This window comes from Anthonomus grandis, chromosome 13 (assembly GCF_022605725.1).
Source record: "Anthonomus grandis grandis chromosome 13, icAntGran1.3, whole genome shotgun sequence".
Lineage (NCBI taxonomy): Eukaryota > Metazoa > Arthropoda > Insecta > Coleoptera > Curculionidae > Anthonomus > Anthonomus grandis.
The window spans coordinates 26,767,237-26,839,325 of record NC_065558.1 but is presented as its reverse complement, the minus strand read 5'-3'; the positions used below and the strand labels follow the sequence as shown (position 1 = coordinate 26,839,325).

The window sequence follows — 72,089 nt, the reverse complement described above, 5'->3', positions numbered from 1 at the left end:
AAAACAGCAATACCTAAAATTCAAACCAAAAAATGGGGGATACAACGATTATTAATTTGTAAGTGAAATGGTTTTCTAATCACGAAATAACCCATTTTTGCCATTATTTAAACAAATAAAGTATGAGACTGAATAAACTGATCACATCGTCGCCTCAATGCAGAACTATTGTCCAAATTTTGAGAAAATGTGTTTATTACATTACATAATAGCTTGAAGCCATATTTATTGGATGCAGAAGTATTGTAAGTCCACGCGCAGCATTTCCCCCTCAGCTCAATTTTTGATATATTTGGTGTAATAGCCTAAGGCGCGTCAGTCCGGTGTAGAACTACGATAAGTGGAAAGGGTATTGTATGTTGAGAGGAAATGTGGACTTAGGGTACAAACATAGTGGAACGACGAGGCTAGAGGCACAGCGACGAGGTAAGCGACGCGGCTTTTATTTCATCGTGTATTGTAATGAAGCCAAACATAGTAAAGAGATCGACGCGGTACTAGGCGACGAGAAAAGCGAGATAAAATTTGCATTTATTGTCGCGTTGATACGGGACGGTTTTGATTGGTTTTTGCATGTTTTGGTTTAGAAAAGGTTGTTTGTTGGTACAGCATATACGCAATGGCTGAGCATGTAAACATAATAACCTGCGTGTTCAACAGGCGTGCATTATGGAATGCTTCTCATCCAGATCATAGAAACCCTTATGTATTAGATGAGCTTTGGTCACAAGTAGCTACAGAATGTGGAATAACAGGCAAGTAAATTTTAAGTACATACCTTTATTTTATATACAGAGTCACTCATATTGAATAGGGAAATTATTTAGGTAATCTTTAAATGTGTCACGAATAAAAATTGCTTGATTGGGAACCCGACCTCTTGCATTCCAATTGGGTCTTGTAAAATTATTATTTGCAGGACTTTCTGTGACCAATTTTAAATGCCTTTCGAAACCCTCTTTATCCATGATAATATTATGTAAAAGACAAATTGCCTTAATTGTAATGTCGGCGAGTTGTTCGTTTGTTTCTATGGCTTTCGATAATATTCTCCATTTTGCATATATTATACCAAATGAACATTCAATCGTCTTCCTAGCTCTAGATAATCGCTGGTTAAAGTACTGCCTTTCAGGATTCAGAGTTTGTCTACTATAGGGTTTAAGCAAGTTTTCTTGTAGTGGATATGCTTCATCGGCTATGAAAACAAATGGCATTCGAATTTGCGTATGTGGTAGAGACTGTTCAGTTGGTACATTTAATTGTTTCTTTGAAAGTAATTTAGAAAAAGCCGAACTTTGAAAAGTACCCCCATCGGATTGTCGTCCATATCCTCCCACCTCTATTACAGTAAAGCGATAATTTGCATCACAGACTGCTTGAAGAACGATCGAGAAGAATTTTTTATAATTAAAGAACATGCTTCCTGAATGACTGGGACATTTAATTTTTACGTGCTTGCCATCCAATGCACCTAAGCAATTGGGAAAATTCCAGATTTTCATGTAATCTTCACTGATTTTAATGAAATCATCCTGTGTTGGAACTGGCAAGTGTATTGGCTGTAATATATTCCATACCGCATTAACAGTTTCTTTAACAATTGATCCAACTGTTGTAGCTCCCATGCGAAAAGTGAATTATAGGCTTTTGAAAGATTCCCCTATAGCACAATATCTGCAATAAAAAATAATAAAATTTTAGTTAGTGTCAGTGATTAGGCTGTGTTCTATTTTATTTTAACACTAATGCTAGAATGAACCACTTCTGAAACAAAAATCAATGTTAAAAATTGCTTATTCGTAACTGAAATCCATTGTTTTGCAGTGAAGGTGGCCCAAACTAAATGGAAAAATTTAAGAGATTATTTCCGAAGAGAACTGAAAAAACTTCCCATTCCACGGTCTGGTGATCCAGGGGACATTGCAATTAAATCCCACTGGCCCTATTTTAAAAGTTTGTTATTCTTAAAGGATCAATTTAGGCCTCGACAAGCAACGGGAAATTTGGTAGATTCTTTGGATGAATCGCTTGCTACGGACGTGCAATCTAATGTGAATTCTGATGACGATAGAGTGGAGACGGAAACAATAGACGATGTACAAGATCCCGTGAATGTCGAGCCATTGACACCTGCTTCTGTTGCTTCCGAAAACACCGAGGATTCATCTACAGGCACGTCAAGTCATTTTGCTGAACCTCGAACAGTTTTAAAGAGCCGACTCCGTAAAAGAAAAAATAATGTTGACGCTTTATTGGCCATCGAGGAACAGAAATTGAAGTTCATTAGAACAAAGAGGGCAAACATAAATGAAACCAAAGAAGATGATCATCTGTCATTTTTTAAGAGTCTTCTACCACACGTGAGAAAAATTACGGATAACAACATTTTGCATTTTAGAAATGGCGTTCAAGATCTGGTTCAGAGATATGCTTATGGCTATACTAATCAAATGAATCAGAATCAAGGAATCGAACCTTTCGATTATCCGATCAATCAGAACGCCAACTCCTACTGAATCTTTCGTTTTATGTTTTTACCGAAAAGAATATTTCTACTTAGTTTATTTTTGTTCATTTTTTCCAGTGTTTAAGATGTTATGTTAATTGACCTGTTTAGTTGTAATACCTAATAAATATTATGTTTTTTGTACAAAAATATATATTCAACTTACCTTAAAGTAATAACCAACCTCTCTTCCGGTCCAATGGGTTGTTTATTGTAGTTTGTCCAATTCATTTGTAGACATGGAGACACTTTTTCTAAAATATAGTTAAAAGTAGCAATATCCATTCTCAAGTACTCGAAAAATCGGTCTGGATGCTGCTTGAGTTCAAAAAATAGTGTATGATACTGCCCAAATCATTTGCGCGATTTATTAATGGGATGTACAGAGCAAGTTCTGTTTAAACCTCCCATTACAATAAGTCCGCGAAGCGCGGCATTGTCAAATAAAATTTCATCTTCACTGTCGGAAAACATTGTTTTGACTAAATTGAATTTGAAGAGTCGCAATTAATCGCGACTTCTGTCTCCTTACTATGTGTATGTCTCCTGCCACGTCGCTTATATCGTCGCTTACCTCGTCGCTGTGCCTCTAGCCTCGTCGTTCCACTATGTTTGTACCCTTAGAATAGTTGAGGAGCGATCAAGCAAAACCAGATAAATCCATTTTTTAACAAAAATTATTTTATCATGAATTCCTATTTCATTTCGCCAGATAAATCCAATGGTGAACTCTGATTCGAGCAAAACCGGTTAAATTCCCTTTAAAATGGAGCCCAAAGTCAGGTCAATCAAGCAAAACCAGATAAATCCACAAAATAATGTTTCGTTCGAGGTCATAGTTTTCTCCCTGCGGATAGGGTTTTTGGGTCGTGTTGAAAAACGTTTACGAAAAAACACAACAATAATAAGCAAAGACGAATATTTAGAAATTTATTCTCAATTTGGAACAGTGAAACAACTTGGCGTTGAATGGTTTCTGTACGACATTAAAGATTTGCAACATTCTCTAAAGAAGATCACAGGTATTTCCGACTACAAGCGAATTTTAATCCTGAAATCTCAAAACAAACAAGGAAAAAATACTGTAAAGGTACAATGTCATAAGAATTTTAAAACGGCATTTTTAGATGAAACGCCCCATCAGATTCTGAAGGCAAAACATGAAGTTCCAAGTGTATTGGAAGAAATTCGTTTATCGCGATCTATACCTGAAAAAAAGAAAAAATCCCTAGCTCACCTGATGACACAACAGTTTGGACTAACTTGGGAAAATGAAAAAAAAAAGTCTAGTGTGGTACAAAAATATATTGCTTGAACCAGTCGCTGATGCTATCGAAAGAGAAATACCAAAACAAGATGAAAGCGAAGCTTGTAATTGCCTCGAGGATGACGAAGGAATGCATATTTAAAATTTCCCATTTTTTTGTGGTGTTTAGAAAATAAAAAATAAACGTGTTAACTTTTATATCATTACGAAGACAAGTAAATTTAAAAACCCTATTTTTTATTATTCATTAATTTTCGTAATAAAAAAAATTGTTTTTTTTTAATAAATAAATTAATAAATACATTATATTTAGCTTAATAAATGTAAATAACTACATACCCACAATAAAACAAGCACTTTTACAATATAAAATATCCGATATATATTTAACTCAAGCAAAAACAGATAAATCCATTTGTTAATTAGCAATTATTCTTATGTTAATTAATTAATAAGGTCCAAAATATGGTCTACGAGATCTATAATATTAAACCTTTCACGTACATCATAATTTATTTTGATAAGTTCATGAACGCGCTATTGGCACGTTTTTTGCAAATATCTCGGAATGTTATAAATTGGATTTATCTGGTTTTGCTTGATCGCTCCTCAGTTCTGACCTGTTTTCCTGGACATACAATATTGGGTTGGCGGACTTTAGAATTATTTGAAAATTACAGTGAAAATTAAAAAATTATTATTATTAATGACTACCAGAAGAGATAAAATTTTTGATTTCTTGAAAAAAACATCCAGTGATAAAAGAGGTAAGTTAATATCCCAGTTATTAAATTTTAATTAAAGAGTTCTACTATTATACTATTACTTTATTATTTATTAATTTACTATTATATTATTATTTACTAATTCTACTATTAGATTAATATCTAATAGTAGAATATAATGTAGTTTTTATAATTATTAAAAAGCATGTTTTTTTAGAGCCACTTAAACCTCTGCCTTTCTTGAACAGTAGGTTCCTGCAAAAAATAATACCAAATCAGGAGAACCCGAAATATGTGATTCTAATGTCAACTTTTCACAGTCTTTACCAGAAGCATTACATTTAAAATTCACTAATGCCCCAGGTAAGGCTCTAAAAATTATGTTTTTTTTTAAACATTGCTTTATATTTAGGTATATTTAAAAAGGGCGTAATATAAGATTAAATTAATTTTTTTTTGTCTTTTTTTAATTATCCTTAATTAAAATTAGGTAGTAGTATATTATATTTAAACCAACAAAAAACTGTTAATTTTTTAAAAGTTTTAGAGCCCGCCAAGTTAAGTTTTGGTAGAGCCACGTGTTTCAAGCTTGCCGAAGTTGTTACCCTTGTAAAGGCAGTGACAAAAGTTTTTCGTTTATTGATTTATGATAAATTTTTACTGTATATTAAAAAATTGGCAAGCCACTATTACCTACCGCGGCTTTAATAGGGTAAAAACTTCGGCAAGCTTGAAACACGTGGCTGTACCAATCCTTAACTTGGCGGACTCTAGTAACCCTAACGTTGGTAATAAAACTTAGACTCTGACAAATCTAGAAAAAATAAAAGCAACCCTTTATTTATTACTTCCAGATCCTCATTTTTCCAAAGAGAAATGTTTCTCAAAACTTATGATGGACTCCGCTAATATACAACCTCCTTCATCTTTAATTCCATATGAAACAACGACGCTAATAGCTGATACAAATTTTGGCTCCCTCTTTAACTCCCTCCAAAGCAATGGCTCTGAGCTATTTGCACAACAAAAACACGATATTGAAGAACAAGTTAATGTCAAAGATCATGAGCTAAGTGATCAACTATCTTTAACATCAGAGTTAGAAGATCCGTTTGCGAATTCCAGTAGTGAAGATCCCGATTTCGTTCCCTCGGATGAAAACGAGGATGTGCAAGAAAATCAGGCTAATGTTGAGGGTAAAAGCAAAACGAGGAAAAGGAAAAGGCAAAAGAGTGGTTGGAAAAAAAATATTATTAAATCTGCCAGGAATAGTGGATAACTGCAATGGAAATTTTCAGAATAAAAGGAGTATCAAGCCGGCTTGTCAAAATTGTAGAAAGAGATGCAATGAGAACTTCTCAGAAGAAGAACGCTCTGCAATATTTAAAGCTTTTTGGGATTTACAGGACATTAATAGACAGTGTGATTATATTGCCAAGGAGGTTAGTGTTCAAAATACACAACGTTCTCGTCCGAGATCAAAAAAAATCAGACAACATGACAACTTAGCTAGTTACTTATAGAAGTAACTAGCCTGTATCTATATACATACAACAAAAAAACAGTTCCAGTATGTAAAATATTTTTTCTAAATACGTTGAGTATAAGTGGACAGATGGTAGAGACCGTATTTTAGAAGATGGGAAGTACTGGTGTGGTAACAGAAGATAGAAGAGGCAAAGCCTGTAAAAACTCTCAGCTATATGAAACAATTAAAGATTCGGTAAGATCTCATATAAATTCCTTCGAAACGATCGAAAGCCATTACTGCCGAAAGTCTACTGAGCGAAAATATTTACCATCTTCCTTAAAGATTTCTAAAATGTACACTTTTTATCAAGAGTTTTGTACAGAAAATCACATTGCTAAACCAGCTTCTGAAAGTATTTACCGGGAAATATTTAACAGGGAATTTAACCCTTTATTTTTCCAACCCAAAAAAGATTTGTGTGATACTTGTCACAAATATGAAAACTCATTGGTGCAGGAAATAAAAAAATAGCTCGAGAGTTAAAAGAAAGAGACAAAGATATGGGTTCTCAAAAAAAATCTGGCTGTTTATGATCAACAAGTTCTGCCAGTACCCCAATCAAATGTAGGTTTGGCCTATTATAAGCTTAAATTATCTACCTATAATTTTACAATCTTTAACCTAACCACTAAAGAATGTCAATGTTATATGTGGTACGAGTCAATTGGTAAAAGGGGCTCATCTGAAATAGGTAGCTGTTTGTGGCTTTGTTGAAAGTCAAGTAAAAAAGGAGCTAGAGAGTTTTCCTTTTATTCGGATAATTACGCTGGGCAAAACCGAAACAAATTTATTGTTGCTTTATATAACTATTTATCGCAAAAACTCTATAACAATTCGCCATACATTTCTTGAACCTGGACATACCCAATCTGAAGGCGATAGTGTCCACAGCGTCATTGAAAGGGCCTCCAGAAACATTCCAATATTTACACCAGATCAATGGTATACACTAGTAAGAATGGCTAAGAAAAAATCACCATTATATTGCGTCAATGAGTTATCTTAAGATGAGGTATATGACTTAAAAGATCTTCAAATAAAAACAGCTATTAATTTTGATAGAGACGAGGATAACGATAAAGTTTACACAAATAAGTTTAAAATGATCATGTTTGATCCAAACGTCTCAAATGTTTTATTTTTTAAAACACAGTATGACGGTACTTTTAAGAAAATAAATTTGTTAGAAAAGGGAAGGAAAAAAGTTAATATTCAGGTTTGTGATGTACACCTCAAATGTCTCTATGATAAAAAAATTCTTCTTCAAAAGAAAAAGTATGACCATTTAATCTATCTCTGTGAAACAGGAGTCATAACTACTCCGTATCATGATTTTTTTAAAGCTTTACCGTTTACAACTCAATCTAATAAAAACGATGAGGACAGTGAATAACCTATTTTAAAATACTTGTGTTCTTTTATTTAATTTAACATAATTTCTTAGTTTTTGTTTGGAAATTTTGAGTTGATATAGAATCCTTAAAATACCTATATATTTTATTTTTATATAAAAATAAAATGATGACAACACTTTGATGTAACATTTTGATAATTTGGATGGTAGTTTCATATTTTAGTTTTTAGTTTTTTTCAATAAAAATAAAATGATATGTTATAAAACATAAAAGAAATATAAGTTTTGTTTACCAAAGATTTTGCTTTTATTTTAGAACTATTCTATGCCCATAAATTTGATTATTCATATACATAGAGTCTAAAAGTTATTAGCATTAATCTCGACCTTTAATTTTAATATAGATTCATGACTTTCATTGACAAATATAATTTAGTTTAAGAAAAAAATAAAAAATAAAAAAATCCTTCTCCTGTAAAAATTGCTTTTTGCGACTTACAATAGTTCTGCATTGAGGCGACGACATAACCTCACAATAAAAATATCTTTTCACCTTTAATAAAAGATAAAGTTTGATAAGTTATTGAAAGTACCTTTTGAATCTTTTCTCGGTTGCTGCTCGTAAAGAAAGGTCAGAAATATATTTAGGGTAGATTAATACTTGCATTTAGAATTATATACTCTTGGTATTGCCTATTGAGCATTATATTATAAAATTATAAAGAGTTTATTGTAATTAAGGTGTACAACAGAGGTTGCAACTAATATATATTTTTTGTGTTTTCCCTATGCCTAGTAGTTTTCTTAAAAGATTTGATTCTAGGTTTTAGACGTTGTCTTCAGTTAGAGATTTATTGTTTTCTGTAAGAACGTGGGATCTTCTTTTCCATCAAGGATAAAACAGGTGATGCTCCCTTATTTTAGTTCTGTTTTACTACCCACATCACTCTAACTTTTGAATGATTATGCTAGTTGGCTTCCCTTTAAAGTTGATCCCTTGAGTACCTGTTTTTGATTTCTTCCTCCCTTCCTTCACCATTTCTATTTACCACATTTATAACAAATGGATTATATTAAAAAAAAATTGAACTTTTGAGCAGAATTTCATAGAGTTTGTCTTGCGAATGTAGATGCTTTATAATACAATTGTTCTCCCTTATTTTTTGTGCCTCAGTTTTATATTTATTTAACTTACCAAACTAATAGACTTTAATAGTTTCAGAATTGGGGAATGAGAGTAGTATTAAGGACACTTTGCCCTGTAGTGTTTTCTATCTATGGTATTTATATATAAAATAGTAAATAATTTAGCACCATCTTATTTTAAGCAGTTTGTAAATTTTAATAGAATTGTCCATAATTACCCTACAAGAAATAATGACAATCTATATATTTCAAGAACAAATTTTAAAAGGGTTCCTTATAAAATAAAAGGTTTTAGGTCCCTTAAAAAGATTTAAAAATGGAATAATAGCAACTAGTTTAGTGGAATAGTTAAAGATGAAAAAATATTATATTTTCAATTCAATAGCTTATGTATAATATAAACTCCTGGACAAAATTATCGCACCACTTGATTTTTAGAGATTTTTTTTTAATAAAGATAAAAAAATAAGCAAACTTATAAGCATTGTTAACTATGCATTATTAATTAACAAATACAATTATATTCTATTTAACAAAACGAGATTTAAGTAACTAAATTCAATACAAGGAAAAGCATCGATTTTCACTAACTTCAATTTTGATACAAAAATAAAACAATAGACCCATAATGAATTCTTAATAACGTGTATTGCCACCTCTAGCTGCGATGACCGCTTGAAGTCTTCGCAGCATTCCTCGTATCAAATTATGAAAACTTTCCTGCGGATGTATTCTCACTCCTCACGAGCAGCATGTTCCATGATAAAGCATAAACATAGTTTTTGTCCAGTTCTGCTTTTTATACGAGAAAAGATATTATAACTGTTTTAACTGATATTTGTTTTTATTTAAATTTTCTTAACAAAATAATTAGTGGTGCGATAATTTTGTCCAGGAGTTTATTTTTCTAGGGTTGAGAAATATAAATTGGTTTATTTATATTTCTCATTTATTATTAACTTTATTAACTTGATTATTAACTTGGAATACATTGTTCTCTTTTTTCCTCATATTAGGTATATCATTTAATTTTAATAAATTCAGTACTATTATACCATGGTGGTACATCACCAAGCTGGCCATAGGAAATCCCATATAATTTTTGATACTTTCAAATATTGGCTTTCTTGTATATTTTGCAGAAAAACTTTATTAAAGATGCAGGTAAGATAAGCCACCATACCAAATCTCATTACTTTTTATTAAGTAATTTTGTAAATAAATACAAACAAACAAGAAAACAAAAAAAAGATATTAAAAATAAACACAAAATAATTTTTTAAACTAATACATTAATTTTGCTTAATCAAATGATCAAACACTCCTCCATTTATCGCCAAACAATATCATAAAGGGTTGTAAAATTCGGTTCTTACATTACTAAGCTGATATGCAGTTACTTGATTACATATTATTAAAAGTTGCCATCTTTAATTCTTCTAAATTTTGATAACGTAAATCTTTATAACTAACATAAAAGAATGTGACCCAACAGGAAAAGTAGTTTGGTGAAAGGTCACGGTCAAGCCGGATACCTGGCTGGCCAATTAATAGTGTAAGTTGGCCCTATTATTATGCTTTCATTAAATACATTTGAGAAAAGAAAATTTGAAGATATTGACTTGATGTGAATTGTGCGCAGGACAGATAAAACCAGATCTCACTTTCAGGTGCAACTTCTTCCAATGATGGTCCAATTCGAGTTTGTAAAAGTTCCAAAACTGTATCTCCTCCCAAATATTTTTCAAAAAAAAAGGTCCAATCATTATTGTTTTAATCTGAGCATTTGCATTTACTAATTACTGTACCCTTATTCTCAAAACTATTAACAGTAGTTCTGCACTGCTACTTTAATTGGAAAATTCTCATGATGGGAAATTCACAGAGAACATTTCAGAAACTTTTCAAAAACTATTCCCAATGTAGTACCATTTAATTATAATTATTTTCTCTTGATAAGTGTAATAATTATTGATAGTGACCACTAAATAAATAGATGACAACACTTTGATGTAACATTTAGATAATTTGGATGGTAGTTTCATATTTTAGTTTTTAGTTTTTTTCAAATAAATTCTAAATAGCTTATTAGAAAGAAAGTAATGAAATTTTGTATGGTGGCTTATCTTACTCGCACCTTTAAAAGTCACTCAATAATCAGTGTCAATGAATAAATAATATGGTCCATAAAAATGTATATATTGGATGTGCGACTAGCCAATATTAATACCTGAGGTCCCCATTCCTGGAAGGAATACATGACTATTTGAGTCTCTGTACCAGCAGCACATCAGCTACTTATAGAGACTTCAAGAATTTCCAACAGTCTCAGAGGTGCTGTTCCAAGCTACAGGATATGGATCCAAATAGATGAGGTTAAAGCAGCAAAAACAGGAATACAAGAAGTACAGACCTAAAAATAGAAACCACATGTGAGGTTCAGCATGGATATCAGTTTCATGATATTATTATTGGTAAGTAAATTTAGTTCTATAAAATATGCTCTTTGAAAAGTTGGATGCACTGATTTGCATCTACAAACTCTCTACCCTATGTCTCAAATCAATTTAGCTAAATTAGTATACAACAGCAAAAGAAATTGGGCCAAGATAGGGTTTAAATTTTTGTTTAAAATCTGCACCTAGCAAAACTATTTGTATAAGTTTTTCACTCCCTGAAAACTGACCTGTTAATCGAATTTTGTCAAAATGATTCTCTCCAGATTTTTTCACATATGTCATTTATCAACATTGGAATCTTCCAAAAATGTAGACAATTCTTAGCATTTACTAAGCGCAGTACTGTAAGATCTCTAAGTATGTACCAGCCACAATAAAACTTAAAGAATGAGATCTTGAGAAGAAAATCAATAATTAGGTTTGCAAATTAATTTATTCACAATACTAAAATGGAAACTCATTACATTTTACCAATACAATAAAAAGATATAATAAAGAGCATCTAATATTGCTAGACCAAAAAAGAAACTTTAAAAAATATTATAATTGCTTATATAATAATGTACAGGATACAAACCAATCAGGTAGAGATAAGAATTCAGTTATTGATCTATCGTTAACAAACCATCAGAATATCAAGAAAGCTGAAATATGGCAGAAATTACTGACCATTACATAATTGAAATTTTGCACAACAATGTATATTCAAGATAGCTAAAAATTTTGCAAAGTAAAGGAAGATATATTGATTTTATCAATTTAAACAACCTACTGGACAGCGCAATTTTAATTATGACCATGCTAATATAAATGAAAAGTATAATGAATTAATTAGTATCATAATAAATGCATTGAGAACAGTTAAAATTTATCCTAGATATAAATTTTGGTGGAATGATGTGGAAGCTGCTACTAGAAATAGGGATATAAATTATAAGTTATATAAAAAAAAATAAAACTTCTGAAAACTTCAATAAAAGCAAAGAAAAAAGAAATTTGGCAAAATCATAAGGGATGAAAAGGGAATGTACTATGAAGATAAAATATATGGAAATAGGGGAAATCCAAAAAAGATGTGGAAAACTCTGCAAAAATTTATACAAAAAATTGCCAAATGATGATTTACAGGAAGTGGACATTAACATAAAAGTTATTGATATGAAAAATAATTTACCCAACAAATTGAATCACTGTTTTATAGACGGTATAAATGAAATTCTAAATATGTAATTTGGACCATAGATTCTCTCATGTTTAATTTAATTAATTATACAGAACTTGAAGAAATTGTGTTTAACATGGCAAATAAAACATGTCCTGATGAAATTAAGATCAACTTACTTAAGCATACTTTTGATAATATTAAACAATCACTGCTTAATTTAATAAATTGTTCTCTTGAAACTGGTGCAATCCCTGAACTACTAAAATTATCAAGAGTTATTCCAATACCAAAAGTAAATAAATCTGGTTTAGTTAATGACCTAAGACCAATAAATATTTTATGTACTTTAGACAAAATACTAGAAAAAGTGGTGTATGCTTGCTAACTATCTTGATAACCACATAATCAGTGACCATTAATCCAGCTATAGAGAAAAGTTTAACTGCGAAACTGGTGTTCAGGCTGTGTTGACTGATTTGAAAAAAAATATAGACTGTAATTTAGTTACTGGTGCCATTTTTCTGGATTTAAGAAGAGCATTTGAAACCATCAATAGAAAGAGATTAATAACAAAATTAAAAAGTACAGGTTCAGAGGGAGTTGTTTAGTATATATGTATTTAAAATAGAAAACAGGTTTAAAAAATCGATGATGTTTTATCAGAACCATTAATAAATAAATACGACATTCCACTGGGTAGTGTGTTAGGATCATTGCTATTTCTAATATATATTAATGATTTAATAGATTATGTTAAAGAATGCACACACTTATCTTTTAGCATATGATGCTTTTTTTATTTTGCTACGTTAAACACACATAAGCTTCAACTTAAATTAATAATATTTTAAAATCGGTTTATGAGAGGTGTAATTTAAATGATTTAAAGGTTAACTTCTCTAAAATAAAATACATGATAATAGCAAAAGAATGTTTTTACAGACACTTATAAAACTCATGTTACAGGCTTTAGGATGGTTACCAATCGGAGAGCATCTTCTATTCAATAAGCTGAAATTTGTCCATAAAATTAAAATTGGTCATGCTCCACAGTATCTGTTGAGTAGCCACATTCTCTGCCAAAATAGATGATCATAACACACTGCCAAATTATTTAAAAAAGTAATTAATAATAAAAAAAATTTAAATATTAAAAAACAAAAAGGTACCAGGTGCTTGTTGGTCAGTAAGTTGCCCCAGTGGTGACAAATTTATAATAAGGAGGATAAAGTACTCCACTGGCTCAATGAAGAATGAGCCATTCCCTGGATGGTCCCAGAACTCACTCATCAACAATAACACAATTTAATAATAATAAAAAAGAGAGCTAACCTTAGGTCACTGAGGTTGGTTGAGTTAAACACACACTTAATGTTGAAAAAAAAAATTAATACCAATTGCCAGTGTTCTTAATAGTAGTTACACTACTTGACTGCAGTATCTTACAGCAACTTGTAGGTGCGGCTGGACAAAATGCAAGGGAAAAAAATGTTGGCAAAAAAAACGAAGAAGGAAAAAAAAATACAGTAAATCACCCTTATTGATAGTTACAATACTCATAATATAACATCTTATTTTAAACAATTTACATTAAAATGATTGGTGCCAACCCTAGTTTGAATTATGAAAAGATATGAATAAAAATGTGACCATGTGCCATATTAATTAAGTAAAAAAGTAGGGTAACAGGCACAGTTGTTGGCACTTCAATAGTTATTGGCACCCATTTCAGAAATAGTGTTTTATTAAGATTATTAATAAAAATCTTTAAATCCTTCGAATCTTAATATAATCTGGCAACATTGTTTATTTCCCAGTGGTAATTTCCACACGTCAGGTTTGACAGTTCAAATACATCTTTGAATGTCAACAGCCTATGTATTAGCCCGGGAGCCAGTGACAGATTTTTTTGACCAATTTCAACCCTCACCAAACTTTGTGGAGTACTAAATTTCGTTGTGCTTTAAGGCAAAATGACCATCAGCTAGCGCACCAGCGGTGGGTAGACCAATGGGAGGGCCGAAAACACGTAAAAAAAATGTCAACTTTCAGTCATTTCAACCCTGCCGAAATTTTTGTAGATGGTAGTTTATATAATTATTTAAATAAAAAAAATCGTCAGCCGGCTGTATGTTGGTGGAAAGCCCGTCAGCTGACCATGAAAACATGTAATTTTTTTTTTTTATTTCAGTCATTTCAACCCTGCTGACATTTATAGAGATGATAGTTTATATAATTATTTAAATAAAAAAAATCGTCAGCCGATTGTATGTCGGTGGAAAAGGCGTCAGCTAGCGCTGTGAAAGGTGTAGCGCGTAAATCACATATGCCACCCACCCGCGTTGTTAAGTGTATCAGCTGACGGGCTTTCCACCGACATGCAGCCGGCTGACGATTTTTTTTATTTAAATAATTACATAAACTACCATCTATAAAAATTTCAGCAGGGTTAAAATGACTTAAATTATTATTATAATATTATTTGACGTGAATTTTACATGATACGTACAAACCTGTTAGTGATACATATATTTCATGCATTGTAGCAGATATTTCTCATTATAAATTGTTATAAATTTTAATTAATTGAATTTTTTTTATGAAATTAATGAAATTTATATATAATTTACAGTTTAAAAAAAAAAATTATTAAAAAATACATTTTGTAGTGAAAAAGGCAAGTTTTTGTCAAAATAAAGGCTATTCACTGTTCATCATCAATTTCATCTTCACTGTGACTGGTACAACTATCGTTATCTTGATCATCGCATTCAGACTCACTATCAGAGCTTGCCTGTGATATTAGGTCATCATCATCACTAATGTTATCTATAAAAAAAAATTTCAACTTTCAGTCAGTTCAACCCTGCCGAAATTTTTGTAGATGGTAGTTTATATAATTATTTAAATAAAAAAAATCGTCAGCCGGCTGTATGTTGGTGGAAAGCCCGTCAGCTGACCATGAAAACATGTAAAAAATTTTTTTAATTTCAGTCATTTCAACCCTGCTGAAATTTATAGAGATAATAGTTTATATAATTATTTAAATAAAAAAAATCGTCAGCCGGCTGCATGTCGGTGGAAAGTCCGTCAGCTGATACACTTAACAACGCGGGTGGGTGGCATATGTGATTTACGCGCTACACCTTTCACAGCGCTAGCTGACGCCTTTTCCACCGACATACAATCGGCTGACGATTTTTTTTATTTAAATAATTATATAAACTATTATCTCTATAAATTTCAGCAGGGTTGAAATGACTGAAATTAAAAAAATTTTTTACATGTTTTCATGGTCAGCTGACGGGCTTTCCACCAACATACAGCCGGCTGACGATTTTTTTTATTTAAATAATTATATAAACTACCATCTACAAAAATTTCGGCAGGGTTGAAATGACTGAAAGTTGAAATTTTTTTTACGTGTTTTCGGCCCTCCCATTGGCCCACCCACCGCTAGTGGACCAGCTGACGGTCATTTTGCTTTAGAGGACAACTAAATCTAACACTCCACAAAGTTTGGCTAGGGTTGCGATGGTTGACAAAAATCTGTCACTGGCTCCCGGGCTATATTGTGGTGTTTAAGATATTGAGCTAAATATTGTTAAAGTCTTAGTGATTGGCACCTTTGTAATAAGATATTTAAGGAGGTGTAATACAACTAAAAAGGTAAATGTGAATTATATGAATTAAACAGACATTATTGTGCTAAAAAATGCATGATGCACTAATTTTTCCCACGTTTTTCGTTTATTTACTAGGATGCCAATTACTGTATAGAAGATTTGATTAAATGATAGTTATTGGCACTAGGTGCCAATAACTAAATTTTTAAGATTTGTACTTTATTATATATTTTGTGTTTAATGATCATTTTTTTTTAATTATTTACATTTAATTTAAATCATAATAAAGTAAAATAAACCAAATACAGTTGTTGGCACTATGCCAATTATTGTATTTTTGGGTGCCAATAACTATCGAGATTGGCAAATATAACTAAATTAGATTGAGATTTAATGGAATAGGTACCTACATAGGTAGGTAGTACTTTTCTATAACTTACTATTTAACCGGAACTAACAAGTAAGGTTTTATTTTTTTTTAATATTTTCTAAAAATGGGCAAAAGCATACTGGCCCTTATTTATTAATGGGAACTAATAAAATTAAAGTAATTTTCAGAAACAAACCAAATGTCACAATTTGTTAATTTTAAAACAAAAAAAGTTATAGAAGTGAATTGTCTACTTGCAGCACTCACTATATATAATACTATTCTGATACTCATTCACTTACTCAGGTATTTTTTTAATAGAAAATGCCTAAAGTAAGAGGAGGACCTAAAGTATAGCAAAAGTTATAATGAAAAAAACCTGCAAAAAGCTCTAGAAGAAATTAAAAATGGGTTACCAAAAAAAACAGCTGCTAAAAAATTTATATTTATTTATATTATTTATTATTATATTATTTTATATTATTTATATTTGGTATACCACGTGCCACCCTACAGTTCCGGTTAAGTAAAAAATTTTGTAAAACTGGTCATGGCCCTTCTGCAGTATTGACAAAGGAAGAAGAGAATGTCCTAGTTAAATGGGTAACAGAAAGTGTTCAAAAAGGTTTTCCTCAGCGAAAGGAGGACCTTCAGGCCAGTGTCAAAGCATTTTTGGAAAAAAATCCTAGGCCAAACCCTTTTAAGGATAATTATCCAGGTGACGGTTGGTACAAAAGTTTTTTAAAGCGTCATCCAGTTTTAACTGAAAGACAACCTGAACCAGTTACTACCGCCAGTGCTACAGTTAGCGAACAGGATATAAAGGGCTGGTTTGCTAAGATTGAAGAATATTTTAAAGAAATAAATGTGATGGACATATTGAATGATCCCCAAAGGGTTTTTAACTCTGACGAGACAAATTTTCAATTGTGTCCGAAAACAAAAAACGTTTTTAGCTCCAATTGGTACACGAAATGTTTATGAAGTAGATCGAGGTCAAGCAAAGTCAACGGTAACAGTTTTGTTCACTTTTTCGGCTGCAGGTGAAACCACTCCTCCCATGATGGTATTTCCTTACAAAAGATTGCCAGCTGACATTACTACTAATATTCCAAGTGAATGGGGAATAGGCTGCTCTCCCAATGGTTGGATGAAAGCTGAGCTCTTTTATGAGTATATTGCCAATGTTTTCTACAGTAACCTTGTAAAAAAAAACCTCAAAATTCCCTATCATTTTATTTGTAGATGGACATACTACTCATCTAACATACAAAGTTAGTGACCTTTGCACAAGGTTACAAATTATTTTAGTAGCTTTGTATCCAAACTCAACCAGGATTCTCCAACCTGCAGATGTTTCTGCATTTAAACCATTGAAAGATCTATGGAGAAAAGGAGTTTTAGCTTGGAGAAGGGAAAATCCTTTAATATCTCTTACTAAAAATAAAATCGCTCCTATTTTAAATGAAGCAATTTTGAAGGTAAAGCCAGAAGTAGTGATTCAAGGGTTTCGAGCTTGTGGCATTTATCCCTGGGAACCTTCAGCCATAGATTATTCTAAATGCTTGCGAAAGTCAAAAAGTCATAAACAAGAATTGCCCAAAATGTATGTAAAAAATAATCTTTCCTTTTTAAAATTCAAAGAAATTATTGGGGATCAAAAAATAGATTTTTTGCAAAATTTAAATAATCCTCCAGAAGATGAAAATTTATGTGCCCTCTACAATATATACAAAGTGTTTATGCCAGATCATATTACTGCAGTATCACTGGAATCAAGAGAAGTTCCCGAAGAAATGCAACTGGAAGAATCTAATAAAATTCAGGATTACAGAGAATTAGAGAAGACAGATGAAAATAAAGACAGCATAGAAGTTAGAATGACAAGTCCTATAGAAATAAATGAAAATCATGTGAGTAATTTAAATGAACATGATGATAACGTCGAGGTGTTTAGTTTGGAGGATATTCCAATTATATTTTCTGCGTCTCCAACTAACGTTTTAATGGAAAAATCGATTTTTTTCTCAAGAAGTAAACACAACTGATAATGAGTTGGAAGTAAATGTAGATATCAATCAAGCATGTATAAAACAAAGTGAAGTTGGAAGACAAGTTACCACACCAATTGAAAAAGAAACTCCAGAAATAAAGAAATATCTTATGTGGCCGGAAACACCTGAAAGAAAGGGAAAGAGAAACTCTGAAAAACTACCTTTTGTGCTGACTTTGGAGGAATGGAAAAAGATTCAACTTAAAAAATTAAATAAAAAAAAATCAGAAGAAGAAGCTAAAGAAAACAGAAAAAAAATAAGACTTGAAAAGGCTACACAGAAGGAAAATTAAAAAAAAACAAATCCTAAAAATAAAACAGGAAATCTTTCAAAAAAACCCAAGTCAAATATCATAAATAATGCAGCAGAAACGTGTGACAATTTTAAACCTCAGGTTGTGAAACCTGTATTAAATAAAATAAATGTTATCTCGAGTATTCTATTAAATACCCTACATAACAAACCAGGACATGTGAGGAACTTATTTCAAAGTGAAAAAGACGGTGCAAGTGTTTTTGTTGAAAATGAAAAAAATGATTTTCCTGAGAATAAAAAAGTGTCTGTCGGTCTTTGTTATATCTGCACTTTTAATATAACGGAAGCAAAGGCTGGTATAAAATGTGCTATTTGTGTTAGACAATTTCACCCTCATTGTATAAGAAAACATAACAATATGCCCCCGATAGTAAACAAATATATATGTAATGGCTGTATTAAAGAGTGTAATAATAAAAACCAGTAAGCTGTAATAAGACTGTTGTAATATACCAAAATTATATGTCTAAGTGGAATTTATTATATAATTAGCTGTAACACAATAATATTAAATTTGTGATTTTATAAATTTGCACTTTTCGGTTTCAATATTAAAATTTAAATAAAAAAGTAAATCCATGTAGGTATACCTAGTTTTCATTGAAATCTCAAACATATTTAAAAAACCCAATATAAAACTATTTATTATTTTATATGGAAAATAAAGTATCTCTTAAAGTGCCAATAACTGTACTGTTTACCCTAATTAGAAAAGAACCAAGTGTCTTTACCTGTTGTTAACAGGATTTTTTTCTAGTAATCTAGACTTGTGTTTGGCAGCAGTGGCTTTAGTGGAATCTTTTCAAGGTGTTTCTGACACCTTCTTCTGTAAGGGACCACAATAACCAAAAAAAACTGACAAAGGGACACTTACCTCTATTATAGTTGCCTAATAAATCCCGCAAGGCGATTATCCTTATGTACCTTTACAGGGCTATAAAGGTACATAAGAAGCAACAAAATAAAAGCTGTGAAAATGCGGTTAGCCCCCAAAATCGGGTTACAAACATGTGGAGTCACTCAACCACCGGCATCCATAAGCAGAAGAAATTATAAAAAACCGATTCCAAGGATCTATCGGTTTTAACCGCGGTTAAGCCCTTGGTTCACCTTGAACAGTCCCTTTATAACATAACATAACCAATCGTGTCCGCTTGGACGTGTTTGGTTGAAGTAACTTCGTAATTTGTCAGCTGTCACTAGTGTTGGGCGATATATCGATAACCGCGATATTTCACCGGTGAATCGAAAATTCCTGCCGCTACCGGTGATTGACTTTTTACAAATACGGTGATCAGTGATCGAAGCGAATACTGCAATCGACACGACACGCATTGGATGATCGCGCTACTCGAAATATGATATACATTATTATTTAAAATAAAAAATAATATGTGAAGGAAAACGATGATTTAGCAGATATGGTATTTATAATTTATATCGGTTATATTGTATAGACGTGGCGGGCACTGCCAAGTCAAAGAAAACATACACAAATGCTCGACTGATACCGACAAAGGGTTTTTCTGCGAATGTTGTCGTTTTTTTTTCTTTCGGCAGTCGGCGTAATAGGCCAGAAATGTTAAAGTAAATTTGGTCAACACAGATAAAATAAAAGCTTTTAATTTTAGTTTATCTCTGCTGTTTGCGTCGTAAACAAATAAGGAAGCGTGTATTTTTATAATTTTTCCTGTAAATTTTTTAATTTTATTGAATTTAGACGGTTTCTGTTATCGTAAGAATAATACTGTATAGGTAACTAAAGTATGGTCTAAGTGAATTTTAAATAAAAATATTTAGTTGTTTTAGTCCGGATTTGCTTTATAAATTGTAACTTGCGAATTAAATTTTTTAATCTTTTAAATATTATTTAAATGAATACATAATATGAATGAATTAATAAACGGCATGACTGTAGAAAAATAAAAAAATCCACATTAAAGTATTTTACAAGCTTTTATTTGAATGTACTATAAAAAGAATAAAATAAACTTTTCCTTTAAAACTTTTACCATCAACTTTAACGTCACTGCACAATTTATATCATATATAAGCTTGTCGCGAGATTTACCTGTGTAGATAAAGAAGTAAATTATAACTTGATCTGATTAATTTTAATTTTTGAAAATTTTCCAACTAAGTAAATTGTGTAGGGACGTTATAAGCTGATGGTAAAAGTTTTAAGGGAAAAGTTTATTTTATTCTTTTTAGTACATTCAAATAAAAGCTTGTATTTAAAAAAGTTTTTTTGATTTTAATTTATTTCGTTTATTTTCAGTTTGTAACATGTCCAAAAAAGCGAAAACTAGTGAAATCTGGATTTTTTTTGCGCCTGTTAAAGGTGACAATTATTATGCAACATGTAATATGTGCAAGAAAAGACTTTCCTATAAAACGACTAACTCAAATCTAAGAAAATACATTACCTCTAATCATCCCTCAGTTTCTTTAACTACATTAAATCCCGGAAAAACTGGTGACACAAACACTAAAAATCCTATCAGCAGTGAAAATACAGCTAGTATCAGTACCAATAACACACCATCAGTGACATCGGTTGCAATGATAAAATCGAGTACTCAACAAAAAGTTACGACATACTTTCCAAAAAGAATAGGAAAATCAACGGTGAACGAAATAAACGAAAAATTTTTGCAGTTGTTCTTCAATGATTTTCAGAGCTTCAGAATTGTAGAGTACACAGGGCTTAGAGAATTTATTCACGTACTAAATCCCTCATATGAACTGCCTAATAGGAAAAAAATTTCCAGTACACTAATCCCTGCACGACATGAGAAGTGCCTTAACGATTGTCGGCAATTGGTAAATAGTAGTGTTAAAAAAATATGTTTAACAACTGATTGCTGGACTTCAGTCAATACGGAAAGTTCCATTGCACTCACTGGTCATTTTATTGATGACAATTTCCAATTAAGATCTTTGCTGCTTGAATGTTCAGCCATGAAAGGCCATCATAATGGCCAAAATTTAGCTGCAACAATAAACCGAATTGTATCAGATTGGAACCTGTTAGATAAAATAATTTTGGTAGTTTCTGAGAACGCCTCCAATATTAAAAACGCCATAATTAAGGAATTAGGGTGGAAACATTTTGGATGTTTTGCCCACACATTAAATTTGATAGTTAAAGATTCTTTGTCTGAGCCCAATATTGTTGATCTTCTTACTAAAGTTAGAGCAATTGTTGGACATTTTAGGCGAAGCTATATATGTAGTTACACAAAAGCTAACAGAATATCAAAAGCAAATTAATCCATCTGCTGAACCACTAAAATTAATTCAGGACGTAGCCACTAGGTGGAATTCTACATTTTACATGCTTGACCGCATTGTAACTTTAGAAAATGCTGTAAAAAGGACAATAGCAATTTTAGACCACGAAAATGCGCCTTTTTTAAGTCCTTCTGAATGGAATCTATGTAAGGAACTTTTTAAAGTATTGCGTCTATTTGAAAAAACAACACAAACAATAAGTGGATAACATTATATAACAGGTTCGTACGTCATTCCTTTAGTTAATGGCCTATTTGTTGTTTGTGCCAATTTTATTAAAAAAAAAGTTTGGCGATAGTGTAGTCCGTGTCATAACTAAGTTAAAAGACGGATTATATTCCAGATTAAACGAGGTCGAAAATAGTCATACTTTGGCTATGGCATCATTTTTGGATCCGCGATTCAAATTGCTGGCATTCCAACACAGTGGAATAGCGGACAATACAAAAAAACAGGTAATCACTTTGGTTGCTGCTAAAATTGAGACAAAAAAGCAATAACTAACTGAAAACCCGTGCGATGATTTAAACTCAGTTGACGAAGAAGAAGAAGGAGAATTTTCGATATGGGGACATTTACAACATAGTAAAGAAAGTTCACTGCAACAACATAAACATAATGCAATCAGTAAATCCATTATCGAAGTGCAGCGTTATTTAGAACTTGATATTTTACCAAGACAGGAGGATCCATTAAAATTTTGGAACAGAACAGCATTTTAGCTTCCCCAACCTAAGCGAACTTGTTAAGGAAAGACTCTGTGTTACTGCAACATCGGTTCCATGTGAAAGACTGTTTTCCAAAGCCGGCTTAATATTAACTGAGCATAGAAATAAATTACTAATAAAGCTGAAAATTTTATTTTTCTTAATGCTAATTTTTCATTGGGAAAAAACTAAGCTATCTTTTGTTTTATTAATTTTATTTATTTAAAGAGTTTAATTTTTTGTTTTTTCATTATGCGTTTTGGTTTTGCTTTAAAAAAGTTTTTTATACTTTTTTTTGTAATTTATTACAAATTACAAATAATGTTATGTGTTCGATTAATAAAAAATGTTTATTTTTGAATGTAGGTGATTCATAAACCCGAAACTTGATTTTATTTTTACAGATAATAATATGGCAACATACATATATTCATTAAAAATAAATCATTAGAATTAAATCACATTAAGCTGAGAGCAATTTATGTAGTGATAGTGAAATCAATAAATATTAATAATATTATGACGAATGTCAATGAAAAAAAAACCGTTAAGACCTGCATAATTCGTATTCGTTGCCAGATACCACGTTGTTCTTATTTTTATTTTCATTTTGGGTTTAACTTTAATATGTATGTATACTCAAGTCACTGCAGTGATTCAAATCACTGTTTAAAATCACGGTGATTTAGAATTCACTATCGCCGTTTCACCGGTTACCGAAAAATCACTGTATTTCCCAACACTAGCTGTCACTGTCATCATTTTGTTTGTTTTTAAATAATACCCCAGACGCCAGTAATATTATATATAATTAGTTCTAACATAAATATTAAAAAAGAACACTTATTAGCCATAATAAATTTTGTGTCATTTTTAAAAAGGAACTAATTTGTTGTTTGTTTTTATTTTTTCCCGCACTTATTTCAATATCTTTGACATTTAGAAAACAGCTCGGCCGTCCAATAGAAAAAGGTCGTATGTGACATTTTTTCGAACAATGAGATTTTACCATTTTCCGATTAAATTTTAATAAGTCTTTTTAGGTAACAACAAAAATTTTTATTTTTTTTTGGAAAAAAACTCCAAAAAACACTAATTAAAATTTGTCAATTTGTACATCTGTCTTAGAAAATGATATTTTACAAAGCATAAAAACCTTATGTGTCGTTTTTTACCGTATGTTACTTGCAAATGCAAAAAATACAAAGCATAAAAAACGTATGTGTAATGTAATGCCGCACATGCGGTTTATATGCTTAGTAAAAGCAAAACTTTGCTAAAAGCCTAATGTTTTGCCCATAGAGTAATATATAAAAGTATTTATATGTATTTAATATTCATTTCTCTATCGTTTTGCCTAAATGCTTATGTCAACATTTTCTAACGTATGTGTGGTGTGTACATACGATGTTTTTGCCTAGGAAGTATTCATCTTTTTAATAATTATTTTGGGGAGACGTATGTGTATTTACTCCCACTTATTATAATAATAATAATAATAATACAACAACTTGTGTGTTTGTGGGTTTAAAGTGGGGGTGTAATATTTTACAAGGATCTAGGGAATCTACCAAGTTTTCGATGCAAAAGCTGTGTGTGAACTTCTGCACGTACGTCGTAGATTACTTTTGTATTTATAAAGTTGCCTACATTACATTACATTGCATTTTGCTTTGCAATCGTGCTTCGTAGTTTGTTCTTTTTTCTGACTCCTGTCTCTAAAAGTTTTGGTATGTTTTATGTTTTATATTGATCCATCCTTTGTTTTCTGCTTATTTATACTTATAAAAGACTAAAAATACTTTGAAGATTATTTAGCTAACTTTAGCTAAAATGGTAGTGTTTTGTGGAGACTGTAATCTTTAGTTTTCGAAGACTTCGAACTTACGCGTGCATGTAAAGAAGAAACATCCAGGTAATGACTTTTTTAAATGTTCTGAAAATTTTGGAAACAAAGTAATAATCAAGATAGAAATAATAACCAGATGTTCTCGTATTTTAGATAAACTAGAGGAACTGGCTCCTAAAGTAAAACAGAATAAATCTGTGGTGCAATGCTCAGCCTGCAATAAAAACTTTACCAACTTTGGTAACCTAAGACGCCATATAAAAACAAGACACCCTGGTAAGTTTTCATGATATCAAAAGATAATTTCAGCTTCTGAATAAGTGCTATATTTTTTACAGATATATTAAATACATTAGCACCTTTAAGAAAAAAAATATATAAATGTCCATATTGCCCAGAGGAGTTTGAAACATTAAAAAATGTTATCACACATAAAAAAAACACAAAACTGCTAATAAATTGAAATGTGTTTTATGTGATTACACAGGCCCATAAAGGCAAAATATTATTGGACACTATAGAACCCAACATTTTATACATATTGAGTGTGAAATTTTGAACTTTGAATCAATGGCTGATTTTCAGTCATGGAAATATGAGATTGAAAAAAGTACATGTTCTTCTTTTATCAAGAGATATGGAGTGACTAAAACAAAAATAATTTAGAAGTGCCATAGATCAGGAGAATTTAGGTCAAGAGGAACAAAGAGTCGAAAGTTAAAAATACAAGGCAGCAATAAAATAGGAGGCTACTGTCCTGCTTTGATAAGCACAGTTTTAAAAAATAATGGATGTGTTGTACGATACTGCAAAACTCACCTTGGGCATGGTCAAGATTTAGGGCATCTTTTTTTGTTCGAGTGGCAAAGGCAAAACATAGCCACCAAGATTGCTGCAAAAATCCCTTTCTAAACTATTTTGGATGATGTAAGGGATTCAGTCACTGATTCTCATCTAGAAAGGCTTCATTTACTAACAAAAAAGGACTTGTTTAACATAGAACAATGTTTTAACCTGAACAGTTCATCAGTCGACATGTGCTTTTTTAATTTCGAATCGCAGTGATTCAGAGGTTATGCAAGTATTTTTTTCATGTGTAGAAGAGATGATTTTTAAAAAACTGAAACCAAAAACATTCATGTCCGATATGGCAGAAAGCTATTATAATGCTTGGGTACGAGTAATGCTGCCAGCTCAATATAGGTAAGTCCTTAGGAAGAGCCTATAATGTTATATATAATTATAATTTTGTTTTAGATTATATTGCACATGGCATGTTGACAGGGCCTGGAGGAAGAACATAGAAAAAGTAAATGGCAAAGAGAAAAAAGTAGATAGAGGTGTAATTTATCTTGAAAAAAATAATATACAAATATTTTATTTCTCAGGTTCAAGTTTATCAAATGCTACGGGTATTGCTTCAAGAACAGGATGTCAATGCATTTACTAAATTAGTAAATGAATTTCTGACATATTGCAAAAAGGATCTAGATATTTTAGAATTTGCAAAATATTTTGAGTTACATTATCTCCCAAAAGTGGAACAGTGGGCATATTGTTACAGAATTAATTTAGGACTTAACACAAATATGCATATTGAGCGGATGCACCGTACAATAAAACATATTTATTTAAATGGAAAATTTGTTAAAAGATTAGATAAAACAATAGGAGCTGTCATGAAATTTGTAAGAGTAAAATCTTTGAGCGTTTAATTATCATTCACAAAGGTAAAGTCTCTACAAAATTAAATGATCTGAGAAACAGACACAAAAATAGTGAATCACTAGACCTAAATAATGTGATATCAAGTGAAGGAGGATGGATTGTCCCATCGTCTTCATCAAATGAAATCTATTTTATTGAGAAATTAAAATCGGACTGTTCATGCAAATTAACATGCAGTGAGTGTTCCAGCTGCTTGCATCAGTATTCCTGCACCTGCCTTGATTCAACTATCAAATGGAACATGTGTAAACATATACACTTGGTATGCAGATATTTGAAAAAACAACCACAATCTATATCAACACGAATGGAAGCACCACCAGTAGGTTAGTATGGTAGAACATTTTTTTAAATATCTACATATTTAAATAAACATTTTTATTTTATAACAGAAAATATGCTGTCAAATTATAGCGTTTTAATGAAGGTAATACTAATTACACAATATTTTTGGGTTTGGTTTTTTACATGAACTTGGTGAATGGTGTTTTATAAAAGGTGATTATTTTATTTATATTTTTCCTCTCCCTTTAACTTTTTTGGGCCACCCTGTAGAAGAAAATGGTAAATGTAAAACTTGTAGGGTTTGACTTATAGTTTCTCCACAATATATTATTAAATATACAGAGTTTTCAAGAAAGTATGAAAAACGAAAAATATATTATTTTGTAGAAGACCTGTATATCGATACCGAGAACGAATCGTCAGTCCTTGTAAGTACAATCACTTCACAAAGGCAAGAACAAAAAAACTTTGAAGAAGAAAAAAAGAAATATTTGGAACAATTATTGAGCCAGTTAAATGAAAAGATTTGCACATTTGAGGAGCTAGAGGCAACGAGGAAGTTAACTAATCCAATAATACCTACCCTAGAAGCAAGCAGTTTTCTGAGACAATTACTCCGGCTCCTCGTGGTTCCCACGGCAGAAAAAATGTTCCTGCTAATAAAAAAATTGTTGCACAAAGACGCCTGTTCTCAACAAAAAAAAAAAGTTGCCAAGAAAGAGCATGAATTGACAAAGCCATTGTCTGAAGAGTCAGATACTTTAGCATTACAAATGGTATATAATAATAATAATAATCAGTAATTTTTGTTTGTTAGAGGGCATTTTTTTAAGACTTATAATGTATCAATGTATGGCGAGCAGAATACCTTGGTGACTAAGCAGAGTTGATTAGTTTGTAAAATAAAGTCAGCAAATCAGTTAAGAAAGTTCGTTTTTTATTTTCTGCCAATATTAAATCATTAATTATTATCATTTCAGCTAATATCTGACTAGATAACATATTATAAATAGCACAATTTTTGCCTAAAGCTTTTAAGTTTATGTTTTTTTTTACGTTAAAGCCTATTTATATTTTAGGTATTTTTGCTCAAATTCTTCGAAATTCTTTACTTTGTGTCAATCAAAGATCTTGAAAGAATCATTATAAATTTTAAATAGGTAGATTAAAAATAGACATATATCTACGTATTATAATGTAGTAAGTTAAGGTCAAAACGTTGAACAAGGAAAAACGTTATTTAACGTTAAAGCCTCCCGTACACTAGCAAACTATTTCCAAACAACTTTTTAATTGCATAAATAAAACATTACTACTTAGGATACAATTTATTGTAGTTGCCAGTGTACGGGAGATATTAGATAGAGTACTTTAGATATTATAATATAATTTACTTTCATTCTCTTGCTGTTTCAACTTCCAACCTCTTAAAATAGGAGTTTGTGAAAATCCATCCTTATTATATTAATTTATAACTCCTACAGCACCAAAAATGTTTCACTATACCTACATACTATACAGGTGTTTACACTTGATCTGATATAGTACAAAATAAATTAATTTAAGGCAGGTATAACTTGCTTTAGTCTAAAAATTGCTAGATGCTAGATAGCAGAGATACAGGGTGTTTAATGTGCTCGTCGAAGTACCCTTTTTTGCTACAACTTTTTAATGACTTGTCAGATTTTAATAAAAGTTATATATGATATGCGAATTTTACCTATTAATTGAAATAATAAAACATACTAACTTTTAACACCCTGTAACTCTGCTATTTTTTTCTACTTTTGGAAAAATGCAAGTTTGGTTAATAATTACTATAGTATTAGCCGGCCACTGCTTATAATAAAATTATTTCGGATTTGGACCATAATATATACCTACAAGATTTATTAAAAGTAAAAAAAAACATTCTACAACGATTCTACGTTGTTAAAATATCGCTAATAACTTATTTATGCTATGTCTTTTAGGTTGCATAACTTCTTATTGTATCCCTGTCACGCGCAAGTCCGAAGCCTTTGCATCGAAAGTTTAGTAGGTTCCGTAGATCCTTGTTAATATTTTGTTTTGGATTTGGTCTTTAGTAATAATTTAATCACAGGATGATCGCGTCGATTTTCGTATCGGATGTAAAATATTTTGTTTGTGTTGGGATTTTTAAAAAGAGTTTTGATAAAATAATAATTACAATGGGATCCAGAGGAAAAAGAATGGTATTAGAGGTGCTAAACAATAACTCAAGGTTGAAAAATGATAATCAGATATGATCAGATATCAGATATCAATGTGTTGTAACTGTTGTGAGAATAATAATATCTCTATAATAAATGATATGATAATTATGGATGAAAATATGGAACCACTTGCAACAGATAGTTTTATTTTTGAAAACTATAATATTGACATAAGTTCAGGAGAGCTTTGTAAGGTGTTAAGTGTTAAGAAAAATGATAACGGTAATTTTTTACGATTATTGTTTATAATAAAAGGGCGAATGCTTTTATTCCACATTATAAAAATAAATTGATAAAATTTACCGATGAATTCCGTACGTCACCAGTATATTTTAAATAAGGAATTGTTTTTCCGATGTAATCGTATTTTGTAATCGATGAATAAAAGAACTCGACTATAATGGTCGATTTAAACAACTTTTAATTATTAGTCTTAGTCGGTTAAGGGCACGAACTTAAAAATATACCTGGACTGCTAATGCATATCGCCACGATACCCAAAAATGACCACTGCATGGTGGCCGCCATTTTTATAGTGGTTGTGTCCTTTTGATGTTGGTCACTCTGAAAATTTTTAGTGTTGCCAACAAAAAATATATTAAATAACGGTAATGAAGTTGACATTTGATATGTGAGTATAGCGGATTGCCTAGTTTTTAACGATTTGTAAACGACGCTTGGGTATATCGTCTGGAACAGGCGATGGATCTTTCTCCTTATTTAATACGTGAATAATGTATCACCATCTTTATTTAAAGGTATTTGGTTCAGTTTCTCAAAACCGAATTATTGTGAATTGTTGTGTTGTTTATGACAAAATAATATATAGAGTTGTTGACAGAATAATATATTTTTTCTATATAAACCCTTTATAATTACAAACCCTCATGAAATCATCTATATTTTGATTCTTATATATGGTTGTACCTATTAATGTGGAAACACTGTACATGGAAGGAAAGTAAAACTCGTAATAGTAAAAATAGAAAGAAAATAAGTGTTTTCAACTGAATTTTTAAGTAAATACAAGCAAAAATTTAAATGAATATCATGATTTTCATGGTATTAGGATTTATAAGATTCAGGATTATCAGAATGATAAAACAAATATTTTAAAGTGCACGCATCTATTCCAAGTTGATTGAAACTTTGTCTCATTTTAGGTGAGGATTACTTTCTTTCATAAATTTTAATAATATTCTTAAAGAAGTACCAGAAAAATCACAGATCTAACACAACTATCTTAAATTCTTACCAATATGTAACTTTCTATTTTGTATTTTTGTAAACATAACCTCTCAAAAACTTTAGTTGTTTTGTTTCCCTACAGCTGGCACAATTAAAATTTGTCAGAGTGACCAACATCGGAAGGATACAATCACGCACATGGCGGCCCCCTAGTAGACAAGAGGCTAAATCCCAAGTTAATTCCGTGTTTTGATTCGTCCTCGTCTTTTGATCGTCGTCGTCCTTTGATGTGGAATTGTGGTTATGTTATATTATGTTTTATTTATGTTATAGAGAATTATGAAAGAAGCTGAAAGCTGATAAAGGTTTAACATTTAATCGAAAAATTTCCGTAGTAAATAGTATAATAGTAAAAGTAAAGTAGTGTATATGTATATGTAAAATAGTGTATAGTTATAGTGTTATTAGTATTTATCCGGTCCGGTAGTTGGTTTGTGGAGTTGAGATGTTCACTTCATGTTTTGCTGTTGAGATATTAACATTAACTACACAATATTAATAATTTATTTTTTCAAGTTTTGGATTATTGCATTGCATATTACAATGGGATTAATGTGTTTGGTGTGCAACAAAGTATTCTCCAACCAATCTAATTTAAATAAACATACTAAAAATGCTCATAATCTTAAACCCAGGATATCTTCAAATTGTATGTACAAATGTTTGGAAAAAAATTGTGGTTGTTGTTTCCGACATAACATTGAATTAAAAAACCATTTAACTAATAAACATAATATTAGGATTGAAAGTGAGAAGTTGGAGTTTTCAAGCAAAGAATGTAAACTTAATTAAGTAGTTTAAAGTTTTTCAGTGAGTCAACTTAACATTTTTTTTTAGAGTTTGCGAGCTGGAAAATGTCAATAGAAAAAATTAACAAAGCAAATTATATTTTATCAAGCACATCAAAGATTAAAGGCAACCCAGTTAAATACTATTTATGTAATAGATCTGGTAAGAAAAGAATTACCATGTTTTTTTTTAAATATCTGAAGAAATTTTGAAAACTACAATGGCTGTGATATGTATTGTTTTTGAGGGGGTGTAGGTATTCTGTATTCATAATAATGATATATCCCTTTTACCTGCTGGGGTGCAACTTGTATTAAAAAAACATGTTTATTTTTTATTAATAAATTTGTTTTTGATCTCAGGAAAGGTACAAACCAAAAGCTTGAATAAAAGACTCCCAAAAAGCCAAGGGTCATGCAAGTTAAACCGTTCTTGTATAAGTATGATTAAAGTTACTGGAAAAGAAAATGTATCAGTAAACTCGATTAAAACTCATTATGGCCATGAACTTGATCTACAACATATCAGACTTCCACAGTTGGATAGAACAGTTGTAGCCTCAAAACTTACATTGGGGGTATCACCATCACGGTAAGTACATGGATATGGCATATTTTAATAAAAGTAATATAATTTTATAAATCTTTATTTTTTAGTATTTTGGATTCATATAGAGATAAAATTGATGAGGAAAATCTAAGTCATGAAGATTTAATGGAAGGATATTCAAAATGTCAAAAAAGCTTATCATATAAATATCTCAGAAGGTGTTAAACACGAGAATGATGCAGTGTCGATTTATGGGTAAAACAATGTAAAAAAGAAGAAAATTGTATTTTGTACTATAAACAACAGGGTGTGTTGGATGATAGTGATTTGTATAAGTTGGGTAGTGTAGACTTTTGATTAATTGTAATGACAGATTTTCAAAAAAACATGTTAAACAAATTTGGTAATAATATAATAGCACTAGATGGTACTCATGGCTTAAACAATTATGATTTTGAGCTTACAACTATTATGGTGGTAGATGAATTTGGAGAAAGAGTGCCAGTATGTTTTATGTTTAGTAATAGGAAGGACACTTTCATTTATGAACTTTTTTTTGATGTAGTTAAATCAAATGTAGGGTTAGTATCTGCAAAAGTATTTATGACTGACATAGTTTTAACTTTTTACAATGCGTGGTGTAGTAAAATGGAGCCTCCGAATCAACATTTATTTTGTTCGTGGCACATTGACCGTGCATGGCAACATAACTTATCAAAAATAAGTAATAAAGACAAACGTTCAGAAGTGTATAAAGTTATAAAATGTTTGCAGCAAAATACTAGTGCAGATATGTTTCCTGAATGCCTTTCTAGTTCAGTATCATAATTGCTTCTAGATGTTGAGACTCATCAATTTGGGATTTATTTTCAGAATAATTATTTGAACAATTATGAAAAGTGGGCATATTCTTTTAGGGCACATTGTGGAATAAATACAAATATGCGATTGGAGTCCATGCATAAAATCATCAAGTATTTTTACCTAGATGGAAAAAAGGTAAAAAGGTTAGATAAAAGCCTGCATGTGCTATTAAAATATGTTAGAGATAAGTCTGTGGATAGGGTTATAAAAAATATTAAAGGAAAGCACACTATTCATACTAAAAATATTTTGCTAAGACATAGAGCTGCTCTTTCGAGCAACTTTAATATTGATTTTGATAAGGATAATGAATCGATATGTTTAATTGGGGATGCATCTACCAATTAAGGCACAGGAGCAATATATTGTGTACAAAAACTTCAGACTGAAAGCTGTTGTGATTTAATTTGCAATAACTGTCAAATTTGCTACCATACTTATTCCTGCACATGTAATGATTTTTGCATTAGGAATTCCATTTGCAAACACATTCATTTTGTAGCATTGTCATATAAGAAAAGTAAAAATATGCCACAATCAGAAAATAGATTCGATGGAAGTACCTCCTGCAGCAGCTCGTCCAGAAAAAATCTTAATAATAAATTCGATGCATTAAGAGATCAATTTGCTACGCGAGTATTAAGCACGTTTACCAAGTTGCAAAATACTGATACAAATACTTTAGATGATGAAGTAATACTGCAAATTCAAAGTCATTTGGATACAGTCGATAAATTACTTGATTTGCCTACTACTTCATTTGAACCATTTGTTCCAGTCAATTGTAATAACAAGCCAACCACTAAAAAAATTAAAAAACAAAACAGATTCTTTTCAACTCAGAAAAAAAGAAAAATTAATAAAAGCATGTGCAAGAAGCCAACCGCTTCTGAAACAGTAGATATTAATGCGGATTTAAAAAGTAATTTTAAACAGTTATTTGTTCCAAGTACTTCTTCAATAGATCATAATTATTAGTTATAAACATTATACATATAAGTTATTATAGGTATTTGCTTTCGTTTATGTCGTCATCATATGAAATAATTAATTTATTTACTGTGTGAAAGAAAGAAATAAATAGGTATTTAAAATAATGGTGTTCTTTTTATTTGTTTTTGACTTTGTCATTTAATAATAGCCTTTTAATAAGTATCTATACCTAATAATATACGATCATGTTTCAGTTTGGCTTATGTTAAATATATCACATTATTACAGTAGTACGTACAGTATAGTAGGTAGAATAGCAAATAAATTGTGTAACAAATTATGATATAAAAATGATAAGAAATTTATTAGGTATTGGAATGCCAAAAATTTTGGAAATATCCTGTTTTGAACTTAGAAATTGTATGAAAATTGTACTTTTGGTCTTAGAATATCTAATGCCAGATAAACATAGCAGATACCAAAGGGGTGTTAATACTTTTGTCAGGATGGGTTGGCTTAGACAAAGGCGGGTTGTATAGTAATAATTATATTTTAATCATCATCAGTGTCAAAAATTTATTCTCGTAAATTTATACTAGATACATTTGAATAATGATAAACTAAAAAGGAAAGGACGTCTATATTTTCATAATTATTATTATTGAGCTTATAAATATTCATGGGCTCTTTTTTTATATAAGAATCGCCCAATAAAGTTGGTCGGTCTGTTTCTGGGATACCCTGTATAATAAAAGGATCAAAGATGGTCAACATATGTTAATATAAAGCGGAGCTAATAAAAAAAAAACAAATTAAATATTATTTTGGAAAATGTGTAAAAAGGACACAAAGTCAAAGTTTACAAACTTTTTACAAATTTTCTAACACATTAAGTCACTTTGAGTCTATAGACTACTTCTCTGAAAATTATTTTCTCGTCTATTAATTTATACACATTGCACTTCATTAGCTAAAATACTACGCTGGATTACCCATTTGCCCATTTTAAAAATACTGCGGATGCCTAACCTGAAAATGAATGAATGAGGCCAATGAATGACGAATAGAAAGAACCAATCAAAACATGGAATCAACTTGGGATTTAGCCTCTCGTTCTAGTAGTGGTCATTTACTTTTCATTGAATTGGCAGTCCAGGTATATTTATAAGTTCGTGGTTAAGGGTGAGAAGAAGCATGTGCGAATCTAAATATTTTCTATATGAAAATGGAAAGGTTTTTATCTATAAAGCAACTTTAAGATAATAAAATTTATGGATGGTCAAGTAGTTTCTTTTTTATTGACAATTGAATAAACAAAAATTGGAACGCAGCGTTCCCTGCATAAAAACAAACTAAATACACGTTTTTATTTAAAAAGAACATGTTTTTGATCCCTACATTCAAATGTATGTAATTTTGAGGCCTTATACTACTAAAAATGTAAAAAAACACTTCAAATTTTCCCACTTCAACTTTCTGTAACCAAATAAATGCATTACATTTTATAAAAGTGGAACAAAGCTGTTTGTTTGTTTGAGAGGCCATTAACCATCCTTTACAGGCTTTTAAACTGCAGCAAATGCGACGTTGCCGGGTTTTCGGCGTGAATTTTTCGTTTTATTTCCAGTCTTTTACGAATTGATGTTATGTCTTGGTTTTGTGGTTTTTATTTTAGTTTGCTATCGCTCTTTTTGAACGAATTATCAAATTTTAGTTTTGTCCTGTATGCATTATATTTTTTGTTTTCATTTATAATGGTTAATAAGTTAACAACATTTTTGATTTAACGCGAATCCTAGAATTGGATGAAGAACAATTCCTGACAACCTTACAAAATGCCGGTTTAGTACGGCAAAATTTGAGGTGTCCCGTTGTAAAATGCCGTCGATATTGCGTCTTGCAGAGGAGAAATTCTGTGGCCTTGGGATATATATTTTTCTGCAAAAGATGCCGCACCACCCATAGTATTTTAAAAAACACATTTTTTGAAAATACAAAAATTAATATAAAATTAACCTTATTTTTACTGTGGGAGTGGGCCTGTGGGGTTCGCTCAGGATACGCAGCCATATCAGGTGGATGCTCCAAACAGACAGTTATCCAGCAGTACCGCTTTTTCCGGGATATATGTTCATGGAAGATACTTCAGCATGATGAACTATTTCTTCTTGGTAAGTAAAAAAGACTGTTTACATTTTATTTGTTGGTTCATTTTAACAGTAGATAATTAAAATTGGAATATTTTTATTTTAGGTGGTCCAGGTCATGTTCTTCAAATCGACGAGTCAGTTATGACCAAAAGAAAATTTAATGTTGGTCGAGTAGTGCCACAGAAATGGGTGTTAGGAATGTATGATGTTACTTGATATACTTGATATACTTTACTATGTATGTTACTTAAAAAAAGGATTTTGTGTATTCGTACCAAATCGCTCAGCCGAAACACTAAATGAACTCATAAAGAAGCATGTTTTACCAGGAGGTGAGATATGGACAGACTGCTGGAGGGGGTATAAAGACCTGTCATATTTGGATGGAGTTTCTCCCTATATACACAAGACAGCGAACCATTCTCAAAACTTCGTTAATCCGGAGACAGGAGTTTGCACCAACCACATTGAGGGGTACTGGTCCTGTGTAAAGCAGTATATGCGACGATTGGGAGTTATTCAATCTCCCTTCGTTGCTGAATACCTGGACCAGTATATATGTGGAAGGGGAATTTTGGCAATACAGCTCCAGAGAGATTTTCCAATACGATATTGCATATTACTGAAAAATATCGTTTTTAGTTAATTTTTTTTTTTTTTTTTTGATAATTATGACCTTATTTCTTCACAATTACATAATTGTTTATACAGATTTAATAATAATAATATATTTAATTATTGTTAATACATTTTTATATATTATATATACAGGGTGTCTCACGACGAATAGACGCGATTGATATCTCAGAAACTAATTTTTCAAAAATTTTGAAAATTTGGCAACATGGTACAGTCGATGGGGGCCACACAACTAAAATATTTTGACAGTTGTGACGTTTCCGGTTATACCGGAAATAGGTGTCAACTTCGTTATTTTAAATAGAACACCCTGTATATTTTTACATTTTTGGCTTCTACGTGAAATTCCAGGTATATTTTGTGTATAATATCCTATACCTAAGTGTAACCGTTTTTGAGATATTTTTAATTTCATGTGAAAAACTATGTTTATAAGCCCTAACATAATTACCGATCACTCCCTTTTAGTAGCCTTTATTTATTGGTTAGTTTCGGTTTTATTTTAAAGGAAGGACCACTTTAAAAGACTATTTTAATATTTGGCTTAAAACAAGATATAGGGGGGTCAAAAACTAGCATTAAAAATTGAAATGAAAAAATCATTAAAAGTCAATTTTTTTAAATGGAAACCCCCTATTTTTATAATTTTTTCATAAAGATAATTAAAAATAAGGTTAACTTTATATAAGGTTATCTAGTCCAAAAATTGATAGTTTCCGAAATATTGACAGTTTAAATTTGGCCTAATGTTAAAAGCCGTATATTTGCACGGTACACGTGTCAAGGATTGTTGATTAGTTGACCATGATGATTGTCATAGTAACCGCTGCAAGCAACAGTAAGATAATGGATTATAATAGAAATGTACACTTTTTAATTAAATTATACATTAAATAACACTTTTACGAAGAAAACTTAAATAGCAAGTCACTTATAAATTTGATGCATATAATCCATTATCTTACTGCCGCTTTCAGCGGTTACTATGACAACCGTCATGATCAACTAATCAACAATCCTTGACCTGTGTACAACTATACGGCTTTTAACATTAGGCCAAATTTAGTTGCCAATACTTCAAAAACTATCAATTTTTGGACTAGATAACCTTATATAAAGTTAACCTTATTTTTAATTATCTTTATGGAAAAATTATAAAAATAGGGGGGTACTATTTAAAAAAATTGACTTTTAATGATTTTTTCATTTTAATTTTTAATGCTTGTTTTTGACCCCCCTGTAACGTTTTTTTAGTTAAACATTAAAATAATCTTTTAAAGTGGTCCTTCCTCTCAAATAAATCAAAACTAACCAATAAATAAAGGCTACTAAAAGGGAGCAATCGGTAATTATGTTAGGGCTTATAAACATAGTTTTTCACATGAAATTAAAAATATCTCAAAAACGATTACACTTAGGTATAGGAAATTATACACAAAATATACCTAGAATTTCGCGTGGAAGCCAAAAATGTAAAAATATACAGGGTGTTCTATTTAAAATAACGAAGTTGACACCTAATTCCGGTATAACCGGAAACGTCACAACTGTCAAAATATTTTAGTTGTGTGGCCCCCATCGACTGTGCCATGTTGCCAAATTTTCAGAATTTTTGAAAAATGAGTTTCTGAGATATCGATCGCGTCTATTCGTCGTGAGACACCCTGTATATCCCCGGGGAGGGCCGGGGTAGAATAGCCCTCCGGTACGCTCTGCCTGTCGTAAAAGGCAACTAAAAGAGCCACCTCTTTGGTGGTAGATGTTGTCCACTTCCATCGCCCGGTTCAATACCACCACATAGGCGGCGTAAAGTGGTTCCATAGAACTCACGTTTCGCCGCCATGTCGTTGTGTCCGGTTTCCAAAGGGGAAATGGAGAATGGCGGTCTCCCGAGACCGCTAATAAACCTGATATGTCGGATGTCAGAAGGGTCAGTGATAAGTAGGCATTTTTTGCAATTTGTTTATGTTTGAAAAATGTTCGGAATGAAGCAAATTAATTTAAATGGTATAATGATTGAAGTTGATGAGGACACAGCGTCCATGCTAGAAAGTAAGTATTGTGTAGAACGTAAGTGGTTGAAAAGGAATGATAAAATAATTTCACAATAGTTTATGTTTATGTAAAAATCCACTATAAGGTGCTTAAGGTTTGATTTTTATTACAGGGGACTTAGTATTTAGAGAAAATTATGAGAAAGCAGTAAGGAAACAGCTTAATTTATCTGAAATTTTGAGAGACGATGAGGGCAATGCAATAAACAACTCTCAGAACAATGCTTATAAAGTAAGTACTATTTATTTTTATTTATTTCATTGGGTACTGTTAAAGCCATGCTCTCTTGGAAAAGGTTGTTTTTTAATAACATATATTAGTAATGTAATTTTGTAATATAATTTTTAGGAAAATAAGACTGAATTAGTACCTGAGGATACACAATTGGTTTGGTGCTCTAAGAAACCTTCTCCAAGAGATATTCAAGCTACCTATACCTTTTTAGAATTAAGAGCAAAATATGCCAGTGAATTTGATGATAAAAAAAACACAAAAAATACAATATGGCAGAAAATAGTTATAGAAATGAACAATAACAACTTTTTTGTTGGCCTCGGGTCAGAGGCAACCGAGAGGTGCAGAAAAAAAATTGCAAATCTGCAAAGTGCTTATATGAAATATCAAGATGAGAGAAGAAAGACTGGTCAAGGAAAAGTGCAGAAACCCCCTTTTTATGATGAGCTTGATCAAATCTTGGGATCCAAAGATAAAGTTACCCCTTCAATATTAATAGACAGAGTCTCAGTAAATAATATAAATCCAACTGTATTTGAACCAGTAGCCGGACCATCCACTGAGCAAGAGAATAAAAGGCCCAATAAATATGAGTCAGTTAAGACAACTAGCAAACCAGATCAAAATGTTGAAAAGAATAAATTACTAAAAGAGCTTATTTAGTTAAAAAAAAAACAGACAGTGAAGAACGAAAAGGTGAGATAGCACGTATGTTTTCCTATTTGGAGACTACTGCAGCTCAACGCTATGATATAATTATGGCCCTTTTAAAGAAAAAAGAAAATAAAAAAAGGAAGGCACATGACTCAACTTCTGATAGTGATTAGTCCTATATGTGCCTTATTATTCTATTTATTGGGTTCTATAAACAATGTGTTAAACAATATGTTAGATAAAAGTAATTTAGTTTGAATTTATTAGGTTCTATAAAAAATGTGTTTATTAGATAAAAGTTTAGATTTTCAGTCTTTTCATATAAAATATGTTTCCTTTGTATCACACACATATTTTATAGCTTTTGAGTAAGATTTACCTAAAATGTTTGTTTTTTCAATGGTTGTGAGTTTATTTTTCATTTGTTCCTATATTTAATCTACTATATATCCTTATTTAATATGTACATATTATATGCTATGAATAATTCATCACTAATTTTTTATTTAAGAAGATATAGAAATATTATTTATTATCCATTAACCCATATTTAATGCAAACTTATTTATCCTAAGATATAAATAAAAGATTTTGTAAATTCTATTTATATTTATTTTCTTAATTTGTCCTATATTTTTTTCAAACATTAATATCAACATTTATATCTTAACTGTTTAAAATTTAACATAATTTACATTAACCGTTCTATCTTATTCTACTTATCTACATTGATTTTTAACATGTTGCTAATTACACTTTTGTACACTTCTAACATTTCTTCTTTAGACAAAAAGGTCACAAATTTGCTCTCTCTTATAAAATCCAAGATTCTCATTTTGAATTTGGATTAATATACCAACTTCATTGTCATTATCATTTTCATCTATTTCACCAGTCCATTCATCCAGGTTTTCATAACAGTAATTGTGCAAGACACAGCATGCAACAATGATTTTTGTTGCCTTTTTAGGACAATTTACATTTATATATTTTAATATTCTCCACCGTCCTTTTAATATACCGAATGTGTGTTCAACTGGAATTCTAGTTTTACTGTGTTTTAAGTTGTGCATAGTTTTCCTTTGATTCAAATTTCCATAGTCTCTAAGAAAGAAATAACATAAAATAGAAGCTGCTATGCCATGGCATTACACTTTTATAAAAGGTAAAAAACACGAAATCTACAGCATCGTGTTTTTTACCTTTTATAAAAGTGTATGACCAGCATCTTTGGGATAATGGATGAGTTTTTCGAGTTAAATCATGGCATTACAGTTTATTTAAAAAAATATATGTTCACAAAAATGAAATTAAAATTATTTTATACTTACTTAAAAGGCGTCAACAACCAACCTAAAAGTGGATAAGCCTTGTCACCTAAAATATGGTAGTCTTCTAAAGGATAATATTTTTGGATATTTTCTTGTGTTTGTAAGAACAACTTACTATTATTAAAAATCTAAAAGAATTAAGTAACACAAAATTTAAATGAAATATTACACAACTAAAATACATCATTTTTTTTTTGTAAATATTACAGCTGGCAATGTACCCTAGAGTCAGGAACTGAACCCGGAAATCCAACATTTATATTTGTAAATATCCTTTTAGCAGTAACAACAGGTTGCATCTTTATGCTATGGTTTGAATTTTTATCAATATAGCTATCTTGCTGTTTCAGGGGAGCCTTGAAATTTATATTGCAGCCATCAATAGCTCCAATCACCCCTTTAAAAAATATAATAAAAAAGGTGATAAAATAATGTCAAAAAACCCAATGCAAAATCAGTTATTTAAAACCATATATTAATACCTGGATAACCACAAATTTCCCTAAATTGTTGTTCAATGGTCAACCACTCTTCTTCATTCGGCCATGAAATAAATTTTTGGTAATAAACCCACAAGCCTTTCTAATAATATATTAGCATAGTGATGAGCTGTGGAACAAGCTACATCAAACCGATCAGAAATTGAAGTTAATGTATCGCCCTTTCCAAGCCACCACAGGGTGATTAGAAGACTCTTTTCAGGTCCCACAGGCACACTTATACACTTTTGCTATGTCATAATTTCTGATACAATGATACAATTTCTAATAGTTTATAGAATGATCGTTTTTCCATTCGAAATAACATGTAAAAGTCTATATCTAGATATAAATGTATCCAGTCTTCCCTATACAGGGTGCCTCCGATTAAGTCGGCACTATTGGTATCTTTGTTAATATTTAAGATACAGGGTCGGTTAAATTAGCAAACTAGTAGGCTTTTTTCTGTTGATTAAAATGGTGAAAACAGAAAAAAAATTTGAACATCGCGTTTTCGGGAAAATGTGAAAAATGTACTTTTGTTAAATGGGATCCCCTATATATTTTTACATAAATCAAAAGATAATAATTTTCTTAATAAAAAAGTTTATTTACACTAATAGCCTAAACCTAAAAATAACAAAGTTATGGCGATATTAATAATTTTGTCAAATTTAGGCAAGTTGGCCCTGAACTTTTTGAGAGCAAAACAAATAAATCATTGTTTGAATAATAAAATGACAGTAGCCGTAGAGATTTTATTAAATAAAGAAATACTGACAGTTACATGTTAGCAAAGTTTGTGATTTTTGTAAAATCTAAATTAGTAAAATGCCTTTTATGCATATTGAAAAATGTGATATGTTAGAATGTTACCTTGTATGTCGAAAAAATAGTGACAGAGCGCTAGAAGAGTACCGCCAGAGATTCCAGACTCGTAACTTGCCAAACCGTAGATAGTTTTTAATTATCTACAGAAAATTTAGAAGTAACGAAAACGTGTTTAAAAGAACTAGAAGAAGGAACCAATTTATAGTAAGCGAGGATGTTGAAATTTCTATTTTGGCATATTTTGAAGCTCATATGGAAAATTTAGCAAGAGCTTACGGTGTGAGCTTAGTAACAATTTGGCGGGTCTTAAAGAAACACAAATTTGTGCCATATAAGTATCAACCAGTACAAACATTGTTGCCTGGCGATAACCAAAGAAGATTTGCTTTTTGCAACTGGTTACGTAATGTATATGAAGCTAATGATAATATTTTAAACCGTATAATTTGGAGCGACGAAGCTAATTAAAAAAAAAAGGTATGTTTAACCGTAAAAATTTACACTATTGGTCCCAAGAAAATATTTTCCTTACTGATCCCAGAAATCCTCAAAATCAATTTAGTATAACCGTTTGGTGCGGCTTAATGGGAGCCAAGTAATAGGACCTGTGTTTTATGATGGCACTTTGACTGGAAGGAGATATGTTGATCACATATTATCTGGAGCGCTGGAAGATTATTTGGATAATGTTAACTTGGAGAGACGGCAACAAATCTATTTTCAACAGGATGGAGCACCTCCCCATCAACTAAATGATGAAAGAATATTACTTAATAGACTGTTTGACGATAAATGAATTGCGACACGTGGCCCGATTCGTTGGCCACCTTGGTCACCAGACCTAACCCCTCTAGATTTTTATTTTTGGGGTTACATAAAAAATGAAGCGTATAAAAAAAAATACAGAACTGTTGATGAACTTCAAACACATATTAGGCAAATAATTGGATCAATAGATAGAAGATCAATCTTAAAAGCTACAAGACGTGTGCTTAAGTGTGCTCAGAAATGTATTGAGCAAAATGGCGATGTTTTTGCTCATTTATTGTACCTTAGTAGTTTTTCTTGATGTTATTTATATTTATTTCAAAGCCAACTTAATTTTGAAGCCAAGCCTAAATTTGACAAAATTATTAATATCGCTATAACTTTGTTATTTTTAGGTTTAGGCTATTAGTCTAAATAAACTTTTTTATTAAGAACATTATTATCTTTTGATTTATGTAAAAATATACAGGGGATTCCAAAGTACATTTTTCACATTTTCTCGAAAACGCGATGTTTAATTTTTTTTCTGTTTTCACCATTTTAATCAACAGAAAAAATCCTACTAGTTTGCTAATTTAACCGACCCTGTATCTTAAATATTAACAAAGATACCAATAGTGCCGACTTAATCGGAGGCACCCTATATATGGATCTGGAATGATTTGCTCTGGATATTAGGGCTGATTCCAGAAATAGGTATTGTAGATGAAGACGTCCTCTTCCTAGTAAAGAAAAAAAACGCTAAAACAATGCTTTCGATAAGTTGTTCTTCTAAACGCAGCAAAATGAACACGACGATTTCCCGATGGTGGTCGCACATGTTTTGTATCAGTCTCCTCTCAGTTCATATTAATTTTTTTCTCATAGATAAAATTTGTTTTGAAAATGAATTTAATACTCATATCAATCTAGCAAATGTTTAGACTCTGACAGCTATTAGACATGACGTCATTCGAGCGCAACCATATGATGACGTAACGCTTAAGACATTGTAAGGCAACCTAGTAAGACGCTTACTCGCTAAAATATGGCTATAATAAGGACATTCATTTTCTTTATGTTACGGTTTCCTATAGCTCTAAATATGATAAATGTAAAGAATCTTTTACATCAAAACGGATGTTGTTACAACACTGTAGGTAATATAGGAATATTGAAAAAGTCAGTATTTCAAAGTTCGTCTGTGATGTCTGCCACAAAGTTTACTCTTTAAAAGGATCCCTATATAGGCATATCAGGCAAGTACATCTGAAGTAGAATGCCCCAGAACCAGAATAAGATCGTCAAATCAGACTGAAACAAGTTCTTCTGTAAATTATTATGAATGTTATCATTGTGGCTTAAAATTGTTAAAGCACACTAAACACCTTCAACCACTATTACAAATGGAAAAAGCCATACTTGTTAATTGTGTGTCTGAGGCTTAAGGGTTTAAAAATATAGGTTAAAAAAATATATATATATGCAAGAAAGGATTTTTTGGGTTATAAAAATATATATAGACAAATATTTCTTAAGAAAAAGTTATTGTCAATGAAAATGAAGGAAACTGATAGTTTAGGCAAATTTATAGAAGAATTTGAAGGTATAATTAGGCAGCTAAAGGACGCAAGAACTGAAATGAGCCAGGAGAATGTGAGTTGCAGTTTATTTTTAAGTTTACCTTCATCTTTTGAGACAGTTGTTACAATGCTAGAAAATATTCCAGATTTAAGTTTCGAGTTGGTAAAGTCTAAATTACTAGCTGAATATGAGAAACGAGAGTTAACTGGGTCATTAAGTAATGCTGCAAGATCTGTGGCGAGTGGTTCAACAGCATTTGTTGCTCATGGCAATTGTTTTAAATGTGGGCAACCAGGGCATTTCAAGAGGCAATGTACAAAAGGCAACACATATGATGGGGGCAATCAAAAACAAAGAATGGGGTTTCAAAGAGGCAGAGGTACACATAGAGGCAGATCAAGACCAGTATGGAGTAATCGAGGCTATAGAGGCCAATATGGGCACTACAACCAACCCAGAGGGCAGTTTCATGGCAGTTATGCGGATAAGGATACTTCAAGAGGTGACCATCAATCAAACGAGGCAGCAAATGTGGAATAAAGTGTAAAGATGAGGTTTTTCAGAAGTTTAAAGAATACAAAAGGTGGGTTGAGAGTAAGTTTTTAAATAATAAAGTAGCAAAGTTAAGATGTGATAATGGTGGGGAGTATAGTTCAAGGGAAATTGTGGAATATTGTAAAGAACAAGGGGTAATTTTAGATCATACTTGTCCTTATACCCCACAATAGAATGGAAAAGCTGAAAGGAAAAATAGAAGTCTTGTAGAGAGAGCTAGGGCTATTTAGCAGATTCAGGGTTATCTAAGGAATTTTGGGGTAAAGTAACATTTTATTGCAATTATGTAATGAATAGAGGTTTATCAACAGGTTTAGGTAATGTCACTCCATGCGAAATGTGGAATGGTGTAAAACCAAATATAAGTAACTTTAAAACATTTGGTTGTACAGCATATAGGCATATTCCGAAGGAGTTAAGGACTAAGTTTGATTTCAAGACAGAAAAATGTGTTATGTTAGGTTATGCACCTATAGGTTATAGGATTTAGAGCTTAGATAGACAAAAATTAGTTATTAGTAGGGATGTAGAATTTGATGAAAATAGTTTTTATTTTAAAAAGGAACAACCAATATTAGATGTAAATGGTAATGAAGGAATTCAAGATGAATTACAAAGCAATGAAAAACAAGAAAACAAAAGAGAAAATAGAACAGACAAAATGACAGAGATAACAAAATACTATGATTCAGACGAATATGAGTATAATTATCAAGAAAAAAATGAGGCAAATCAAAATTATGACAACACAGAGGATAATAGACAACATAAAAGATCTGTAAGAATACCAAAGAAATATGAAGAATATGAGTTGTATATGGCTTTTGATGCCAATGCTTTCATAGAAAATACACCAAATTCATATACAGATATAGAAAACAGGAAGGACAAAGATAAGTGGTTTAATGCAGTAGCGAGAGAGCTTAAGTCAATAGAAGATAATAACACATGGAAAGAGGTGGAAGAACCAAAAGACATTAATATTCTCGACACAAAGTGGGTATTTACACATAAAATTCTGGAAGATAAAGAAGAAGACAAGTACAAGGCAAGATTAGTTGTCAGAGGGTTTGCTCAAGAAATAGATGAAAATTATATTGATTTATACTCACCAGTTGCAAAATTGGTTACAATAAGAGCGCTTTTGTTAACAGGCAATCAAAACCAATTTTATTTTTTACAGCTAGATGTGAAGTCAGCGTTTTTAAATGCATATTTAACTGATGATGTATACAGGGTGTTTCACTTTTTTGTAGCAGGACTTTAACAGTATTTAGAAAAATTAATTTTAAGGTAGGTTTCTCATATAAATATTGATCGTCAAACTTTTTGTTTCTGAGATACAGGACGTCAAAGTTTCCCAAAAAAAAAAGTTTTTATTTTTTAATATCCGAACTATCAAAGATATTGAAATCAAAATTGGTATAAACAATTCTAGGATGAAGGGTCATAATCGTAAATAATGTCATGTTTCTACGTTGGCCAGTGGCGGAGATATGACTAATTAATAATGTTAATGTGACTAAAAAAGTAGCACGCCACTGGATTAAGTCGATTAAATGATCATTTTTAAATAGTGCATTTAATTGTAAACAAAAATGCCCTCTTGATATTTTTTCGTATCTGACTCCGTCTTCTCCTCAAATTGGGTTGTAAAAATCACTTAAGATTTGAAAATAAATTTATTTCAACCGTTTAATAAATCGCAACAAATACTTATAACTTATTTATAACAAACAACAGATTACAAGAACACAACAAACAATTAACAAATTTAAAGAAGGTGTTCGAAATGTGAACCATTTTCTGCAATACATAATTCACATCGACGAATAACCGAACGTGAAATGTTATTTATATTAATTTATTTTAATAATTTGAATAGTGTGCCATGAAATAAAAACAGTGTCATAAAATGTAAATGTCATATTAGTATTATCGTGTCAAATTGCAATTGCGTTTTCAAAAAGTGTTATTTGTTTATTTCTTCTTATCGTTTTTGTGCCAAAATGCCATTTATGTTTTCAAATCAAGAGTTAGCGGATATCCACTTTATTTATGGGGTTGCAAATGGAAACTCCGCAGAAGCAGCCCGAGAATATATGCGCAGATATCCGATTAGAAGGCATCCACATCCTTCTGTATTTGTAAGAGTCCATCGACGAATTATTGAGAATGGTCTAGGCAATGTACGAGGAAATAAAAATAATGTAAATTTTCGAATAGAGAGAAATAGGCAACAAATTTTGCGTGAGTTCAACAGAGATCCTACAACAAGTATTAGAAGAGTTTCCGCTGGTTTAGGAATTTCAGCGTCCCATGTTTACCGAGTGTTAAGACGGGATCATAGACGTCCATATCATTTGCAGCCTGTTCAGGGATTACAACCAGGAGATGAAGAACAAAGAACTGCATTTTGTCGTTGGATTCTTAATGCAGCTAATAATACTCCAGGTTTTTTAAATAACGTGTTGTGGAGCGATGAGTCGTGCTTCACTCGGCGTGGAGTGGTCAATTTCCATAATCAGCACATTTGGGCGCATGAAAATCCACATGGAATTCGACCAAGAAACTTCCAGCATGAATTTAGTGTTAATGTCTGGATTGGTATTTATGACAATCGACTTTTTGGACCATATTTTTTGCCACCACGAGTAAATGCTGCAGCCTTCTTGGAATTTTTAGAACGGGAGCATGCGAATATGTGGGAAGATATTCCTTTAAATTTAAGGAGACGGAGTTGGTTCCAGCTTGACGGTTGTCCTGCGCATTATGGGAGAATTGTGCGAAACTGGTTGGATACCCATTATCCAGAAAGATGGATGGGTCGTGGAGGGCCAGTAGCGTGGCCTCCACGATCCCCAGACTTAAACCCCTTAGACTTTTCAGTATGGGGATTTTTAAAAGAAAGAGTGTATGCGACACCTGTTCCAACAAGGGATGACCTTATAAATAGAATTAGGATTGCTTGTAATGAAATAGTACCATTTTTAAATAACATTTCACGTTCGGTTATTCGTCGATGTAAATTATGTATTGCAGAAAATGGTTCACATTTCGAACACCTTCTTTAAATTTGTTAATTGTTTGTTGTGTTCTTGTAATCTGTTGTTTGTTATAAATAAGTTATAAGTATTTGTGGTATTGTTCTATGTTGCGATTTATTAGACGGTTGAAATAAATATATCTTCAAATCTTAAGTGATTTTTACAACCCAATTTGAGGAGAAAACGGGGTCAGATACGAAAAAATATCAAGAGGGCATTTTTGTTTACAATTAAATGCACTATTTAGAAATGATCGTTTAATCGAGTTAATCCAGTGGCGTGCTACTTTTTTAGTCACATTAACATCATTAATTAGTCATATCTCCGCCACTGTCCAATGTAGAAACATGACATTATTTACGATTATGACCCTTTATCCTAGGATTGTTTATACCAATTTTGAACTCAATATCTTTGATAGTTCGGAAATTTAAAAATAAAAACTTTTTTTTTTGGGAAACTTTGACGCCCTGTATCTCAGAAACAAAAAGTTTGACGATCAATATTTATATGAGAAACCTACCTTAAAATTAATTTTTCTAAATACTGTAAAAGTCCTGCTACAAAAAAGTGAAACACCCTGTATATTTATTTTCCTGAAGGGACTAAAGCAGTAAACTCTAAAGTTTTAAAATTAAATAAATCGCTATACGGGTTACGTCAATCATCCAGATGTTGGAACGATGAAATTAACAATTTCCTATTGACTATTGGATTTTACAGATCAGAAAGCGATTACTGTCTTTACATTTTTAATGATAAGTCTAAAACTATATATTTACTAATATACGTTGATGATATGATTTTAACAGGAAATGATTTGATATTATTAAATAAAATTAAAGATCAACTAATGAATAAATTTGTTATAAAAGATAAGGGATTTTTAAAGGATTTTTTATCATTGGAAATTTTGTATGATCGTGACAAAGGGAATTTACTTATTCATCAGTCAAAGTACATTGATAAAATTTTGAGAAAATTTAATATGCATTATTGCACAGTTTCAAATTTGCCAATCGATCCTAAGTTAAACATTAGTATTTGTAACAATAATACTAAAGCTGATAATACTAAGAAGCCTATCCGAGAGTTAGTAGGATGTCTTATGTACTTGATGCTGGGTAGTAGACCTGACATTTCCTTTTGTGTTAATTATTTTAGTCGTTTTCAAGACAAAGCATCTGAGCAGGTATGGATTAATTTAAAGAGAGTGTTAAGATACTTAAAAGGTACCGCAAATGTAGGGTTAGAATATAAAAGAAATGAAAGTGATAAAACTTTATGTTGTTTTGTGGATTCGGATTGGGGAAGCGATAAAAGTGATAGGAAATCAGTGATGGGATATACTTTTAAAGTGTTCGGTAATACATTGATGTAGGTTACTAGAAAACAAAACTGTGTTACTTTGTCAATTACAGAAGCTGAGTTAGTAGCACTTTGCTCTGCTGTATGTGATGGACTTTGGTTAAAGAAACTATTTTTATATTTAGGTTTTAATTTTAGTAATGTAACATTTTTTGAAAATAATCAAGGTTGTATAGCCCTTGTTAAAAATCCTTCAAATAACAAGAGAGTCAAACATATTGATCTTAAGTTTAAGTTTGTGTGTGACTATTATAATAAGGGTATAATATCTGTAATTTACGTTAGCAGCGAAGATCAACAAGCAGATATTTTAACTAAGGGTTTGTCTAATGTATTTTTTAATAGATTTAAGGTTCTTTTGGGGTTGCAGGTATTTAGCGAAGGGGGATGTTAAAGCACACTAAACCCCTTCAACCACTATTACAAATGGAAAAAGCCATACTTGTTAATTGTGTGTCTGAGGCTTAAGGGTTTAAAAATATAGGTTAAAAAAAAATATATATGCAAGAAAGGATTTTTTAGGGTTATAAAAATATATTTTTTGACTGGCGGCTAGCGACACCGTTCCACTTTGGCTGGGTCATTGCGCGCATGACATTCGTGTTCCTCTCTTCTCTTCTGTCGTTCATTGTTCATTCCGTTTTCCATACATTAAGGTTAGAACTATATTTTTGTTTGTGTTTTAACTGTTTTATGCTTTTGCCTTTGAGAGTTATAAATTTTGGTTCTGTTTCTTCCTATATAAAAATTATTAATTCAGTAATATATTTATTATTACTGATTTAAATTAATGGTGAAAATAGACAATAATAATACAACGTGCAATATTTGCAATAAAAAATTTGGTGAAAAGTATAATTTACGAGCAAATGTAAAAAAATTTCATCCAGGTGAGAAAAAATGTTATTTTCTTTAAAGGAAGTCTCGGTATTAAATCTATTTTTGTCTTATCGTAGATAAATTAGGAGACCTGGCTCCTCTGAAAGCCTATAAATGTTCTGCAGTATGTAACAGGTGTAATAAAACTTTCGTAAAATACTCCAATCTAATGCAACATGTCAGGCAATTTCATCCAGGTAAATAAATATATTAATATTATTATTCTTTATTTCATACACCTATTTTTTTTCAATTTTTAGATCAAATTAATGAACTTACTAAACCAAAGACTTTGTATACTGATATTAAGTTTAGATTTTTATTTCTTTTTTATATACTTGTGATAAAGGTGATAAACATTTTTCACATTTACGGCATTTTAATTATCATAAGAAATTACATAATAAAGATAACAATCTAGATAACAGTAGTCTTTTAAAGTGCTTCTTATGTAAAGATGAAGGTACTGACATTAAATATACTACCAAATTAACTTTGTATGAGCACTATAAAATAAGACACGACATAACCATAAAAATAGAAGTGCTTTATTTTAATCATAATGAAGAATTTGATACTTGGAAAAAAAAAGAAGAAAGTAAAACAAATGAATTATTTGTAAATAATCATGGGAATTACCAAACTACAGATGGTACAAAGGTCACCACCTATGCTTGTCACCGCTCAGGCTTTTACAAAGGTAAAGGAAACAATAAAAGAAATTTAAAGACCCAAGGGTCAAAAAAAATTAGTAGGTACTGTCCCGCAACTATGATAGTTAAGACTTATGATAAAGTAGAAGTTCAGTATGTCAGCACTCATGTAGGACACAGCAATGATTTAGAACACCTCAATTTAAGTGAAGAAGAAAAACAGGCACTAGGGGTTTTGATTGCATCAAAAGTGCCATTTGAAAATATTTTGGATCATGTTAGAGAGTCAGTCAGTGGGACTTTAGAAAGAAGCCACCTTTTAACGAAAAAGGACTTGTTTAACATTGAAAGAAGTTTGAATCTAAATAGTGAAGTGAGTAGGCTTCAACAAAGAAGACTTTTTAAAACTAAAATATGTAAATCAAGAAAACGAGTAAATCAACTGTCAAAGCCAGAAGGACAAGAAGCAAATGAAATTGCTTTGAATATGCTATTCTAGAATTAATGGTATATGTATTATGTATTAATTCTGTAATAATTCTATTTTGAATAAATTATCTTGTTTACTATATATTAATGTGTTTAAATATAGCACCTACTTGTTCGCATTTTTTAATAATATATGATTGCAAGTTTTCTGTATAAATAATAAAAATTAAAAATTTTTGGAACAAAAGCTAAATATATGTATACTGGTTACATACCATTATAAAAATTGATTAAATCATTATACTTACCTAGTTTTTTTTAAAAAGTATTTAAAAAAAATAGGTACCCATTTAGCACTCGACATGTAGTACTGTATCTATACATAATAATATTATAAAATTTCAACGCCTTGAGGCACAGAAAATTTGGATTTCACTCTCGTATACCTACTTATATTTAATTTTTAATGTTTACTATACACCACCCATATAATGTTTAAATCGTTATTTAAATATTACAATATGAAATTGCTAAAAAAAGACCATTCTTGTTAATATTAAAAAAATGAATTTATTAGGCTATAAAATTATATACCTAAATATCAAATTTTTATAAAGTGATTAAATACACCAATATATTGGTATAATTACATAACCACATTCAGTTTGCTCTTGATTTGCACATTAATCATAAAAATTAAACCGATACTAAGCTGTAAAATCATCAGCGAAATTAACAATAATTATTACTGTTTTTACTAAAGTCAAAACTATTTAAGATCTTTCGATCTCGATTTTTTCCTTGAGAATCATACAATTCACTATAATCTTTAAAAAACATTTAAATTATCGCGCCAAGATTCCTAATCCCACCCCACACCCCACATAGGCAATGTCCCAGCCAAAGTGGAATGGTGTCGCTAGCCGCCAGTTATTTTTTGGCTCGTGTGTTTTTTAGTTGTTAATCGGGTTGTTATTCTAAATAAAATTAGTTCTGGTTGATTGGCTTCCAAGACTTTTATTATCAAAAAAAAATATACAAATAAGCTAGACATTAAGTGCCATCTCAAAACTCGGCACAATAATCAGCATAATCAAAAAAGGCTTTTATGTCCAGTGGATAAATGTGAAAATAACTTCACAAGATATAATTCCTTAAGAAAGCACTTATTGGATATACATGAAATACACTGCAATGAAGAGGAACATGATTTTAAAAATAAAGATGGTAGGTAAATATTATATATTTTTATATAATATATAAATGTAATTATGTCATTCACAACAATATTTTAATCTTACCTAGGGAGGTATACTTAGGTATTAACATATATATATTTATTTACCCAGTGATTCATCCAAACCATTTTTAGATTTCCTTCTCTGGAAAGCTGAAATGGAAAGGCTACATAAAGCAGCTTTTGTCCAAGATACATCACCAAAATCTGTCAAAAATGTAAGAAGATATTATTATATTTGCCATAGATCCTATTCCACAAAACTGGTGCACAACCGAAAACGTCAACTTAAAAACAGTGGCTCTAATAAATTTCACAAGGCATGTCCAGCAATGATAATTGCTTCAATTCCAATTGAATTAGCTGAGGAAACTGTGAAAGTAAAGTTTTTTTCTAGTCATGTAGGCCATGATTGTGAACTTGTTACAGGTTTAATCTCCAACAGATATATTAACTGATTTATTAATTTTTTTGCCAAGATAAAGTAAATCTCAACCATAGTTTCATAAAATAATTTATTTAAAAATCATACATAAATATACATACTACACAGATATGATACACAGTTAAGATGGTCCCTCCTAACATACCCGATCTGAAACGCAAGGAAAACCATTATTGGATGAGGAAAGTAAATAATAATATGAAATATTGTTTCATTGTTTTGTTGATTGAATAGAATTAAGAACTGCCATTGATTTTGCATTGATTTTACCTTGCAGGTCAATTTGGCCTCTTTTAGATTTTAATGAATACTGAGCACATATTAACTATTTGTTTATTTTGTTCAAGTCATAAGGATCAATAAGAATGTTAATGTCAATCTGGTCTGTCAGTTTTTTTTTGTAAATCATTGTTGCTAAACCATGGCCTCAAGTTATAGATTGCTCCATAGTTGCAAATTACTTAAACCAATGTTGGTACCAGCAGTGGAATTCTAATTCATGATTTCGTGACATCACGTAACGACTACGGACAATTTGCGATTCTAATTCGTTAAAGGCACTCGATACCTCTCGTTTTGAAATGTCAAATTAGTCGAGACCACCGGAGATCCCGATTATGGAAATCTAACCTCAATTTTTTGATGAGCGTCCGGCTTTTGCTTAAAAAAAAACATGTCATTTAAAATTAATGAAAACCATTTACGAGTATTTGTGGAGTTTATGGAAGAAAACCCGGATTTAGCAAGAGGGAGGTTATCTTGCTCCAATGCAAAAGAACAATTTAAGAGATTATGGGCAAAACTGGCCAATAATCTAAATTCTCTTGGTTATGGGACTAGAACTATAGAAAAATGGCAAAGGGTAAGTTATATTACCAATATATTATATAATATATTATATACCAATCTTTACCAACAATTACCAGTTATAATAACTTATTTTCATTTTTACATTTTTAGACGTGGTCTGACTATAAACAGGGACTTAAGAGAAGAGCTGCAGATATAAAAAGGGAGCGAATGAAGACGGGGGGTGGGCCAGCATATCCTGATATGCTATCAGATACTGATCAAAGAGTTATCCTTATTTTGTGAAAAACATATAAAAAAAACATAGAAAAACAATATATTAAGTTTGCTCATGGAAAATATTATCCAGAGGAAGAACCCGTTAGTGGTCCATCGAGTGCTCCATCAAGTATAGTGGATGCTCGGTTCAATGGCAGTTTATACAATAGTGAATACACACAGCCCGGACCCTCAAATATTTCTATGCAGATTCCTACAGAAAATAAAGCATTAGAAGAACAAGTAAGTGCTCTTTGTTAACTTTTTGTTGGTGTTAAAATACATACATAAGTATTTACATAAGTCAAGTAAAAAATAGATAAGACTACACTGTAAATTATAAAACCTTAAAATCACAATTAAAATTAAAACATATAATTAAAATATTAACATTAAAAGCAGTAACTTATTAGCTACCTACATAATATAATAATAATACTACACTTAAAAGACAGAACAAGAAAGCTCACAAGAGAAACCATTTACATACATTTAAGAGAAGTCCTTTACCCCATTACATTTTGACAATCAGGAGTTAACAGTAACAAATTAAAACAGAAGACCTAATGTTGAAGGACGAAGGACCTGCCATATATGTAGGTAATGTCTGTTCAACGGACATTACCGAGGGTCGACCTTATATTGTTTTTCTCAGTAACTAGCTTACCATTTTTGGCAAAACTGATTCAAACATTATACTATCAGTTTTGTGAACAAAAAATTTTTTTGTTTATTTTTAGACCAACAAGCCACGACCACAAAAAAGGAGTATTTCACAACAGCTTCATGTAGTCGATCATGATTATTTAGTCACACCAAGAACTAAAAGGCAAAAGGTTACTCCCACAAATGAAATCTATTATCAAGAGACAATAAATCTATTAAAAAGTATCGACAGTCATTTAGAAACCCTAAATCATACCCTAAATGAAAAATTAGGCGATATAACAGAGGCCATCAGACAGAGACACTCTTAAAGGAACTTTCACTTTTTAGGGATGATATTCGACCTAACTTTACTCTTCTGACTTTAGTTTTAGGTATTTTTAGAATTTTTCTTTTTCTAGTTGTAGTGACAATGACATCTTGTGTTCCTTTCTTAATAAAAGCAAACTATTACTGGTTATTTTTTTAGCTTTAGAATATTTTTTTTATTTAGAATGTTGTTTTTGTTTTTACGTTTCTAGCCGCAATAACATGTGTTCCTATAGAGTTAAGGTAAAGTATTAATGTGTATTTTTTCTGCTACAGAATATAAATAAATCATATTTGTTTTTGTAGGTCTTTTTTTATTAAGCAAAATTTAACTTTTAAAGCAAAAAAAAAATTAAAAAAAGAAAAATAGCTTCAAAGTATGTGTTAAAAAAACAAGTAAGAAAATGTGCTAATCTTTAAAAAGTAAAAAACAATAACAAAAAAAATGTAAAAAAAATTGAATCAAGATTATTATAAAACATCTAAAAAAATGTAAAAACCCTAATTAAATAAAACACAAAACAAACTTAAAAAAATTGTTTATTTATAAAAAACAGAAAATACTTTTGATTCAAACAGAACATTTTACCGCTTTTACCTAATCACTGGTGAAGAAAGACTTGACACTTAAATCACGAATTTAACTATACATGCTTTTACCTAACAAAATATGTATTGACCACATTTCTTCTCACCACTTCTCCTTCTCGAAGCCCAATATTAGGTAAATTTTGAATTGGTGGTAAAGCGTATTGTTGGCCACCTTCCTCCACAAATGGTTCACCTTCATACAGAATGTGCCTCTGTATGCATAAATTATGAAGAATGCAACAAGCATTCACCAGCTGTCCCACAAATGCTGGAGAATATCGGGCAACTCGTTCTCTTAAAAGGCACCTAAATCTTGCTTTTAGTACCCCAATGCATCTCTCCACACAGTTTCTTGCCATTATGTGAGATCTATTATATCGTCATTCTGGAGATCCCTCATTTGGATTAAGAAAAGGTATCATTAAAACAGGTTGCAAATGATACCCTGAATCTCCTAAAAGCCAGGTTCTTCTAAGCCCTGTATTGTATTGATTCATCAAAAAGTCTTTCACCCGGGAATTTCTCCATATAAATGAATCATGTGTTGCACCTGGATAGATGGCATTTACTGATAGTATTTTTAAGGTTGCATCGCAAACTATTTGCACATTTAGGGAGTGAAATCCCTTCCTGTTAATAAAATTGTGTTCTTCAATGGTAGGTTTTAAAATGGCTATATGAGTACCATCTATACACCCAATGACACCAGGAAATCCAAATTTTTCCATAAATTCTTCCTTTATTTGGTCCATTCCACTTCTTGTAGTTGGAAAATGGATAAACTCATGTAAATGAACACTTATTGCATTGGTCACTTCATGAATACATCTATGAGCCATTGTTTGGCTGACACCCAAATTAAAGTCACCTCCAAGACTTCTTTGGTAACATCCAATGACATAATACCGCAAAGCCACCAAAATTTTTGTCTGGATAGTTACTCCGGACTGATACTTGGGTTCTCGTAGGTGGGGTGTCAATCTATTACACAAAAAATTAAATAAATCTTTGTCCACTCTAAATAATTCTTTAAATCGCTCATCATTTAGGGTTGCCAGGTCCATTTCTTCTCGAATTCCCCTTCTCTTCATCCTCAGCCTCAAATTTGTCTCCCTGTGTTCTTCCTGGTCAACAATTGCGTGAAAAATCGGCAGCATTTTTTAAAACAAAAGAAGTAACAAAAAAAACTGCAATGTAGGTCAGTAAAGAAACAAAAATCTTTAAACATATAAAAAAGTGCAAAATTCAATAAAAACCATAAAAAAAGATATAAACAAACGTGAAGTTAGGCATCGCTACGGCTGAAAACGGTGCTACGAACGAAACCGAATTAGAATCACATTTCAGACGACACCGACATTTGTCACGAGCGGGAGGTCTCATAACGTGACGTAACGACTGGCGAATCAGAATCCCGCTGCAGATAGTACCCAGTAGGTAAACCCAGCATGTCAACACCTAGGTATGTGATGTATACTTTATAGTCGTTTATGTACAAGAGCCTTAATCGATATGTCAATACAGATTGACAAGTAGCATATGTCATTTGTCATGTATATATATAACGCCATTTTCATAAAATAAAGCAGTTGTCATTCCGCCTTCAAAGCAGTCGTATAAATCACCTCCGCCTCAACCCTCAACCTCCAAAAACACGTTACATGGCGCAGTCGGAAAACACGAAATATTGAAGAATATCTTAAAATATTGAAGAAATCCTGCTAGATTTTGAACTTTTTCTGCCACAATCGTCAAGACCATGGATTTCCGCGGGGTGCCGCCCATGAAGTTTTCGGGAAACGTCGCGGAAAACTGGAGTTTTTGGAAACAGCGGTTCATCACCTACCTGAAGGCCACAGAAATTACGAAAAAAGAGCAGGTAACACAATGCGCCCAACTTTTAACCTTAATTGGAGAGGAAGGGATTCGAATTTTTAACACATTTTCATTTACTGAAGCTGAAAAAGATAAGCTAGACCCTTTATTGAGAAATTTGATCAGTATTTTTTTATCCTAAGAAGAATCTTACCTACGTTAGACATAAACTGTTTACCTGCAAACAAAAAGACTCACAGACTATTGAAAATTTTTCAACAGAGCTAAAAAATCTGGCAAATTCTTGTGAGTTTGGGGCCCTTCAAAATGAGCTTATAAAAACACTGTTTATTTGTGGCATAAAATCACACTCGCAGAGAGTGAAGTCTCGCCTATGGTAAACTTGGTCAAGAAGTACCCGCAGAACAAATATGGAAAGTGTGGCAACCGCCACAGCTATGGAAGGTGTCCAGCATTCGGGAAGCATTGTGGAGCATGTGGAGGGGCAAACCATTTTGCAGCGTTGTGCAATAAAGCTGAGGCAAGAGGACGAGGACAAACTGGAGGCAACTATAAATCAAATAAGGTGAATCGGGTTTCAAATAGGAATAGTAGTACCCATAGAAGCTATAATAAGTATAGCGAGAAATGTAATAATTTTAAAAATAAAAATAAAAAAATTTCTGAAATAAAAAATTTCACTTCTGATGATCAGAATGAGATAAATCGTAGCGCTGATGAGATTTTATTCATAGGGACTGTCAGTGCAATCGAAGGCCAGGTCAACGAGATACATGGGGGCTCATGGACTACACCGGTGAACATCAGTGGACAGCTTTACGAGTTTACACTCGACAGTGGGGCGATGGCCAACATCATGCCTGTAGAAATTCTGCATAAGATAGGATTTGAATTTGAGAATTTAGAAAAAACGAAGGTAATACTAACTTCTTATACTGATAATAGTTTGCCAATAATTGGAAGCTGTAAGTTAAATTGTTCTGTTAAAAATAAAAAGGTACTTATACCTTTTTATGTGGTTAGTTAAAGGGGTAAAGCGATTTTGGGTTTAAAAAGCTGTGTAGATTTGGGTCTCATTAAAAAAATAGATTCAGTTGATAGTGAGAGTCAGTCTTTTGAGGCAATAATGAAAGATTATGAGTTTTTATTTCATGGTATAGGGTGTTTAGAAAATGAATTTCACATAGATTTAAAAGAAAATTATCAACCAGTTGTAGTAAAGTTCCCCCCCGTAAAGTTCCTTTTGCACTGGAAAATAAATTAAAGCTTACTTTAAAGAACCTAGAGCAAAACAAGATTATAGAAAAAAGTAATGAGAGTTCGGAGTGGTTAAATCCGATTGTCATAGTTAAAAAAAAAGATGATACTTTGCGTATTTGTTTAGACCCTAAAGCTTTAAATGCTCAACTAAAACAAAATTTTTTTTGGCATATTCCAACGGTAGAGGAATTAACATCGAAACTGAGCAATTGTAAATGTTTCTCAACACTGGATGCTACTCAGGGATTTTCAATGATACAACTGGACAAAGAATCTTCGCAGATCTGTACTTTCAGTGTGGGAAATTTAGGCAAATATCGATATTTGAGAATGCCTTTTGGTTTATCTTGTGCTCCTCAGGTTTTCCAAAAGAAGATGATAGCAATTTTTTCAGATAGTTCAGGTTGTGGAGTCTATTATGACGACAGCTTGGTTTATAGTGACACATATGAATCTCATTTCAAAAACTTAAAAAAAGTGTTTGAAAGGGCCAAAAAACATAATGTTAGGTTCAATAAAGAAAAGTGTAAATTTTGTATGAATGAGGTGACATATTTATTACTCCAGATGAATCGAAGGTTGAAGCCATAAAAAATATGCCAAGGCCTCAGGATGTCCAGGGTGTGCAGCGTTTTCTGGGCATGGTTACATATCTGGGTCGTTTTGTCGAAAATCTTTCAGAAAAAACAACTATGTTGAGAGAGCTGTTAAAAAAAAATGTGCAATTTGTGTGGGAAAAAGGTCACCAGTTAGCATTTCAAAATCTTAAAGACATTCTTTGTAGAGCTCCGTGTCTTAAATTTTTTGAGCCTAGAAAGCCGGTAGTCATATCAGTGGATGCTTCGAAAGGTGGTATGGGCACCGTCTATAGATTACAACAAGTCAGACCACTTCCTATACCGCCCGTGTTAAAGCAAAATTGACCTTGAATCCCGCTGTTTGCTGCGTACGAGCGTTTACCAGGGTTTATCGTAAATATCGATGAAAGCAAATTCTCAGGCCCGCTGATTATTTTTATACGAGGAGTATTCATAAGAAGTATTTTAAGTCATAAAATAAGAATTTTTTTTATAGGACTGGAATAGAATGTGTTTATATGACAGTGTTTCTTAATTATTAACGTTTTTACACATTTTTTATATTAGCTTCACTTCTTTGCCTTTATGTAGCAATGTTTGTATGTATGTATATAACAAATCTAAGAATTCTACTTAAACTATAACTTCCACTTGTCAGATTGTTTTCAAATTTTGTAGGTGCTTGGCTTTCGATAACAAGGACAGTTTTTAAAATGTTTTTGAGTTTCCCTTTTCTAAAATTGGTGTATCTAGAAGTTTTGATCAGTTCAACGAATTTGAACTTTTAAATAAATTGGAAGCGTTTAATATGGCGGATTCAAAATGGCTGCCTTTTAAGTCAAATATAATATATAAAAAGTGAATTTGAAAAAAACCTTACTTATTGAATTGTTTAAATTTGCTACATTTTTAGGAGTCTTATCAAAAAATACAAGTTTCTACTTATTATTTGTTGAAATTTTAGAGATGAATATTCAAAAAATAAATCTAAAGTTAAAATAAATAAACAATTAAAAAACACATTTAAACGCACTAAAAAATATAAAATAATTTTAATACGGTATGTGTTATTTTAATTTTTGAATTAGGTCGTTTTAAAAATACAAAAGCGCAAAAGAATAACAAATAATTATCATAATAAGCGCTAAATAAGTAGTTTTGTAAATTATATACTTTGTATTCATTTGTGAATATAGTAAATATATATAAAATATGTTAACATATCAAAATTTACCGGGTCTTAAACGCCGACATTGGTGGCCGACAAAAAGCAGTGGGGTGTGTTGGTTTGGGATAATAGGTTGTAAAATCGGCTAAAACTATTCCAGTAGCATTAGAGGGAGAAAATAAATAATAATCTATTTTTTATATTGTAATGCTTTTATGTAAAACACAAAATACAGAACAAAATATTTAACATATAGGGATGAAATACATACTACTTTATTATTGGGTAATTATATTTATACAAGTAGTATGTAACCAAATTATTGTCTAAAACGCTACAAGCAAAAACTCTCTCGCGAAACGGATGCACACAAGTTAACGTACTTGCGAAAACTAAACCTGGGTTCTACCCAGCCGATGCATGGCGAGGTGAGAAACGGGGGGTGGGGCAATCGATTTCAGGGCCGCTCGAGTGGTCTGACTTGTTGTAATCTATAGACGGTGGTATGGGTGCCACCCTATTGCAGGATGTAGTGGCCTGTGCTCATGCATCCAGAGCTTTGACGGAGACACAAAGGAATTACTCACAAATTGAGAAGGAATGTTTGGCTGTATGGTTTGGTTGTGAAAAGTTTTTTCAATATGTTTACGGGTTAGATAATTTTACTGTTGAAACGGATCATTCTCCATTAATACATATTTTTAAAAAACCAATAAGTTCATGTCCACCGAGATTGCAGAAAATGGTTTTACAGTTAAGAAAATTTAAGTTTACTTTAATTTATAAACCTGGTAAAAAATTAGTTATTGCAGATACTTTAAGTCGAGCGTATGAAAACAAATATTTTAATGAAAATCAAGAACTAGAAGTAGAAGCTCAAATATGTATCGTGAAACATTTTCTGGATGCAACAGATGAAAAAATAGCAGAGCTTGCTAAACACACAAACTCTGATCCAGATTTACAGCAGCTAAAAACCTATATTCTAGAGGGTTGGCCTAATAAAATAAGGGAAGTACAAGAGAACCTAAAAGTTTTTTATAAAATAAGATCGGAATTATCATACATAAATAATTTAATATACAAGGGGCATAAACTAATAGTACCTTTGGCTTGCAGACTAGATATTTTAAATAAATTACATTCAAATTCACACATGGGGGTCAACAGATGTATTCAAAGGGCAAATTTATCTTTTTATTGGCCTTTTATGAATAGGCAGATACAGGACGTGGTGTTGTCTTGCGCAACATGTCAAATTTATAGTAAAAACAATCAGTCAGAACCATTGAGTCCCCATGATATTCCGAAAATACCTTGGCAAAAAGTTGCATGTGACATTTTTCATTTGGATGGTCAGGCATATTTGCTTACTGTAGATTATTATTCCAAATTTGTTGAGCTGGTGAATCTAAGTGGGGATCTAACAAGTAAAAATGTAATTTTGCAATTAAAATCAATTTTTTCAAGGCATGGTATTCCTGTGGTTATATGCACAAATGGAGGACCTGAATTTAACAGCAATGAATTTAAAGATTTTTCACAAAAATGGCAGTTTTCACATATAATTTCATCTCCCAGGTATCCTCAGTCCAATGGACAAGTAGAAAGAACAATAGGCACTGTCAAAAACATGTTAAAAAAATGTAAACGTGAAAATAGAGATCCCTACTTAGCTCTTTTAGATTTACACAACACGCCAATACATAATAGGGTATCGCCAGCACATATTTTAATGGGTAGGTCTCTCAGGGATTTGCTGCCTAAACTTTACAATGTGAAACCTAATCTTGACATTAAAAAGTATAATGAGTATCTGGATCATAATAAAATACAACAAAAAAAGAATTTTGACAAGAAAGGGGTGAAAACTTTGTCAGATTTGGCAGTAAATGACGAAATTTTGTATAAAGGAGAGTTATCTCAAGTTTGGAAAAGGGGTACTATTATTGACATATTAGGATTTAGATCCTATAAGATCTGTACAGAGGATGGCTCAACTTTAGTCAGAAATAGAAAATTTTTTAAAAAATTTAGAAACCCGACAAAACTGAAGGGCAACGTTGAACTATCCTCTGATAATTTTGTGTTTACAGAAAGTGACCTATCTTTGTGTGGAAGTCAAGAATATATGTATTTAGGGTTAAGTAAGGAAAATTTACATGTTGACAGGGAAGAGATAGATCAGATGAGAGATGACAGAATGAGTATAGAGGATTTAAATTCAAGTACGAGTAGTTTCGAGTCAACTGAGTCAGTGGTGGATAATACATGTTATCAACCAACTGAGAATATTACGGAATTATTACAAAATGAGAGTGATGCAAACTGCACTCAATTAAACTCTAATGCACATGCAGATTCAGATTTTACAAATACTGACATTCTCCCGTCAACATCTAAATCTGGTCGAAATATTAAGAGAAACTCAAAGTTTGATGGTTACATAATCTATAAATAAAAAGTTTTTAAATTGAATATTGTATAATAAGTAATGTTCTGAATTTATTTGGCATATGCTAATTACATAGGTATATTATAAAATATATAGTTAAATGGTTATGATTTTTATATAGAGAAAGGGTGTAAAATAACTCGTGCTATAAAAGAATTGTGTTGTACATACAATTAGGTTAATGAGGCTGTGTATATGTTAAGAGACTTGTAGGGTATTAAAATATAGGCTATGCATTTAATAATAGGTTTGAACTGTGATAGAAATGATGGAAAAAAGCAAGTTGTGATATAGCATTTTATTTGCGCCAATAAGGGGGATGTGATGTATACTTTATAGTCGTTTATGTACAAGAGCCTTAATCGATATGTCAATACAGATTGACAAGTAGCATATGTCATTTGTCATGTATATATATAACGCCATTTTCATAAAATAAAGCAGTTGTCATTCCACCTTCAAAGCAGTCGTATAATTCACCTCTGCCTCAACCCTCAACCTCCAAAAACACGTTACAAGGTACTTGACAGATAAATGCATTCCTTAAAATCTGGGGGAAACTGACAATCCTATTTTTAATAGGTTCATTCTTTATCTGGTTCTAGAGTATGACAGATAGTTTCGCTTAATGCGGATGTGAAGAGGTAGACCCTATCTTAGCCTAATTTTTTTGTACTTACTAGTATGTGCTAGGATAGCTTAATTGCTGATTTTCTAAGTAGGCCTAAGAGTTTATAGGGCTCCTTGTTTTTGTTGTGTTAAATAAACCCCAGAAAAGGCCACATTCCATCTTCGGCCTTCCTGTACCTTCTGCTTATCCTCTGCTTCTGCTTTTGCTGCATTTTTATTGTTACTGCTTCCACCTCACTTGCTATTCCACGTGTTACCACATCAAGTCGCTTGGATCATCACCTCCGGAACCTGCATTCCTTCCAATCGGCTACACCTAATACCGATTGCCTTCCACTACCTGCTAGCACAGATTTAACTAGCTACGAGCGTAGCTAGCTAAATCTGTGCTGCTAGACATTCTGGAAGCATCCTAACTGGTCGATCTGCTGCTGCCTCTTTTGGCCCAAACGTATAGCTGCCAACAAAGGAGCCCCATTCGGATCAGGTGGGCCCTGCTACCAGTCGGAGAGACTCTCGAGAATTTCAGGTAGCCCCCTTTTTTTTTTGGCTTGGTTTCTTCAGGTTTTGATTTATCGGCCCGTCGCAATTTATAGATTTTTTTTTTGAATTAATATGTAGAAATGATCACAGATTTTAAATTCAATATAGCAAAATTGTTTATATAGCCACCATCACTGATTTGATTTAAAATTGGGAACTGAGTATATACGTATATGCGAGGTATTATCAGATGTACAATTGAATAAGTATTAAGTGCTAAATTTTACTTTATTTTTCTTTCTCATAGTTTTAAATTTCATAATTATAAAGTAAGTACTAGAGCATTACTGTATTTTTTTTTTGAATTGAGGTTATAGATTAAATTAGTTGTCAATTATGACATTGATTTATCTTTCAATACTAAAGCTGGGTTTAACGATATAAAGCTGCGTTTTCTTTGCGTGCCCTAATAAAGTTTTATAAACATAACCCTGGAACCCACATTTAGGCATTGTGCGAGAAACAGTGCAATAAATTTGGCGCCTAACGTGTCAGTTCATGCTTTACCAATTTTTTTTTTCTTGTAATGACTTTTCTTTTGATTATATTAAACATTAGCAGTTAATTTTGATTAGTTGTTGACATATTTCGCTGTGAAGGTTGACTTTACCATTTTTATTTTTATTTTATTTTTTGACGTTTTCATCAGTTCAGTGTTACTTCTCATTAAAAAAAAAAAAGAGAATTATCAATACATTTTATTTAAGTTGGTGACCAATTACCAAAAACCAAGGAAATATCTTCAGGTGTGGTAGGGAAGGATAAATGATACAAGTGTTATAGGATTACAGGGTGGTGTGAAGGTAAAAAAAAAAAAGGGAAGAAAAGGAAAAACATTTTTTTTAAATTCTTGAATAGAGGTATTGTCGAGAAGAAGTAGTACTTTATAAAGTATCATAGAGATATATAAATTAAATAAATTGTTGGAACTTTGATTATGTAATTTTTTTAATGCGAACATCTATTTGTTGAAGTAATTATGAGTGATTAACATAATCGAAAAGTTTTTAAATATTTTGTTTTTTTTTTAATATTTTTTTTCTTTGATTTTTTTTTTAAATCTGTTCATGCGCAGTACTGCAGTAAGTGTGTACATTAAGCTTATTTACTGGTATTACCTTTGATTGATTTTTAAAACTTATTTGGTTTTTTTTTTATTTATTTATTTATTTTTTTTTGAAGTACCTGACTACTCTTACTTCTTATTAGTAGGTCTGAATGATAAATATAACTATAGTCTTAACTGCTCTTATACGTAGTGTATTTGCTGTTGGACTTTGTTTCCTTTTTTTTTTATTTTTTTTTCTTAGGAAAGGGTGGGGGTGTCCTTTGGATACTTTTTTTTTTAACTTATTTATTTAATTAACATTATTAAATTATATATAATATATCTATAAATATATATATTTTTTTTGTCCCTCTATTTTGACATTTGAAATGGATGTTAATTATCTAGGTGGTGAGGAACTAAAATATGAGTTACACATTCGAGGTCTCCCATTAACCGGTTCTTTCGCTCAAAAACGGACCAGTCTTCGTGAGTCCTTGCGGTTGGAACGGGAGAAACACATTGATCCTCTTAGTTCCACTGCCTTCGACACAGATAGTGAGCTTTGCCTTTGTCGCAGTAAATTAATATCTATTGAACGGGATATTAAGACTCTCGGAAAGGATTATTGTGATGGACAATCCAAACGGATTAACACCCTCTTGTTGCATTTGTACCAGCGTATCAATCGAGTCCATGCTGTGTCAGAAGTAGAGTCGGTTTTAAAAAATGAGATTGTAAGTTCATGCACTAAGCTTTTTGGTGATCTTAATCTTGCTTCTCAAGGTATCATGCCTTCTTGCTCTTATGCCAACAAACCACCAGCCATTACCGTAACAGGAGCCACTCCATCTCACGAATCCCATGAATCCTTAAATACAGGAGACATCTTAGTAGTTTCAAATGACTTAATTGTTTTGAGTGATGAGGAATCTACACCTGTTGAAGAACTTGAAGCGGAACGTGTTAATTCCAATGTTGCTGCCGCATCGACTTCACAATGCGAGGTTGCAGAGCAGTCAAACCATTTGAATAATTTCCAGTCTGGTACTTCTACCTCCTTTGCACATTCAGCTATTAATAGGGAGTTGCCTCAGATTGAATCTCATAGCGATGCAGTACCCTATACTACTTCCAATCCGTCTTTGACACAACAGTCTAGACTTCCACTCCAGGATTTATTGGAGCTTGCTCAAAGCAGTTGTCCTTATTTTAATCCTCAGCAGAGAACGTCAAGTACATCTGAGTCAAGACCTTTCTATGGTCGTTTCATGCAGCGCGACGGATCCAGAGTCTTTCAGTCTTCCAGAAATGAACTTAATGCAAAGTCCTCAATATCTTCGAATCCTATATCACAATCTCCTGTAAGTCAAATTAACTGTTATCCAATGAGTTCAGCAAATGAGTCTCAATCAATGAGTCGTCAATCACAGGTTCGTTTTGGACCCCCCGTGATTTATCCATCTCCTCCAGCAAACTCCACTGCTCATGGAGACAACTTGTCCATACCAACGTTGTCCATACCAATCAACGACTTAGTTCGTCATTTGGAAGAAGTCAATTTTTCTCCGACGGACACATCGAATCGAACTTACGGGCGTGAGCCGAGACAACTATCGCATCCCTCATACCATACACATGATGTGTTTCGATGGAATATTAAGTTTAATGGACAGACTAGTGTTAACGACTTCCTAGAGAGAGTTGAGGAAATACGTTTATCTCGAGGTGTACTTAAGGAGCAGTTACTCCGGTCTGCACCAGAGTTGTTTACTGGCGATGCCCTTCTTTGGTATCGTACCAATAAATTTGCCAGTTGGGATGATTTAGTAACTAAATTGAAAGATTCCTTTCGGCCTTATGACTATGAATATGGTTTGTGGGATGAAATACGTAGGCGCACCCAAGGATCACAAGAACGCATCCTTACGTTTATTGTCGCAATGGAGAGTCTATTTCGAAAACTTTCAGAAAGTCCCTCCGAATCAGTCAAACTTAACCTTATTCGTCGAAATTTACTTCCTTATATTCAAAGTAGGCTTGCTACCCATGAAATCCATGATCTTCACGAGTTGACTAGGTTAAGTCGAGCAATTGAAGAGACCGAAGCCAGAGTGCAGAGATTTGTCCCACCCCCCACAAACATTAGACAGCTATTAGAACCTGAACTTGTCTACAGAAAACCCAGTCATCACGTAGCGTCAATTGAGTCTTATTCAGAGCCTAGTGATGTTAAGCCGATTATTCCTAATAATCATTCGGCTTATTCAACTTCTATAGATGCAGTTTCTTCTGTTGTAACCTGCTGGAATTGCGGTGACAGCGGACATCGTTTTCGTAAATGTTCTAAGCCCAAAACGTTCTTTTGTTTCCGATGCGGAAAGAGAGACGTTAGTGCAAAGACTTGTCCAACATGCTCAAAAAACGAGGCATCGGCAAGAGCATAGGCCGTCTCTCTTGCCTATCTTTTGAATCGCAATCGGCTATTAGTCTATCCAAACATGTTCGTACTTCCGCCGTCCTTGATTTCGTCTTGGCACATGCCAAAGGTGATGAGCGTCCTTATCTGCACATAGACATTTTTGGAAAATCATTATTAGGTTTACTTGATAGTGCAGCATCTCGAACTATTATTGGTTCTGCCGGATGGTCTGTTTTGTCTACTTATTGCACCCTTAAACAATCTGGGGCCACTGAGTGCACTGTAGCCAATGGACAACAATGTTCAATAAAAGGAATTGTGACCTTACCTATGAGGCTTCGCACTCGCGTAGTCCTTATGGATGTTTTGGTTGTTCCCTCCCTACCCCATTCCTTGATCTTAGATATTGATTTTTGGACTCGTATGGGGATCATACCTGACCTTAACACTGGGGAATGGCATTTCAAAGATGTTGCTCCATACTACTATCACGAAACTGCCGCAATTCAATCCGTTGATACTCTGACCCCAACACAAAAAGAAACTCTCGACCGACTTATCGAGGATGTCTTTTCCAACATGAGTTCAACATTGGGTTGTACCAATTTGGTCAAGCTAGAAATCAGGACAAATTCAGCACCTATCAAACAGCGCTATTATCCTCTTTCCCGTGCCCTTCAAAAGGATGTCAATACTGAATTGGAACAAATGATTGCCAATGGTATTGTGGAACCATCTATTTCACCCTGGTCATCTCCAATAGTAATGGTTAAGAAAAGAACTGGCGAATGGCGTTTTTGTGTCGATTATCGCGCTTTAAATCGTGTGACCATCAAAGACAGTTATCCCATACCTTTTGTTTCTGCCACTTCAGATAAATTAAGAGATGCCAAGTTCCTTAGTACGTTGGATATTAAGTCCGCGTAATGGCAAATACCTATTGCACCAGAATCTCGCCCTCTTACTGCATTTACAGTCCCTACTAGAGGACTTTTCCAAACTTTTGAATTTACCAGACTCTGCTATTGCAAAACATTCGTAAGTATTAAAAAATAATATTATATTACCTATACAGGATGTTTCAGTATAGTATTGTATGTAACGTAAGGCGTTAATTCCTTATAATATTTTATAAGAAAAACTGCAATTAGATAAATGATATACAGGATGTCACTAAACATTCTTTACACAGTTTTGTTTTAGGAAAGGACGTGTCAAGAATGATTTGGAATTTATTGAAAATGAGAATGATATAAGCATGACCAAAGCCATCAGTTTGGATGAAGTAGGCAGCGAAATTTTAAATAATGCCGCACAGTCTGTTGTCTTAATGGAAATTGCCAATTTAAAGATTAGTTTTTCAAGTTGCTGTGAAACTCTTTATCAGGGTATTATGAACGAAAAGCAGGACCTATTATAGACCTATATATTGAAGCCAGAAAATATAGAATTACGGGTTCTAGATGTTATGAGACCTACACCTATAAAGGAATGGATTGGGACATGAAAAGTAAAAAGTACTTTTGGCCAAAGTCCTTTACCAACAAGTACGTAAAGCATGGGCAAATGTATGAAAAACCAGCGAGGGAGTGTTTTGTATCTAAAACGGGTTATAAGGTGATAAAATGTGGTATGATAACATCTCCAGAAAATAAATGGTTAGGCTTTTCTCCAGGTGTTAAATACTGATAGGAAGCCAATAGCACTATTGGAAATTAAGTGTTTATATTCAGGTACCTAACCGTTTTCTTTATCATATATCAATGTTTAAAAATAAAATAACATACTTTTTAATTAAACTATAAACATATATTTTATTATAGGTATCACAATGTCCATTGAAGATTCCTTACAATCATGTAATTTTATTTTAAAAGCAAATGGAAAATATATGCTAAAGGCAAAACATAAATACTATGGACAGGTTCAACTAGGAATGAGCATACTTAATTTACAAAAATGTTATCTGTGTTTATATGCCTCTTATGATGACAATTGTGTCATAATGGAAGTGGAATATGATTATACATTTTCAAGAACAATGTTGGAAAAAATTAAAAACAATTATTTTTGTAAAATGTTACATTCAGTATGTGAGGATAAATAGATGGCTAATTGTTTAGTCCTCAAAAGCTTTGTTTGATTTTTAAAACTAGAAACCTCCTCATAACTATGTAATATTAAAGTAATAAAAAAATAGGTGTATTAAATTAAACCTTAAGTAATAGTAATTAAAAACATAAAACTATGCTTATAAAAATCTTTCATCAGATAGAATAGGGGCTGAAAGATTAGTTATACCACAGATAATTAAAAATATTTCATCAATTTTTGGAACTAATGACCATTGTAAATTTCCACTAATAATTTTAAAAATTTTTAATCTCTGATTAGATCTTTCAATATGGACTCGTGCTGACGCAATATCTTTATTAGACACAGATTCTTCAGCTGTAAGCTGCTTTTTGTTTCTTAAAAATGGTGGCCTTATTAACTTAATTTTATACATAGCACAAAAATTATCAATAAGAAAACCTTTATCAACCATAATTGAATCTCTGTTAGGTGTTAACTTTTTGATAAGATCACTTTCCTCAAAAATCAATTTATCAGAAGCTCTTCCGCCATAAGATCTACTGATAAAAGTTATTAGTCCTCCAGGAGAAACTCCAGTCATAAATTTGACAGTGGTAGATTTTTTATACTGTGAATAAAATTTAATTCTACAACACAGGCAGCTTGGTTTTTGAAGAAAGATTTCGGTTCGGGTTAATTATGCAGAAATGTAAGTTTTGTAAAATCCTGAGTAAATATAATATTTTAATTTTGACACTTCAATAATATTTTTAACTTATTTATAGCACATTTTTAAAATTTATAGTTTTTGTGTTTTTAATTTATCATAGGTATTTACATTATTTTTGTATAAAAGCTAAGGAGTTTTTCAGGACTGCAACAGTAATTTATTAATTACCTTTGTATTGTAAAATAATCATCCTTTACAAAATGAAGAGAGCACACTTTCATAGATTTGGATACATTCTTCCCAATTTTTAGTTTTAAAATCCAAGCTTTTCTTTGGTCCACTAAATGCTTTCCCATCTCATTTTCTATATAAACCTGTCTAGCATTTACGTCAGGAAATCTATGAAAAGTTAATCTTTTCAGTGTCTTTTTTGGCCCAGGAGTTACACTGTGAAACACAACAATAATCGTTATTAGAAGCCATGCTTAAAGCGGTCGTTTCGTCACAGAATTTCTAACACTAGATTATAACGAGCCCGGTAAAAGAAAAAAACAATAAAAAACGTAAGAAAGAGGCAAAAATTAATAAAAACACATTGAAAACAATCCATATAAAAGTGCGGTTAGGAAACTATGTGGCAGAAACTAGTTCACCAGAGTGCGTATCGCTTCTCTTGAAACCCGAATAGTACCTCTCTGTCTTGAGAGGAGGGTGTGTTGTGACCAAAATAATGTGCGCAGTTTCGTTTTCACATAAAATAAAATATGAAAGTTGGATTTTGGTCAACTTCTTATTTTATTCTTATATTATTTTGCTATATAAATGCGTTATGGAACTTTTGTACATTTAACTCTTATTTTATTTTATTTATTATTTTACTTTATTTGTCTGTATAAATCCAGCTTAAGAGACTACATTGTTTACATTTTAAAATGGCAAAATATATTTTCCTCTCAATCTTTTGTCCTTCTTTTACAATATTGCACTTTTGCCAGAGCTATTTATCCGCTTTTTAAGTATTAAAAAATGTAATACTTTTTAAAGGTTATTTGAGTCGGAAACATAACTGAGCTTATAATGAAAAAAAAAACTAATCGAAAATTAATAAAATTCATAGAAAAATCGACTTAATTTAAAAGCAAAAATATTAATAAAAGCAGCAGTCAAAACAAAAATATCTTGGAGCATTAAAAAATTTCGTCAGTTCGGCAACGTTGTGCTACAGTCTTACGCACGTTTTACTATTTTTCGAGTTCTGTCAAAAATTATGAATGAATGAATCCCGAGCGATGTTGCCAAGGAATTAAAACAAATAAACGCTTTAAATTATTAAGTCTAAGGGCGTATTTTGTATTTAGAGTGTGTTTTATCAGTTTTTTGTTGTTTTCGTACTTTTTTGGAGAAAATTAATGCTAAAATAAACGATCATGGTGCACGATTCTTGTGTAGTAAAGAGAGTAGAGCATTAAAATCCAGATTTAACGTTTCATCGGTAAGTTTATTTCATTACGTTTAAACAGCAAAAGACTTTTGTATTTTTACCACCAGCGTCGTGACATGAAAAATATTAAGGTTAATTAATTATGTAATTACATTTTTCGTCTCTATTTAAAATTGCACAAGAGCGACGAAAACAACACGTATAGATATAAAAAATTATTTGTACAGTAAGTAATCCTAACCCGATTTGTAAAGGAGGGAAAATAAAAATTACAAATTTGTCGATTATTATAATATTATTTGCATTTGCATTAGTGCATAAGCTCTACCCCACTAGCAACAAACCAAACAAAAATTAATTGAAAATAAGCATTGTTGCCAAGGGGTACTAACAACACTTTCTCCATCCTTTTCTCTCTCACTACTAATTTTAAAACAATAAAATTCTACATTTTTGGGCTGGTTATGAATGAAACATTACGTTTATTACTTATAATGTCTTTGGTAATTCTATTATTAGTCTAACAAAATAACAAAAACGTCAAAAAGTGTAGTAATCAATCATTTAAAATTCAACACATCATTACTTAGTAGTTATGTATATCTTTAGTTGTTACGTTTAGTAACAGTAATATATGCATTTTTTCACACAAACTTTTGACTTTGATTTAAAAATAAATTCTAATGAAACCAGTCGTACCAAAACAACCTTTAATAAGATACCTAAGTACCTAATTATTAACAAAAAAAATTTATCCATTTAGTTCTTAAATTATGTAAACTTTGATAATGTAAAATTTATTTAGTTTGGTGGGTATAAAAACAAATAATTTATAGTATTATCAATTTACATATTTTTCCCAAGTAGGTACATTAAATAATAATTTTATGCCAGATAATAAAGTTATTATAAAATCGTGCTCCGTCTTCCCCTACAATTCGAATTAGACGACACGAAACTCGTAAAATAATAGCAATTTTTTACCAGAATTCCCCTTTACATTTTTT

At 31.7% G+C, this 72,089-nt stretch overlaps 2 protein-coding genes and 2 long non-coding RNA genes across 5 annotated transcripts; 3 read left to right on the top strand and 1 right to left on the bottom strand.

The window, feature by feature from the left end:
• The first annotated feature begins 24,966 nt into the window (after positions 1–24,966).
• On the top strand, positions 24,967–50,332 carry LOC126744206 (uncharacterized). Its single transcript, XM_050451563.1, has 5 exons — positions 24,967–24,981; positions 25,038–25,269; positions 45,133–45,311; positions 50,179–50,257; positions 50,313–50,332. Exons 1-5 carry the CDS (start codon positions 24,967–24,969, stop codon positions 50,330–50,332), a joined length of 525 nt encoding a protein of 174 aa, XP_050307520.1.
• LOC126744120 (uncharacterized) lies at positions 37,655–38,947 on the top strand. The gene is made up of 3 exons (XM_050451469.1): positions 37,655–37,845; positions 37,961–38,079; positions 38,197–38,947. The coding sequence occupies exons 1-3, from the start codon at positions 37,770–37,772 to the stop codon at positions 38,743–38,745; spliced, it is 744 nt and encodes a 247-aa protein (XP_050307426.1). The 5' UTR covers positions 37,655–37,769; the 3' UTR covers positions 38,746–38,947.
• On the bottom strand, positions 39,326–40,775 carry LOC126744121 (uncharacterized). 2 transcript variants are annotated; one of them, XR_007663062.1, is made up of 4 exons: positions 40,550–40,775; positions 40,289–40,464; positions 40,068–40,195; positions 39,326–39,840 (listed from the first exon to the last, which is right to left on the bottom strand). It is a non-coding gene; the product is annotated as an uncharacterized LOC126744121 (long non-coding RNA). The 2 variants fall into 2 exon arrangements; XR_007663061.1 differs by having other exon boundaries at positions 40,289–40,764.
• Positions 50,333–53,501: 3,169 nt separating the features above from the next.
• On the top strand, positions 53,502–54,669 carry LOC126744128 (uncharacterized). The gene is made up of 2 exons (XR_007663072.1): positions 53,502–53,632; positions 54,130–54,669. It is a non-coding gene; the product is annotated as an uncharacterized LOC126744128 (long non-coding RNA).
• Positions 54,670–72,089: the final 17,420 nt, after the last annotated feature.

Coding starts and splice junctions, on each gene's coding strand:
- LOC126744206 (XM_050451563.1), top strand. Junction 45,312..50,178: donor AAGAAGAAGACAAGTACAAG/GCAAGATTAGTT, acceptor GAATTATTTGTA/AATAATCATGGGAATTACCA. Junction 50,258..50,312: donor CCGCTCAGGCTTTTACAAAG/GTAAAGGAAACA, acceptor AAAAATTAGTAG/GTACTGTCCCGCAACTATGA.
- LOC126744120 (XM_050451469.1), top strand. CDS start 37,770: ATGTTCGGAATGAAGCAAATTAATTTAAATGGTATAATGATTGAAGTT. Junction 37,846..37,960: donor CACAGCGTCCATGCTAGAAA/GTAAGTATTGTG, acceptor TTTTTATTACAG/GGGACTTAGTATTTAGAGAA. Junction 38,080..38,196: donor CTCAGAACAATGCTTATAAA/GTAAGTACTATT, acceptor TATAATTTTTAG/GAAAATAAGACTGAATTAGT.